General features: G+C 30.1%; 1 non-coding gene and 1 pseudogene across 1 annotated transcript; one reads left to right on the forward strand and one right to left on the reverse strand.

The window, feature by feature from the left end:
* Positions 1-16,507: 16,507 nt before the first annotated feature.
* On the forward strand, positions 16,508-16,684 carry LOC113555332. The gene has a single exon (XR_003405356.1). It is a non-coding gene; the product is annotated as a small nucleolar RNA U3 (small nucleolar RNA).
* A 3,958-nt stretch (positions 16,685-20,642) lies between these two features.
* On the reverse strand, positions 20,643-26,672 carry LOC113552543 (annotated as a pseudogene).
* Positions 26,673-72,089: the final 45,417 nt, after the last annotated feature.

Consider the following 72,089-nt stretch of genomic DNA (forward strand, 5'->3'; position numbering starts at 1 on the left):
AACATATTTTACGTAATATGTGAATACTTTTCAAAAGTCAAACAATTTGATTTTTTTTGGGGTGCTACAAAAGTTATAAGTTTATAACTAATTATGCAATGTATAAGGATATAATATTACTTGTGAACTTAATTAACCCTTGATAGTTTGTGCAGGGTATAATTAAATAACTAAATTGCAATAAAATCAGATCCCTATGAAATTTAAAGTTCTTAAAATCCATTTTTCATAGTTGTAACCGCGTAATCATCTAATACACGTATATTATTATATTTAAAAAAAAAACCCAATTAAAATTGTTTGTCTAATAATGGGTTTTAAAAATGGTTTATAAAATTAAATATTGGCATAATATATACCAAAAGCTATACTGCCCTCCTAGTGGAACAAGCAGTAAGTGCCAAATTTCAAAATTTGAAGTTATTTCATATTCGGCATAGTTGAATAATTACGGATTTTTGTTTCCTTATGAAAAACACCGTAACTCCACTAGAAATGCCTTTAAAATGCATTATAAAATGTCGTATCAACCAAAATATTGTCAAATATTAGGGAAAAACGCAATATGTACATGCATGTAGCATATCCTAGAGAATAAAGCAGTATATCCAACGGAGATACTGCTTTTTTTACTAGTAAAATAATTTCTCAATGTAAATACTGCATATTTGCCTAGTAATCTTATCTAAAACGGATTTGCAGTATGTACACTTTATTTTTTTATTAGTAAATGGTCGTAACTTACTAGAATGTCACACACGTTATGTACCAAACCTTTTGGTCAAAAACATTTATATTACATATATATTTAAATTTTAATTCATATAAATGTGTACTTTTTATAATAAAAAGTTTCTCTGTGGAGATACTGCATTAATTAAAGTGTATTTTTCTTTTCAATAATACTAGATACAAAGTGCAGTATCTCCTTAAATATGAAAAAAAAAAAACCAAAATAATGATCTAAGTACAAAAAAAGATATTTCAAAAAATTAAGAATGTCTATAACTAATAATTAATAAAAAAAAGTGGGTAAAAATAATGATTTTAAGGTGAAAAACAAAGAAATTGAAAAAATCATTTTCCAACAATTCAATTATTGGAGATACTGCTTGTTTCACTAAGAGAGCAGTATACGCCACCACGCGCGACCGTATTAAGTGATTAAGAAAGTGTGAACAAATATACGGATTATTATTGTATATAATAGGTAAATTATTCAATATACATATTAAATTATCATATAAATTATAATATAATTATGATAGTATAAATGTATAATAATTCCTACATTTTTTGAAATTATGTACCCGAGCATAGATTTCTAATTATTTTAGTCGAGAAAAATGTACAATGGTAAAATAAAATTGTTACTTTGATGGTAAAGAATGTTTAAATTATAGCAAGGGAACAAATAATACGGAAACGCGTTTGTCGACCAGCAGACACGAACCCTCCGAAAATACAAAAAAAAAACCTGTTGTCATATAATGTTACGGATCATAGCTGCAATCGTTATAATGTTAAACGCGATGTATTATAATAATATATGCCGAGTTCGATTTCCCACAATATCTCCTCGTTCGGCCGTATCCGCGACGTCGTCGAACGTATCGGAATCGCTCCGATCAGGTTTTGCGCGCCCCTTGTACCGGCGTCCCGATAATAACAATATTACTATTTTGTATTCTTTTTTATTATTCGATTCAAATTCCGCTGACCGATCAAACCCGTTCGACCGGCGAAGGCAGGCAGCGTTAGTCTTACGTTCGGTATTCGAATTTTCTCACGGTCCGAGCCGGTACAGCTAATGTACATACTATAGGGGATGACGGATACAGGTTTTTATTAGATATACCGATTTATGTCGTACGATTGCCACAGTGAGTACTTCTTCTCATCCGAACGTCAACCACTAAATACTAGTTGCAATAGGTAGGTAGGTAGGTAGGTAGGTAGTATTTAGCTATTTATTTTTAACATAGTTACCCTCCCCCCATATACAGGTCATAGGGTCGCATTGGAGGGGATCATTTTTATTTTTTAATTCTGGACATATATATTTTTTTTATGTAAATCCAAAAAAACCGAAGACAAGTTCGAGTACCTACTTAAAAGCCATCGTAAATTCAATATATTATATTACATTATTATTGTATTCATATTAATATGTTTACGAGTACATCAAAAATATTTTGAAAATTAATAAAAACAAATTATAAGTAATTACTGTTGATAATAATTATTTAATGGTAATTTTTTTTTTAAATTAATATGTTTATAATCATGCATATATGTTGTATACTATATTTATACTAATTATAATAGATATTTAATGTGTAATCAATGGTATAATCATTTATATAAATAAAAAAATACTCAATATTTATGAGACAAAACTAAATTTATATTTGAGCCACCGTATAGGTGACTTACTATCTACAGGGGCTAAATTAATAATATATAAACAGTTTCTGAGCCTGAAGTAATCTATTGATAAAACTTTTATTGCAACATTTTCGGGAAACGGATGACGCGAATTGGAATTCTGAGTAATTGTTTCCCTATAATTTCGTGGTACTGCACGACCATTTTATGTAACCGCAAAGTAGTGCAATATAAAAATGGTTTAATCAAAAATCGCACGATGGCGGACATGGACAAAAAGTACGGCGACCATTCTATTTTCATCAGAACTATTAATCGATGACGCGCAAATCACTATATAGTAAGTTGTTCACTAGTTAAACCGTATACGATATTATATTTTGTATCGGTTGGCCTTAAACGAGTCAATGATGACTACAGTTAAGAATCGGACGATGGCCAGTGCTTAGAAGTTATAAGTAAACGTCATGAACAGTGGTCGCCTTAACCGGAGTATAAATGGGTAAGTACCTTATATCGACGAACAGAATAAATTGTGCAAATTTCAAGGTAAACGTACGAATCGTACGATTTTTATCCAAGATTTTAGTCCGATATTGTATTGATATTTCTATGAGGTTATGTATTCTACTTAGTTATAGCGATTTACGTTGTATACATTATAATTAAATAGCGTTAAGTTAACAAAACTTATTTACGTTGTTTTGCTTAAACATATTGCGGTTATGTCAAAAATATTAAATTGTATTGAAGTTTGTTTTCAGTGTACTTTATACTGTACATTTTATATGCATTAGATCTGGCACACATAATCTTAGTATATTCCGTATCTACTATTACTATAATAATTTATATTTTATAACAACATTTAAGGCGTACAACGGCGATAGAATCGTCATGTTATGTGGGATAAGTTAATTAATGAATTAATACGGGTTAGTTTTAAATTCTAAAAGGAGATTGCTCCTTTTAGAATTAAAATAAAACTAATAAGACATTCATTGGAATGTCTTATTAGTTTTATAATGGAGTGTTTTTTATTTATTTATATTTTATGTGCGTGCGCATATAAACGGTTTCTAGTGGAAAAAATGCATTGACCTCCAACTCTGAGGGTGGTTTATAATAGAAAATTGAATATCTTTAATAATTTTGTTTTCCTTTTATTCCACTATTTTTCAAAATAATCGAGAAAATAAGTAAAAAATTAAGGGAGAAATGAAATTTTTAAGCAAAATCAATTTTGTTTTTAAGTTAAATTTAAAAACGAATAACAATAGATATTTTTTATCAAATTTTTATACTAGAACTTTTTATGTATGATACAATTTTAAAAATTTAGCGATTGCGGTCCACATAATTATGTGTACAATAGGTATATATAGTAGGCTTGCGTGTTGTGTAACCAATTTCCGTCAGTCGGTTAGGAATACATGACTCGTCACTTGTGAAGGTGTCTATTACGTCATTAGAGATAGAGATTTGGCTCACGGACATTATAGGTATATACACGAAACATAATACATAATAATAATTATGATACAAGAGTTGTAGTATTGATGATTCCGAACGATGTGTCGATGTTGTCGTCGTTTGTTAGTTCAATAGTAAACAACAAAAACACGTGCACGATTAAATCATTTAAAATCAGCCTGATTACAAATGATATTGTATAACCTCGCCTAGTCCATTTTGACACTAACATCCGTTACTATTTAAAAAACAGCGATCCAAAAACTATATTATATTGAACAAATTATTTAATGGATTAAGTAGGGAGTGTGATTATGATATTTTTGAATATAGTTTTCGGACCACTATTTATTTTTGAATGATAACGGTTTCCGTGCGTGTCAAGATAAACTGCATGTGTTGTACAGTCTATTGGCCAAAAATTTGTTATTGTTTATTCGTACACTCTTGGTAAGGGTGTCCATGTTTCGCTGTGCCATGACATGCCTACATAATATTATTATATATTTTGGTATTAAATTTTGTTCTGTCGCTGATTAAGTAACTGCTCATAGTGTAAAATTATTAATCATTACTTTAGGATGTACGGACTTTTAATAATATAATCTCAAAGTTAAAAACAAATAATAAAACTCATTGTTCACGACATTTTTATGGCATAAATAAAATATTATGAATTGGAAATAAAACTGTTGTTGAATAATATTTAAAGATAATTTTTAATAAGTATAGTCTAGGCCACATTTGAATATAATTTTGGGTCTCTAAAATGTTCTGCACCAAAGTTGTCATTGTGACACTGTACCTCTTGTTTATTTTTTAAATTTGACAAGATTTGGCACTTGACCCCAATAAGGTTCACCACCACTGGCCTATACTACATAACAATTCTGTCCTACTTTATAGTTTATAATAATACATTATTATTGAGTTTAATAAATTTATATAAGATTCACATAAAAATGTTTGAGCTGTTGTAGGAAAAAATTAACACGATAAAGGCGTGTACCAGAAAATCGGATAAAAAAACTGCATAGTCGAGGATGTAATTCTACTGGTCATAAATGCCGAGAATAAAAAAATATATAATTATAAAAAGAACGGTCATATTTCCGACTTTCGATACTCGATACATATGCGCTCGCACTATACACACCTGTATACCAAGTATGGGCACCTAAATAGACATATTTTATAAGATCTCAGTGATGGTAGCCGATATTCTCAAAGTTTATAACTTACGCGTAGCTACAGTCGTATAGGTATACAAATATTGTGGTAGCGGTAGGTGGACGAGACTTATAGCTGACAGAGTTTATGATAATATATAAATCACCGCTTCAGCAGCCTCCACCCGGCAATAATAACAATATAGTTATTATTATTCATCGGCTGACGTGACAGAGATTTATTGTCGACGCCGTGTCGCCGTGCCACGATTACGCATCGAACCCTCTATATCGCCCCGTGTACAAATCCGTTTGCTATTTCACCTTTTCTGTTTCGTCATTACTGCCTTGATAAAGTCTTAAATAAAACCCGTCGTCTGTTATCGGCCAAGAAACACAAAATTCCAACGCACTTTTCCAGAATGGTTCACCGACAAGTGAATTGGAGGGTGTACTGCAGACGATGTATACATACACACATAATGCAAAAAATGTACAACAATATTTATAATAATGCTTATATACTCGTAAAAATCAAACATTTTAAAAGCATTACAGTGATATTTGCATAAGAATTGTTCAATAAGTGTTTGTCTTTGTCTAACATAAGTTGTGAGCAATTATAATTCATTGAGAACCGCAATAATTACTTCAAAATTACATACATTTTATTGTTTTACGACCAGACAATAGATTCACGCGTATGATTCGAATTAATAATTCAAGATATACATTTTTAAACTTTTAAAGTAACTACTGTATATGTGTAGGAGTTTTTCGCAGTTTTTATCAATATTTGAATTGAATGCGAAACGAGAAAAATATTAATATTTTACTAACTTATTATTAGAAAAAAAAATGGCTTTTTAAATAGACATTTAATATTATCGAAACAGTCGAAACACCTTTAACAATCCCATACTATTATATTCGTATAAGTAGCACCGAAAAGAAATTACGGCTTATACTTTATGTATAACCGCTCATCCCCATAATATTATAGTATAATACAGCACGCGCATTAACGCAATTAACCTTTTAACGCGTATTCGAATCCCAACCGGCCGTATCATATTCGTGTATCCTTACTCCGCAGTTTGTACCTATACAGCTGTACAGTGTACACGATGAGAGTATAATGTTACCTACGTAAGAATATTATTGATTATATTTGTTATTCACATCTACAATATTATGTTCCGAGTACATACCTTTGCGTGTATTATTATATTTACGTAGGTATTATAGTACACGCACGCGACGTCTTATGATTATTAAAATATTATATTAATAGGGTCGTATAAAATATCAATAGAATCGACGAATTTACTATCATAATTACACAGAGTTACACGGCGAACAATAATTAAAAAAAAAAAATAAAATAATATTGGACGAAACACGTAATGGAGCAAGTGTCCAACACAAAAAATAGAAAAGTATTAATAATAATAATAAAATTAAAAATGTCTAAAAGACAGTGTTTAATATTTATGATATGGATCGCGAAGAAAATTTCCTGAGGCAGCTACACATTTTAAATCGTATTTAATGCATTTTTAATGATAATATACATTATAAAATAACTGTAGCCCTAGAGTTGTATAGTATAGATGTCCCGAGAATAGTACTTACAGTATTATAATAATATATATTAATATGTCGGTTTGGGAAAGTAGTTTTTAACTGTTTTAATTTTGATATGTTTATTCCTTTTATTTTCGTTATACTGTCTGTTTTACCGCGATGATATTATTCTATTGCATTGCCGATATTATTCTAATCTGAAAACGATTAATTTATGGTCGTCAAGGATTTCGAATATAACAGTGAGATAATTCTACCTGTGTTTGATAACCAAACAGAAGCCGGCTGATTTGTAATCTTCTAGTTTCTGAAATAGAGTAATAGAGGTAGCAGTATAAAGCCGAAAAGTGCATATTATAATATAAATAAAATATTTTTTCGAATACATTTACCAATTTTTCATTTTTTTTTTATATTTCTACAGTAAAATTTACAATCTGTTAAAAAATAGAATAGTTAATAAAACAAAGTGGGTATCACTCTGCTGTATAGTAGAGATGGAGAGTAGGTCACTTTAATGGATGTGTTAAATTTGAATGCAATGACGGGTATCATTGTATACGAAAAACGATTCTGAACGGAAATGATTTGTCAGTAAATGATAATTAGTTGGATTATTATATTATTATCTATATTTAAATTCTAATATATCGTTATTTTACGCGATTTCGTAAAAAATTAAATTTCATACGCTCATTAAATGATTTCTAAATAGACGCTTGAATTTTTTTTTACAGTTACTTGAAGGAAAACTTATGGATAAGCTTGTAATAGATTTTTGAACCTTAAGTATAAATCACAAAAATTTTATGAATTTTCCACTTCAACATTTCTTGCAAATTTTCGCGGTTTTAATATATTTTGTAAACATTTGAACTTTAAACGCTTATAAACAAAAATTGTGACTAAGGATTTTTGATTTTTTTTTTTACTACGATAAGTGAAATTTATAATAAACTTGTATTAAATTTTAAAGATTATTTGGATAGCCAAATTTTTTTATCGGCAATTTATGAAAAAAAACTTTGAAAAGTCGAAAATTTCAATTGTCTATAAGTAGCATAAAAAGGTTAAAATATTCGAAAATTTAATCGTAAATAGATAACCATAATATAAACATTTTGTAAAAATTTCAAGTATTTACAATTATTCGTTTTTGAGTTACAGCAAAATCAAAAAATCGATGTTGTCAAAAAGTGGTTTAAAAGTACCAACTAGATGAATTTTCCTATTCAAAGAGGGGCTGAAGTCAAAAATCGAAGAATTATTACTACTCCAAAACGTGATGACAGACACAAAAATAAAAAATAAAAACACACATCATTGTAAAATCAATACATTCGTCACTCCGTTCAGAATCTATAACGAATGAATTTATGGTATGAAAAAAGACGAATTAAAGAAGCCTTTCAATAAAGGCACTTTGTCAATCACTCATATACATATTATATATCTATAAATATATAGGTATGCGTTTATAATAATGTTATAAAGAAGACTTTACATTTTCAATTAACTTGGATTTTGGAGCACTAAAATACGACACAGAATTCCGTTCAATTTCTTCTCACACACACACACAATACTCTTAGTAAAATGTCTTCGAAAATAACTATTTTCTCTATTAGTTCTCTCACGGAGATTTTCCATCCACCTCTTCAACGTGTGCTGCAAAGACGATGAAATACAACCACCACACACACCCGGTACACGAGCTATATATATATGTGTGTATATAATATGATACAGAATGGGACACACACACACACACACACCCATACAGAGTTAGTGAAGGGAACGACGACGACGACGACGATGATAATGCGCTCACGGGGTTTCTACGGGAATAATAAAACCCCGCCGCCACTGCCGAGTGTTTCCTCTCGGGCGAACAAACACATATTCATCGGAGCATAAATGGAGAAAACGGCCGCCCTCGCGACGGTCTCGTCGTCGTCGTCGTCGTCTGTACAAGGGCGGAAAGTAGAACGAGCGCTTTCATTCTACGCGTATACATAATTTGTACTTTCCTTTCACCCGTTTTCCGTTCTTAGTAGGCGCGCACGCTTACGCACACATCGCTGTCGTTTGCCCGGGCCAAGAATGCCCGCGCAATTAAATGCGTTTCGTCGTTGTCGACACACGGTTTTATGTATATAATAATTTACCGAAAAGGTTTTCGGCGCGATTTGTGCGCGCGGAATTTTACCGCGTTGGTATATTTATACACAAAAACAGGGTGTCTCGCTGTGTTTGCGCTCGAACATACTGTTTGCTCGGATACGTATTGCTATTATACCTACCCTTATTCGATATTTGGATGCAATCTAACCATTGGAATGGCCGGTGTGAATTATCTATTAAACTTTTTTGATTACATGAATTGAATATTTATAGATGACCATCTTAGAGTCGTAATAAACCCAAAAATAAATACATGATTACATGTTAAAATTTTATCGATTTCGGGAAGAGCTATTGAAAAGGACAAACATTATGTCATAACTGTCAATTAGTAGTGCATTAAAAAAAAAAAAAATCACCATTTAAGCAAAAATAATACAATAATATCTATGTATACAATAATCTTGTAAAATAATATAATATATTATGACATAGAAATATTCAAATATGCCAATACACATTCATAAAAGAGCTTTCGAATTGACCTGTATGATATGAATAAGAGTACTTCTAAATGTATTCTTTTAAAATATAAAATCTTTAGATTCGAACAAGCTTAATTTGAAATAACATATTTTATGTAACGATAAATACACAATTAAAATTAACGACTTCAGTGTATTCAACATTTCGAAATTATATTCTAGGTATTAAATTCACCGGATTTGATACTTTTCGTTATTTGAATATTACTGATTACGAATTTTTTTCATTTAAGATAAACCATTAATCCATCCCAAAGTTGTAAAATATTAATGCATCGTATTCATCATCAAAAGTCAAACTTTGGATAAAATAGAACAATATAAATAAGCTATCTAATACCTAATAATATTATAAAAATAAAATTTCTGTACAATCTTTTTTAAAAATTAGTATTTAGTATACGTATACTATATTATTATTCAAGTATTTTAGTCTTAAATATATTGTTCATTTATTCACAAATTCTTATAAGTTTAATAAAATAATATTTCATATAAAAAAATTCTTAATGTTTAGCTAATCAATCATATTTTAACTTTTGAGTTTATTTTAATAATCTAAGCGAATTAAAAATAAAAAACACTAAAATTACAGTTTTAAAGAGTAAAGACTAAAGGGTACATTATATCCTAACTCCTTTCTTGTACGTTACCTGAAAATCCCCTTCCCGTTATCTCAAACGAAATGGCCACTTGATCTATTATTAATTAATAACAACTTACTCCCCCTACGTTCATAAATTAGAAGTAGAGTCAATGAATAATTCCTTCCTCATGTTTTTGAGTCTATTACAAATTATTAACTTATTTACTTATTGTATTAATTTTTATATACAAATTGTAAATGTCTTTTATAAAATACGGTGAGTATAAATGGGTACCGTTTTACTGTACATTAGGTGTCGAGTGCCTATAGGTGTATTAAAATTTGAATTCAATGATATATGATTGTATTCGAAAACGATTATGAGCAGAAGCGGTATATTATCTATATCACCAACTACCAAGTGATATGTTTATTTGATATAGCTATTTAAGTAATTGATTTTACATTTAGTATATTATAGTAAGATGATATAATTGTTTCCGAAAATATGACATTCATTATATTATTAGTATTTAAATATTATAATAATTTATACGTATACCTATTATATTAACTTATATAACACACATTTTATTTTTTTATTTTTCACAAATAAACACACAATATATAAAAATTAATGCACAATAAGCATTTAAGTTAAAAGGCTATACATAACATGAATTACTCGAATGACAAACCACCCATTAGTGACACTTAGCTCGGAAAATAATTATATTATTGAGAGATATTTTTTATTTAAATGGTCACTACACCATTTCCTTTTGAGTCTGCGTTGTGGATTTTCTGAAAGTGTGAAGATATGTAACTCTTTTATTAGTGGGTTGGGATGATTTTCTAATTTAGAAAAAAACCGTTTGTAGAATAATTCCGCTTCGGTTATAATAGGTTGGACACCTAAATCTTGGTGGAGGGATAAATTAGAGACATAGAAAGGAGCGTTAGTGATATTTCTTAAAGTAATATTCTGGAAGACTTGAATTTTGTTTAAGTTTGATTTTTTTTCCGATCCCCAGAGTTGTAACCCAAACGTCCAAATAGGTTTTAAGAGAGTTTAATAGTAATTTTACCTTAAAATGATAATAAAAAATAATTACCTTTGTATATTTGTAAGGATTTATGGTTTAAGTAAATACTACTCACGGGGAATCCTTTATCAAATTTCCCAAACTTAAATATACTAATAAAAGTATTTATGAGTTTAAAACTACAGAATAGTTTTCAATATTTAGCGACTTTGATGAATTTCATCAACAATCATCTTAATTGAAATACATATAAAAACAATTGTACCTTATGTATTTTTAATATTTTTATACAGATATAAAAACAACTTATGTGAGATGTTGTTTTGAATTTTCAAAAATTTGATTAATCAAATATTGATTTATTGGCATTTATAAAAAAATATAAAATAATTCAAAATTTCTTACGTCTATAAATAACTCAAAGTGTTTTGAAAATTTTTTTGTATAATAAAAATGATAATATAAACATAAGTCTATTGCTATTATTATTATTTTAAATGCAATATCTATCAAATATTTTTTTTGGAGAAATAATCATTTTACGGGTGAATATCAAATGTTGTTAATTGGATCTAATTGGTAATCAGAATTTCTTTAGTAAAAAAGTACTTTTACAAAGTAATCAAGAAAAAACGAAAATATGTTGCCATCAAAATCATTATTTTTTTCTACTCAATTTAAAGGTAAAATGCAGTAGATAATTTAAATATTTTCCAAAGGTTTATAAAATAATTGTCTAGATTACAAATGTAATACCATAATAATATACATTTTTCTTGAGCTATTGAAAATTTAAATTTTGACTACTATGAACGATGACGATAATACATAATAATAATTTATCTTCAAATGATTTTTATTATTATATTATTATTATTTAACAAATTTAATTATAGAAACTTGAATTATTTCACTATGGAATTTTAAGTTATCATTTTCCATATTTGATGGCATTTTAAATATTTAGACTAATTTTACACAATTTATAAATATTTAAAATTATTTTTTTTTTTTAATTTATGTTGTCAACATTTTTTATGCTCTATTAAAAAGCTTGAATGTTGAATAAAAAACACCTAATAATTATATTTGTTTCAATTCATAAATATAAAAACACATAATACGTACAATTATTTTTTTAATTATAAAATATGATTTTATTTTATAGATTATAAAGGCTCATTTAATAGTCCTAAACCACTGTTCTCGCATAAATATTTTTGTCGTTATTGTTTATTCGTCCAATAAACTATTATAAGTTATAATTTATAACTAAATAATATTTAAACCATTCTGACATATGACATATATATATAATATACTGTGATAATATATTAAAAAAAATGGTTTGAAAGATTTCATAAAGTTCTACAAACATATTTTCGTTAACTCGTACTGTTCACTGTGCTACGCATCATCACCCAATTCCCGGTATTTACAGCATTGGGCGCTGTCCTTTTTTAATGATGAGAAAAAAAAAGTGACTAAACAAATATTAACAGACTAATATTAAGTGTACATTAAAATCAGTTTTTTGATTTTAAATTTAGATTATTAGTAGGTACCACATATATATCTGGTAGATTATAATTTTTACCTATTGCGATAAGTTTTATGTTAAGCTAATTATTGTACAAAATAATTATTTGTTTAAAATATAATCGCTCCTCACTATTTTTAGTATTTAGCTTCGCACATCAATTCAAAACGTCTAATAACCATTAGTTCGAGAACTTAAGTATTTATCTTGGTTAAAACTTAAGGAGTTCTTCTATAAACACGAACATTACCCATCACTTTAATAGGAAAGTTTTCTCATGCGATAACTTCTCTCATCAGCCGAGCTCCTGCCGCTGGAATGCATTCGATTGAAAACCCTGGAAAATTTCAACGGGGGTGGCAAGGTTGATAAAGGAAAGAGGATATATATATATATATATATATTAACGTATGTGCGGAAGAGTAGTAAAGAGGTATATAGAAAGAGAGAAAACGATACTGAGACTTATAAGTAGAAGAAAGATGGGACGGACGAGGGAGTGAGAGAGAACTGTGGGAGAAAGAGACTTTGACGGAAATGTCGTCAGAACTTTGTATAGAAAATTAAATCGCACGGTGTCTGTGGCGGTGGGCGGAAAGCGGGTCGGTAGCAGTGGAGCAGTGGATGGCATTTTCCATGATGGCTTCTTCTTAAAACCTACCCCACCAGTAGTCCGGGGGGTTGGTACGGTAAGGTGTTTGTCAAGGAAAGGGTGGAGCTCCCAAAGTATCTCCGGCATTCTTATTGGCCCAAAGAATTTCCACACGCACGCACACACACACGCGCGCGCGCATACATACAAGCACACACGCACACATTTACGCACTCGCACACGCACACACACACACAGATCATATACGCAAGCGAGCTCAATTCTATATAAGTATATACAATATACGTAAGCGAAGCACAAAACACACAGAGGGATGAGTTCTGCCGCTACACCCTCTCCCCGCCCGTACTAGTGGACGACGTGTTCCGGGCGTTTCGTGTTAAATTAGAATTTCCCGGAGCCACTGTCTTTTAGCTCTCTTGACGCGGCATACAATTTAATAATGCACGCTAAGACGGCTCGAAAGTAGACCCGCAGGGACCCTTTGTTCCTTCCGAATAATCTCGTATACCTTAATACAAAACCCGAAGACATACACCCTGCTCGCACTACCCCGCCAGCCGTCTGCTGAGCGGTGCGGACCCGGCACGTCAAAGTCCCACCACCCGGTCGGCACCACCACCACCGCCACTGTCGACGACGGTGTGCCCGGGAAGAAATTCGAATCGTATTCCTCCTCCGCCGACGCCCAAGGCTCCTTCGTACGAAGTCGCAGTCGTAGTATCTCGCGCCCGCTTCTAATTAATATTTTGCTCAGCGTGTTTTATCAAACGAGTCACTATCCCCCGTCCTCTCCCGTTGCAGTACTTTATGGTAATACGAGATAATATACGCGCGCACCACAGCGAGTGATTACCAACTTGCTGAATTATTAATAAAACGAAAAACGTATGATGCATTATAATATTATTTTAACGTTAAGGTAATATCTGTATTACGATATATATATATATATTAATAGAAAAACAGCCGAGAAGAATAATTAAATATTAAATACATCCAAAACAGTATCAAAATAGTAATATTCAATTTGACTTTTTTTATCATATACTTTGATTAATTATATTAACAAGATAGTTTGCGATTATTCATATAGGCATACAGTGTTAGTGATTGAGACAGATTTGTCTAGTAGTTTAAAAATCATTAGTAAGTACCTACATGAAACACTACGGAAACCCATTTTAAATATGTAATATTTTAGAAAACTACGAGTATATTATTTTGTCCAACCTAGTTATGTTTATTCATATTTTTGCTTATTGTCGGCGATGTAATTTATCATTACTATTAAATGGATGTATTAGTTATTATATAAGAATCATAATTTAATTTATATTACCTAGCTAAATTGTAATATCTATAGTGGGTAATAAACTAATAACAATTATCTGTATGGTGTAAGTTTATTTTCGTGTGTACATTTTATTATTAGATTTAAATTTAGAATTTGAAATCCAACTGCAATAAAATTTTGTAACTTTAATGATGTATTGTAGACTTTTAGTGTATTTTGTCATTAAGTAAGTGGAAACTATGAGTTAGTCTCTATTTTTAAGAATATTATATAATTTATAATGTTATTCGTAAATCGTAAATCGTCATATTAATTTTCTATTAATACTATGTAATCATGTAGTATATTATTTTGAACCAATTTTTATATTTTTAACAATATATTTTATTATTAATCAATATAATATTATATTATGTATTATTTTTATTACTTAAAATTCAATACATTATATCATAGAATGGTACCATTAAGTTGTTGGTATAATGGTATAAATGGTTTGAAGTAACTATAGTTCAATAATAATAATAATAATTATAATTATAAAAATTATAATTTAAATTCCTCTGCTAATCTCCTCACGGTAGCCGGTAACACCTACCACTTTGATTTTACATAACTTGTCTATTATCTTTATTTTATACCTTTACATATTTTATAATTTTCTTATTATATTCATTTAAATACTATTAGTTTAATGTATAATTTTTGTTATATTGTTTTTTTCTTGTTTACTAATTTGTTAATACCTTATGTACATATGTTTGAAATTGTAATAGGACTTACGTCCGTATATTTGAATAAATAATAATGATTTTACGTATAAATATTTCAATTTTTTTTTTATTTAAATAAAATATGAAATTATGCTCAAACGTTATAAACAATGAGATCATTTTTATTTGGCCATCCAGTGATATATTATACGTATTTTTTTATAATTTTATGTGTATATATACTTTATAGGTTTATTTGATAAGATTTATAACACTAATCGATTTATTAAACGTACATATTATTATATATTTGTAACTTTGAGTAGATTAATTAATAATTTATTATGTTTCGAGGTGAATTTATAAAATGATTCAATTTAAAATATGTGTGCAGAAGTTAACATACATGGATGGTTTTGCTCAGTCCTAAATTTTGACTTCAAATATTCAAATAAGCCATAATATAAGACATTTATATGTAATAAGTTTAGTCTGGGTTAGTTGCTTAGATATTATAGCTGGATGTAATAAATGCAATCTGCTATTCTTAATTCAGACTTATACCAAGTGTAATGCCTAACCGCCTAGGTATTAAAAAACGAGAAAAAGTTGGAATTGGAGTTCCTAAGAATTCGAAGAGATAGAGGGTTGAATTTATTTAAAAAATAAATTAATTGACATATTCTGTTATAGATATTAATATATTATACACAATAGTATAATGTATTCTTGTACTGATTTAACAGAAGTGTGTATTGAAACACCAATCAACAAAACTCTAAATATTTATTAATGTATTTTGTTCAATATACTAGTTGTATAAAAATGGACATTTTAAAAAATATATTGTATTCTCCTTAAGACTATGTATTCAAAAATAAAGGGGCCATTTAAAAACGACAATTTTGTAGTGGTCAACAAAAATAATGGTGAATAAATAAAGACGAAAATGTGTATAATTTTAATGTTAATCAAAGTCTCTTAACAGAAATAATGAGTGTTCGCTCATCAAAAACATGTTTTACTTAATGTCTGGCAGTGGATTGTTTTGCAGTATATATTATTAGATAATAATATAATATTAGATTTTCATAAGCATTATCTGATCGAGATATGTAACCCCGACAGCCCGTATATTGTTAAAAAAAAAAAATATGTTTTGCAGACGAACAATATTAATTTAACTAAGGTAGACCGAACACAACAAATTTTTTTTCAAATTTCGAATTCAAATTGTGATCGATTAAAACATTTATAACTTATACAGTTACGTTATTTGCATCTTGTATGTGCATATCGTAATTATAGAACATCATTACCGTGGCAGTCGAATAAAATTCAGTGTCACTGTCATTTATAAAGTGGAAAGAAGAAAAAAATAATTTTTTTTTCGATAAAAGTGTTAATTAAAGAAAATATGCGTATCAAAATCATACTTTACACAATCATTTCTGTAGTATGCGTCCTCCCTTTTATGTGCAAAGTTGGAGCTATCATTGGCCCCTACGATGAGACTTAGTTCATGTATCTGAGCATGCTACGCAGTTGGACTATTCAGCGGTGTTGCGCAAGATATATAAAGTATGTAGACGGTCTAAGTGGTTCAAAATATTTTATAACTAAGTGCGAGTTATGGGATTAATTGTTTATTGAATTTATTTTCCATAAGAAAGTCGAATCAATAGTTATAAATTTAAATTATAAGAATTTTTATTATTATTACATTTATTTGATTTTTTAATACGTTTTTGAAAATGTAATCTTATTAATAAGTAGAACACTATTATAGTTTGGGTTATGGCATAATGTCAACGTAACAAGTTAGTAGGGGTCTAACTTTCAGGTAAAAATTACTTTACGGAGTCATGAGATGATTTGAAAATATTTAATATAAACTTGAAAATGTAGTGTAATTTAGTAAATATATATAATAGATAATTTGATACTGGTTATGGCCATTGGAACAAAAATTTGTAAGGATTTCGTAAAGTTATCCTTTCCTTACAAGTTTTAAGTATTAAAAGTTTAGATAAATGGAGTGTAGTATTATAATAGGGATACTTCGCTAAATGTTGGTTCACTACTTCCCTTGTCTAAACTTTAAATACTTTTCACTAATAAAGTACATATTCAAAATTTGATTTTAATAAATTGAAATCCTTCGAATAACATTTTGTTTTGAAATATAAAATATAACAGTAAAAATAGTAAAAATACATTTTTTCTTACAGTGCTACACGTGCTTATACACATTCGTTGAAGTTTCGCGTTACGATTTTTAACGTTGAAAAATTAATAAACATACAAATGGATGAATATTTTGATAAATCAATAACTTATAATTTTAATTAGTCTGAAAAATAAAAAAATATTTTAAACATTGAATGTAAAAAAAAAAAAAAAAATATTGTGATTTAGTTTTTTGCTTGTTTTTAAATAACGAACTTTAAGATACATCATTAACTAATGGATGGTATAAGTTAGCTTACGTTTTTACTCAAATTTAAATGTTTTTTTATCATATATTATTTAGTTTAATATTTAAGTTTATTGAATGTAAATTAAAATAAATATATTACTAGGTACTAAAAAAAAGTGATTAATAATAAAAAAAGTATTTTTTTTACGTTTTACATGCATTTAAAGATAATCATTTCATTAGTATTTAAAAATATATACTTTTAAATGTGCGTTATACTTAAATATAGTAACTTGTAAGAAATTTTTCCTTATATATTAAAAAAAAAAAAATGTATATTATTGTATACCAGCTTAACTTTGACCAGAATATAAAATAATGAATGTAGTTTATACTTGTTCATTCAATATTTCGAATAGTCTGTGTTAATCTTTATTTTCAATAAAGTTGTTCATATAATCATATGGCATATGTTTTTACCATTCATATTTTGAATTGTATCCATAACGTACAACTTATTATATTTTTAATTATAATATAAGATGTGTAGTTTTTGATATTAATTTACATTTGGAATTAAAAACTATGAATATAAGGTTTTAAATATGTAATTTTTAAATATTTTTTCAACTCAACCAATTATTTTTTAAACTTTACGAGTTATTTTTCAAAGTAAAAATGCCATTAAAGAGTATTAATCGCTGTAGTATATATTTAAATATTTTTATTTTTAATGTAATTTATTCAAAAGTATTTACGTAATTTTATTAATATTTAATTAAATATAAACGTTTTGTTTTGTAGTTTTGATTAGAATTTGTCAATACGATAAAAAATATAAATGATTAGGTGACACAATTATTTAATAACAACACTTGTAAACATAATATTAGGTACCTTTAAACAAATTTGACACCTTTATACAATTTAGGTATTTATTATAGTACCTATATTTTTTTTTCACTAATATAAATAAAAATAAAAAATATTTAACGTTTCAATTATAATAAATTACAATTTGTTTTTAATTAAATTAATTTAAATCAATTAAAAAAATTAACTTTATAATATCATCACTACTTGAATATTTTTCTATTTTCTTTGACTGTTAATTTGCTTATCTACTGCATTATTTAAATAGGTAATAAAGCAAATAACTATCTATTTAATAAATAGTTAATGAGCACTAGATTTTGCTAATAATAGTCAATATTAATATTCCAATCAAACTATATTACATAGTTAATAAAATATGATGTATAGTTTGTGAACATTTAAGTAATCTAAGTTTGAATACATTTTTTGTGATAGGTGAATTTAAATAAAAATGAAATAATTAAAAGTATCTAGTATAGATTAATTAAAAGTAATATTTGAATTGAATATACTATAAGTGTAAATTTCCGCAATTGTTTTTTTAAATTGTGTGATAGTTATAAATACAACCAACTAAATACACAATTTTTTTAAATTGAATTAAAATATATTTTTAAAGTATATTATTTGTAGTTTGAATAATGTGTATAAGGTATTATATTGCAGATTGAATTCATTAGATTTTTCAAATATAAAATATCCAGTTAAAATATGAGGTGTAATAAAAACTCTCTAAATATATATCATATTATATATATCAACTAGTTTTTTCATTATAATAATATACAAGTAAGTACAATAAAGTAATTTAAATAAATACAAAATTAATATTGTTTTAATTTTGATTACGATTTTTCAAACTATAGGTGCATAAATATAAGATTTTATTAAAATAGTTATTGTATTATTTAATAAAATTTTAAAGTATTTAAATTAAAATATTTTTATTATTATATAACTTTGACAATTTTTTTTAAACATTTTTATCGTACTTAGAAATAGATTAGGAGAGGTCTTACTTTACAATATAGTTAAATAATTTTTTTATGAATATTTTTACATTTTTTGAAAAAATGTGATTTTTTGTGATAAACAACTACACGTGTTTTATTGTAATGAGATGCCATTATTCAGTTTTATTTGCAATTTAAATATATATTAATGTGTCAATAATAACAAAAGCTATGTCTCTGTGAATATTTTCTTTTAAACTTTTAAAATATATTCTTTTTTTTTTAAATATTTTGTAAGTCTCTAGTTCTTATAAATTGTCTTCTTTTTTATAAAATCTATATTAAAACAGAGATTTTAAAAACCTACTTATTACACACAAATATCAATTAAAAGTAATCCAATTATCAGGAATAATTTACAAAAAACGATTAAAAAAAGTCAATATTCTCAATATTATTGGTTTGTGTTGTATACTGTATAGGCATTGCAATTTTTATTTTAATGAATTATAATAGTTTTATTTAAATATTATATTACACTCCATACTTTACATTAAAGGTAACAAAATAGAGATATTACTGTATTACATTGTTTTAAAACAGGACATTATATCAATGTTCAGTGTCAGTTATTACTGTTATTAGTTCTATTTGCATTATTCAGATAACCATACCAAAAATACAATTTTATACATAGAAAATAATACAGAGTATTAATGATGTAAATTTTGTTATTAAGCCCAATATAATCTAACGGATTTTTGTGACAGTTGATGATTGAATTTCAAGTTTAAATCTTTTACATGGTATAAGAGTTTTAATTATTATCTATTTATTTTGTTTGATTATTTTGCTATTGGTGCATACACGTACATGGTTCATTATTCCATTTCAATATATATTTAGTGTTAAATACAATAAACATAATATATAGGCTAAATGAGTTGTTGCTTGAAATTTAAATTATTTAAAAAAACATTATGATAATTGATAGTTAGCTATCTATTTATTATTACAACTAATATATTTTGTTAAAAGCACGTTATTTGATATGTGTTGTATTCGTCTTACAACGATCAACACACTGAATTTGTGTTCATAAAAAACAATTTTGTGTTGTTATTTATTTTATTAGCTTGAAAGATGATTAATTGTGCGAGTTGAGCTATAATTTTAATGTGAACTGTGAGCATTTTAAAATTGTAATATATTATATTATTAATAATATACTAATAAAAACTTAAAATATGGCCTAGATAATTATATTTTTAACCTTAAGTTTAATAATAGAGTGATTGTTTAAAATACTAAAATCATCAATATAGAATTTGTTATATTTAATTTTTATAGTACGGATACAACAAATGCGGGGTTGTGGTGTTTTCTTGTTATGGCATATGGTAACAAAATAATATTTTCAATTTATCGATTTATAAATTAATATCCTACACAACTCGAGTATAATACGTATGGATCCGTTTTAATTAAGCACAATAAATAATTAGTAATATTATCAAATTCACTTGCTTACTAAATAAGCTGTCAAATATGCTTTAGGTGGTCATTCATTTTTATACAATACGATGTTTTGTCACAGTAAATAATATAATAATAACTGTAACGAATAATTTAAAGTTCTACGTTTATTATCAGCATCAGCTTTTAACAAGTGTTCTGATTTCGGGAGATGGCGATGTCCTCCATCGTTCTGCTCGCGACGTATCACGCAGATGGCAGCACACAATGATATTACCGGTATACTGATTCCTGAAAATAAAATAAATTCATATAATTTTGTTGTCTGTTTTTCGACCATTTAAAGTCCTTAAGTCAAAAGATTAAAATCGTATTAAAAAAAATAATGATAGTATGGGTAATATTATACTATGTATTATAACTAAAGTATATGCACTCGGCGGCGCCCATCGAGACATACCGGACATATTCGAACTCGCATATTACCAATTTATCGTAATTGTTTCATGACAATTAAGGTATGGAATGTTTAAGGCTGACGTGTACAAATATTAAATAATATTACGTTTTATACATAAGTAATACTATACTGTTAAACCATAATATGGTAATATTATAACATAAATATGCGAATATTATACAGAGAATTGCCAGCGTGATATAAAGCAGCAAGTTTATAAAAGTTCGGATAATTCACCGGTCACGCCGTTAAGGTTGCCCCGATCGAATTCGTTTCGTTTTTAGGAGACACATTGCGATTAGACGATCCGTAGTTTGCCGCGGTCCGCATACTTCACTATAATATAAGTGTATGTGACACTAGGCAATAATTATTGAACCATTCTATATTATAGTCACTTGTGTATTACTCAATAACGGCCAGACTTCCGACGGGGCGAGTAGACTGATGTTACGACTTATTACGATGCACAATAATAAAATTATCACAGACGAGCTACGTTTACGATCTTCAAGCGTAATTTTTTTTGATTAATAGCCCACGTAATTATTTACGTCGACGACGAGACTCGTCTCCTAAAAAGGTTTTATATACGTATAATACATGCAATATACGATTTAGGTACATACAAATAGATTTTTTTTAAATCGCTAATCTTACATAATTTTACATACTTTTACCTGAAATTATATTTATAGCTAGTATATTAATATCTTCTAAAAACGTTTCAACGGTTCTATTAGTTTAGGTACAAGGACAATACAGGTAATATTTACATATTCAAAAGTAATTTTATCGGCACCTAAAACAATGATTACTATTATATATTTTTGAAAATAATATTTTATTTACATATTGTTAAGTCATTCTGCTTCGAGATTTGAAACTAAGAATATATATATTATTTTTTTGTTTAAAAAAGTACAAAACTTCGAAAATAGAAATAAATTTGATTTGTTTCTTAAAAATCTTATGTTGTAAATAGTAACGAATACAGTGGATTGGACGTGTAAAAATATTAAAAAACAATTTACATTTGCCGAGTAAATTATTGTCTAGTTATCTTGTGTTTATGAATCATTGATACATACATATCAAATATCATTAAATATTATTTTTGATATGCATCATATTTAAAATTGTTTGTCATTTATAGAAGTATATCAAGTTCACTTGATTTTTAAGACGTACTTTTAAAATGACTTCTTCGAAATCAATAACCTGTAAACACTTATTCATATATGGCAAGCAATTTTAACTCCTTGAGACGATTCTAATAAATTACATTAAATTATGATGCAATTAATAATAAGTTAAGTAATACATTTATTCATTACTTAAGTCATCGTGTTTTTATTTCATAGGTTTTCAGTATATCGAATATTAATACATGAAAGTTAATTTTTTAATTTGAAGTTTTGACTGTCATATTTTTAGTTCAACAATAATACTTAAATTATCAAAGTTAAGGTAAAATGTTGCAAAACAATTTTTTAAAATGGTCAGTACTCGACGAAAAAAATATAGAAAAATATAGCAAATAAAAAAAATATTTAACAATTATTACAAAATACATATTATTTGCCACTTACTATGAGCATGAAAAACACTAGTCTTGTTAAAATAACTAGTTAATTATGATTGTAAAAAAAGTGACGATAGAAGGAGATTCATCCCTAGCACCTCTACTCCCCCCATTACGAGAATACTCAATATGCTCCAATCAATCGTGTTTTAACGTAGTAGTATAGATACATGTTTATGAATATATCCTCTGACATACGTAGGCTCCTATTTAATTTTATAAACATATTTTAATGTCATAGAAGAATCCATGGGTGAAGAATTTTTGTAAATTATAAACATTAATGAAAAATGTATCTAGGAATAGTTGTAGAATTGTTAATGACACGTGTACAAAAATGTTGTTAAGATAAATTAATTTTATACAATCAACGAATATAACATATAAATATCTAAGTGCTGTAGTAGTCAAGTTTTCCATTTCAATAATTATAGGAACTCTCTTAGTCTTTTCTATACTATAAGACAACTACGTTTAATGTGCGGCGGAAACTTCTGTGCGTTTCTTCAATGCGGTTGTACGGCAGTATTGTGAGCTCTAAATATTAGGGCGAGAAAACGTTTTAATTAAACTCGGACAATAATTTTAAGGTTTTTGCAGTTGTGAAATACGATCGATTTCATACAACTTTGTTAATAATGTACAAAATATCAGTTGTTTCTAAAAAAATAAAGTTGTACTCTATGATTGAAAATTAATGTGTTTTAAGAAATTATGATAACAGTTATTGAAATTTAATACTAAACTAAAATACTATGTAGAATAACATACTGTATAATACTCGTAATAGTAATACAGATCACCTAAACAAAATATTATAATTATGCATTTAAGATTACCAGTAAAGTGTTCTTTCTTAATTTTTATGATTAATTTCTATAAATACTTTACCGGATAGATTGTTTAAAATCGAGTCTAAATGATATAATTTTCCGATTTTATTAGTAGTATTTGCATGACTGAAAATATAACCGACAACTGTTGATTCGTTTTTACAGAATGTCACGAGGAGTGGTAATAAATAACCGGACTCTGCTCTAAATCATTATTCGATAAAAAGATTTATCATTTTCTTAAAATGTAATAACACTGCGTAACCCGCGTCTTCGAGGTGAACGACGCGAGGTAAATCTAGTGACCAACGCTTATTAATAATTTCAAGACAGTTTTCTGTTCAGAATTGTTTCCCTCTTACCATCACGGATTAAAATTATATAGGTGTAAATATGTTTTTTTTTTAAAGTCAAGTCTATTATATTCACAGAAAATCGATGGCAATATCTCCAATGTCCCGTTAGGATCATACAAAGAGCACAACAGATGTACCATTTACATAAGCATTAACGATTTTAATTATGGCAACGGTCGCGAATCAACGATCTACTTGTTTCGTTGTGGCAATCAGCAGATGTTGCGAGGGTGTAAATATCTTTACCCCGCATTTGGTCAGCCGACCTGTTTAGCGGTAAGTGCGTAAAATGTTGTAATAAAAACACCAACGACGACGGAAATTGGTAGTTAGTAACGTAAAATACGATAAACGAAAAATTGTTTCGACTCAGTTTCGAGGCGTAAAATAAACGGTATGACGTATAAACGTGTAAAGTACGTAGTGTTGACGTGGAAAAACAATATTAAGAAAAAGGAGCAGCTTATCAAAATTTGCAAGATACGCAATTAAATTAAAACCGATTATAAAAGGTGTTGTTGAACACTTTTGGCACTGAGAAAAACCTACTATTAAAATGTCTTATAAAAATAGTCGATATTTCTTATTATTGTGTTATAATCAAATGTTGAAATGTGTCATACTTATGTATAGTTTCTTTATCCATTCGCAACATTATTTAATCATATATATATATCTTTAAATTTTTAAATCGATTTTTCGGTTGAACGAACAGGTCGCGAGTGTTGACAAACGTATAGGCCCAAGTGGTCCAACGACTAAGTCCAATCGTTATTTTCGTATGTTTTCTTCAGATTTTAAGTTTGTCTCGCAACATTTATTTGGCTCACTTTTTCAAAATGTGAAATCCATACGTCCATGATAATGCTTTAGATCGATTCATTAAGAGGATACTAAAAAAAAAACACAATTTCAATTAAGATTTGTATATTATAATAAGTCATTTTTTTATTGTATATTATATTTATTTATTTATAAAAAACATTCTTTATCTATAGTCGTGTAAATCGCTATGAATTTTTAATTAGTGCATCAGTGCGGCTATCGGACAATAATATGTTTGAATTTATTTGCGATTTCATAATGTTCCTAATAGATTTTTACAATACCCGATCAATATCGAATTGTCCGATTGACGTCAATTTTTTGTTTTTGTATGACATACACATACAACATTAAACAGAGTCGCGCTTTGGAATTTGGTCGTAAATCATTTGGACACAGTCGATCGGACTCAACGAGGTCCGCGAACGAACCGCTTTTGCGTTTATTGGTCCGTATATATATAGTGTGCAGTGGGTTCTGTACTGCGTCTCTGCATTTCGTCTCGGTCGACGTTCATTTGTTATATCCGTCGTCGTCCGCGATGCCGGCACACGGTGTACGCGATCGAAACGGATTTTTGATCGCATTCCCGTGCTGCGGGCGATTGCTTCGCCGCCACCGTAACAAAATAATATACTGCCGACCGTTATCGCGTCGGCGAGTCCGCGACGATGTAAACCATTATCGTTTTAACGTCATATAATGTGCACGGGCGACCGTCCCTGCCGTCTCCGCCGCACCACGGCCGCCGACGTCGTGGCGATTATATTATTTTCACACGATGATCCGCGTCGCCACCGGTCTCGCGTTAATTCGTTAATTTTCCGACTCATCGCCACCCGCTTCCCGAGTAGGTATCCTCCACACGTATATTTGCACATATATTATATATATACGTATTATAGTCGCGCGCAGATTCGGTCCTTAATCGCCGTTCGCGGTGTCGGACGATTGAGTTCAGCAAACGACCACGTCGTCGGGATACGGTTTAAAATATATTATTATAATACATTACGATGACGTTTTAGGTCTTTCTGTGTGTGTGTATGTGTGTGTGTGTGTGTGTACGAGCGAACCACTGACGACGCATTTAAACGACCATTATATTGTTATTATCTACTGCATTATACTCTATACGTGTACACTGTATATACATACCGGACCGATGCAGTGAACCGCGCGCGGCTATAATTGTCGGAGAAATAATATTGTCATTTGTTATTATATAGTCGCAGAGGATTCTGTCGACGACCTGTGCAAGTCGCTATATTATAATATATATAATATTATTATTATTATTGTACTGCAATCCAAACGCCGCCACCGCCGCGAGATTCTCGTCTCGTCATCATCTCCGTGCTTCGGGCGCGGTTCCTATATATACATTATTACGATATCATACAAAAATTATTTGCGTCGTTGTCGTTAATATTCTATACTAGGTTGTACATACTACTATTAAAATGTGCGATGTTTTAAAGCCACGGATTATGTTTCTTCTCGTTTGGATATGAATGAAATCATTACGGATGCAAAAGATTTTTCTTTTCGTTGACAAATTGACACTATTCATGTTCTAAAAAAAAAAACAATAAGATAACTAAATCAAAAAATTAATTTATCAACTGCGCATAATTATCATTTTTCCTATTAACAATTAATTAAATGCAATTTCAACTTTTGGAAGTGTAAGCTGTAAGCGTACTTAAAGAATTTGTTTTAAATATTAATTATTTTACACCATATGACTTATTGAGGAATATCATGTTGCAACACAAAACAATTTTTTTTCACTTGAGACCAACCATTTTTTACTGTAAATTATAAAGCAGATTTTTTTTATGGCAATATATTATATCTAAATCAAAATGAACACGAAGTTTTTGAGTTATTAAAACATTTTACATACTCACTCGAAAAAACCATAAAATAAAATATGATATATTAAATGTAGTACCTACCTATAACCATTATACTAGGAAAATGTTTACAATATAGTATATACGGTATGTTAACGTTATGACTCCAACTCAGAAATAGTTAATCATACAGCAAAATATTCACTTTTAGTAGTTTCAATTTTGTATTTTAGATTTAAAAATAAGATGGAATTGTTCTATAATATCAACATTATCTTGGATCTCTCGATTGCTTTTCACAGTATTTTAACTTTTAAACTAGTTATGAACACAAGTACTTCACATACATACTTAATATTTACATTATAACTCGTTTAAATATTAAAATATTGTAGAAAATCAATGGTAAAACCCAAATAATATCCTCGCCTAATATTGATATTTTGTCAATTTACTTTAATATTTAAGCTAACAATAAATTAAATTAGTATTTATAAACGTAAATATAGGTATATTTTAAGGCTTAAGCATTATTAAGATAGAATCTCAATAAATCCAGGTATCGTACAATGTTTTACAATTAAGAATATTTAGTCATAAAAAAAAAAAATATGCAGCATATACAGTTATTTTTTTTATTAAACAATACTCTTCATCTCAAAATCGATTAACGTTTTTGAAATTATTGTTTTTATACAATTTCTAGTTGAAATAAAAAAAAATATTTTTTATAGTTATAATTGTTGTTTTTAAATACTTAAAACTTAAAAATTGCTCGTCTGGATTTCGATTTTATGTATAAAAATAAAAATACTCCGAAAAATATTTCGCTCCAAAATATGAAATTAAAAATGTATATTGTTATTCAAAAAAATAAAACTTAAAAAAATGATCACAATAAAAAATCATAAAAAATATGTTTTTTTATTTCGATTAGATATTATGTATAAACCAAGATGTTAAAAAGCGTAATAAGTAATGTTTTTAATCGGTTAAAGATAATTTGATAACTATATTTTTGAGAAATATGTATGAATAGCTATATGAAAATCTATTGTTAACTATAGCTTTAAGCTTAGCGGGATGTTATAGTAAACTATTTCCATAATATTCAAAATAAAATTTCCTATTGGAATTGTTTGTATACTAACTTAAGTTTTCTGCGACTTTATTATATTCATCTATGTTTCACTATTTAAGTCCAATACGGTTGTGCAATTGCTTGAAGTGTCGAACCCTGAATTTATAATGGACGATTGAAAATGAGTTCATAAGTAAGTATAGAGTATGCAGATCTACTCTCAATAGTATTATATTATTGTAGAATATTCGATATAGCGTATGATATATAATATGAGAGCGCGTGTTATAGAACACGGGGGCGTTCGAAGAAATTTCTAAAGTATTCCTCTAAAATAATAATTGAAAATCCCTCTAGCGTTTCGTAAAGTTTTCACAATATAAAGGGTATTCCACTGTGTATGGTAACTGTTATACACAACTTCTCGTCCGACAGTTCAAAAGTTTTGTAATATTTTCGATATTCGAATTACTCTCGGAGAATGCCTATGCAATATAGTATGTATCGTAATAATAATTCGCAAGTACACGTTACAATATAATAGCATAAATACAATATACCTTTAATGTAGCCGTATGAAATAATTTACAAGAAATAGCATTAAGATGTATAATAAAATAAATACTGCTGGAAGGTAATCGATATTATTGATAGATTATTATGTGAGATGCGTAGGCATGTAATATATAATTTCACTTTGTCGACGTAATTTCGAACATACAATGATTATTAATATATATATATATATGTGTGTGTGTGTGTGTGTGACTCAATTGAATAGACATAACTATAAATGCTATTAATTTAGTTTATATCAAAAAGCCTTAGTTTGTTCATGATAATATTGCATTGAATTTAATTTAAGTTTATGCAGTTTAGACATTATTGTTATAAGATAGATACGTACCTATATTAACTACTAATATATCAAAGAGGCTAGTCTCTATTACTTACATTTAAACAAAGCATTTTGTATATTATACAAATTATATTTTCTTCGATAAGTACTCTATATATAAACCTGCAAATATGATGTATTGCGGTATACTCGTAATGCTCGTATTTATCGTAAAGGTTGTTTGTGCACCAACACCAGTTAAAAAAATATAAACAAATCTAGTTAAAAAAAATATCGAGAAACCACACAATGCAAAGCGAAGAAGGGCTATACATTGTTCGACAATAAAATCTGTTTGGAACAAAAAAAAAAAAAACACAGGAAAGGGGAGAGGAATGGAGTACTAATTTACGACCACCGGCCGTTTGGGTATCACCTGTTGTTGTTATTGTTGTTTTTACCAATCTGTTGTCTACGGTATAGTTTGAAAAGTATGGTAAAGGTTTATATGGACTTTGGAGAAATTTACCCCGGTTTACTGCAATTATAGTTTTAATCTAAAATTAAGTTTCAACCGTATTTTATTTGATATAATTTGCATAAATATAGTTTTTATAAAATACATTTTTAATAGTTATTTATTTTTTAATTTTGATCTGAAATACGTGAATCGAATAATTAATTAATTTGTGTTAGTAATATTATATTTATTTATTTATTTTTTAAATATAATATACAGGTAAAATATTCCAACGAAATAAGATTATTAATTATGTACATGGAACATTTGAAATATAGAAACAATTTACATTAAGTACCTATAAACAACTATAAACAATAATGAATAAAAATAAAAATAAATCATGTATGAACAGTTTAAAAAATGTCCATAATATAAATATTGAGAGATTTAATGGTACTAAATTTAAGACTAAAAAAATTAATTTGTACATAATTCTAATTATTTATTAGTTTGTAGGAGCAGATAATGCATAATAATTAGATTTAGGTTATATATGTTGATATAGAATGTCTTTGGCTATTGCAGTATAATGCCTTTAACGCAATACCTAATGTTATTGTATAAAGTTTATCTTTATCTAACTTAAAGTAGAATCTATCACGAGTTATTCTGATTAAATGAATGCATCAAATATAAAGTATGATCGAAATGATTTTCTATAGCACAAAGACAATTATAAATATCTATAATTATCGGGGACTCAATTTTGTTTATAATTTAATAAATCTAAATGTATCTGTTATTAATTTTTTAATAGGTGTTCAATTTTTAAGTTTAAATTTGTATTAATATAATAATAAAATAAGATTAATTAAATTCAGCGTTCCTTTGTTTGCATAATAATATTTACCTACTGTATGTATGAAGGAACTACAAAGCCAAAAGCTGATAAAGTTATAATTTTTGTTTATACAAATTATATTCTATGTGCTATGACTTACAAGTAGACCCACGTCAAAATTAACTGTAAATGATTATGCCAATTTGAAAATAATAGTATATAAAATATGTGTTATTGACAAAATTATTTTAGTCATTATATAAGACCGTTATTTTTAAAACTACTGAAATATATGATTAAGTATTTTATTTGAATTTTTATAAGCAATGTATACGAATAAAATAAAATATATTTGAATATATAATATGTTCAATAAATTTACATTCTTTACTTGGGATATTTGTTATCTATACATAGGTATTAAATCAAATACACTGATATTTCCGATGGGTTTATTTTGCACTACAATAAATCAAGGCATCCAATGATTTCGTTTTTCTAAATGTTTTACAAAAAATGAAAAATAAATTTAATGTTTTAAACTATAAGTGTTTAAAGTTGAATTAATTATATTATAATTGTTATTAATGATCCAAAGAGACAGCGACATGATTAACTGGCATACCACTAATATAACTACCACAATGATTTTTACAAATCGGCGGTAACCAGCTAATATACACAAATGGATTTTAAACGTTGGACCTAACATACGAATTATTAAAATATGTCAATTGTTATTTTATAAATGTTTGGTTAATTTTAATTCGTGTTACAGAGATTAACAAAAGTTTGCCGCAACATGAATTTCCGGCATGATATTATATTCTGAGCTAAACCTTTTAAGGTATAGTAAATTAATTTCAAGTGGTTTTATTTGTCTATGCTAAAGATAAACAAAAATAGAAGAACATATATTGAAATTATCGAAAATTACGTGGTAAAGTGTGTATCTACTCTTGAGGTGGTCATAGGTCTTGATTATTTCGGAGAAGTTTAGCCTCGTGAAAGATCCAATATAATATGTCTAGCCAGAAAATCAAGAAGAGTGTTATGATGTTTAATCAAAATAATGGCACAACACTAAAATATGCATATTTTAAGTAAAATTTTATATTCCGAAAAAAATCTCTGCTTTCCTATTTTAAGCTGTAATAGGTATAGAATTAATTGAAATCTAGATATACTTGGAAGTACAAAATGATTATAATTGTTATACATATCTCGTGCATTTACGAATGAAGTGCATTCTGTACTTTAGCAAACCACACTTTAAATGCAATACCCAATTGAGTGCATTATATTTTATATTATATTAGGTAATAATAATACCATAAGGCGATGCAGCCGAGGTTGTATTAAATACGAACAATAACGATATGAGTGGCGTCTGTCGAGGTGGTGTAATACGAGTAATACTATCGCAAAAACTAGGAACTGAGAAGAAAGGTCGCCCAAACGTTTCTGTATAATATGCGTGTCGTAAGAACGGAAAGTTGGAAATAGTGGCGTGTGATATTATATTCGTCATTTAAGAACTGCAAGTTAGTTTTGTTGGACTTTAATTATACGCCATCGTCGTCGTCGGCGAGTCGTTTTGTCATTTCCTCTGGTAGTGACTGGTGCAGGTGGCGGTACACCAAATTTGAGTGTGGAGTTCGGAGTGTTCGGGTGTGGCTAAATAGACCACGCACAGTGACGAGGCTGTGGTGGTGGTAGAAGAATGGTGAGGGGGTAGCGATACAGCGGTTGATTAATCCCCGGGTCGAGCCGGAGACAAAAGTCTCTGGTGCTCGTCAATAATTATTTCGACAACAAACATCTCCTCAACGACGACGACGTTAAAACTCACGTATGTGTGTGTGTGTTGTCGTCGAGTACGTGCAGTGTGAGTCCAAGTGTGTGTGTGTGTGTGTGTGTGTGTGCGTATACGAAGAAAGTTGCATACAAAACGCGCGCGCTACCGAGTCATAAATTACAAGTTGGAAGTTTCTCGCATCCCCCGTCGTCGTCGCGACCCGAGAATGGCATTACTCAAAAGAGTGCGCTTGAAGGCAACGAAATTACACTATCCCCCGACCTCATCCACCTAGCCTGTTTACAAAACACGGGCATCCGCACGAGAGTATATGCGGTGGTAGGTACCAACCATTCGTATTCGTGATAAATCGACCTAAGGAGGTGGGACGGCAAGTCAATTACCAGTGAGCGTTCCACCTTGGAATTTCTCCGTAGAACTTTCACCACTGCCGCACACGACTGTATTGTGTACATGTGCATGTGTACACCACCAACACCACCACCACCAACACCATTACCGTTGCCGGGCAGTACACGCACACACAAACAAATATTTATGTATATATACATATATATATATATAATATGTACCTAGTTTCAAAGAGTAGACGTATATAACTAAATAAGTAACGCGTAGAAGAAAGGTCGGCATATAGGTCGTAAAATGGCAAGGAGGAAAAGGCGTGATTGAGATAGAAAGGGTGTGTGTGTGTGTGTGAGAAGGAGAGTAGGTGAAAGAGAGATAGAGAGATATAGAGAGAGAGAGAGAGAGGTCGTTGCGCGCAAAATTGTTTTCTTTGAATGTGCACACCTATACATGATACAGGTACACTAGCTATACAGAATATATACCGACACAAAAACGGCGCGACAACGGTCTTTTACAGCTGACATGTACAGAGCGATTAGAGTATATTATTATATAAGTATAGTACTAGTTGTGTGCCGATTCGGTGGAGGAGGTGGAAACCAGGAGCACTTGTACTGTAACAATCATTCACGCGACATTTTAATGGATATAATATAATATAATACACGCGTGTATGTGTACACATTCAGTGTGCGTATCCAGTGTATTTGAGCGCGAAGTTCGAAGCATAAAAGCAACGGCCGCAGCAGTCGTTTCGATCTGCTGTAGGTAGGTAACCGACAAAATTGAATTTTCGCACATCCAGTACCTACACGATAACTGATAACGATATTATTATCCGATAACGCGCCTTCAGTACGCTACTTACGATGTAGCCCGGTTGAGTGATATACGTACGTTAAATTACAGATAGGTGAACAAGTGTAACTTATATATATATATATGTATGTATAACTAATGAAATCCGTACACATATAGGCCTAATAATATATTAATTTCTTTAAAAGTAATCATTGATATTATTAATTCTGATTCATACACATTGTTTTTATTTAATTTCGCAAGTTGGTCGACTTCATGTGATTGATTATAATATTATTATTAGGAAGATAATAATATCATTCATAGGTTATAAAATAATTTAGGTTTCCTGAAAAGTATATTAAATTAATGAATGACCCATGTTCGTGCGTAAATCGAACAGCTCATTAAAAATGCAGCGAAGTGCTAAAGTTTTTATAATACTTGTAGTTTAAAAAATGTCGAAAAATTATTTTAAACTACTTCTATTGTAGCTTTTAACACGACGTACACATATTAAAGTCATGTTAGACCATTTAGTATTCGAGACTGAAATTGTAATATTATTTTTCCACACAGCTGAGCTTTTAGTGAAAATGTCAAATTGATTTGATTGTAACCATCACAATTTCTTATATGTTAATCATTATACATTTATTGTACGAAATATGAATGGAGTAGCACTGGATTAAAAGTATTTATACTAGAATGCGTGTAAATTGCAGCTAAGTGAGTTACCCTTATAAGTGTTTATATGCTTTTAAAATGTCCACTCGTGGCAATGGCGCCATCATATTCTTGTGACCGACTGAATATTAAATGTTAATTAAAAATATTGAAAATTTTCCGGGCCAGTTTGAATACGGTGGCTGTTAGCTGCATACCCGCATGTACGACCACTGCTATTTTGCTGCGATGAAAATACCATTGCACAATTATATAGTATACTTCCAAGAAATTACTACTCTCTGTGTTTAAGAAAAACACAATTTTATATTAAAGAAATTGTTTTTTAATGGACGGTTGACACCAAAAACCTCCCTCGGTTACATGTTTGGTCTCAGTAATGAAAATAGTTAACAATGTAAGTTACTGAATGATATTACCGATAATATTTTAATTGAACCAAAAAGGTTCGCACATAAAGGTGTCATAATGAACCTCAAAGAAATGAAATCGTCATTATGAGCAGTTGCGATAAACGTAGGTTCGACATTATATTTTATCGAAAATATGATTATAATTGATAGTCGTGACAGACAATATATTAAGGTTATACGTAAACAAGCTATTGTAAAACGAAACCTAAAATAACGGTGGGATGAACGCCGTACATCCACTACAGCCGTATCTCTACTCCCGTACACGGGCCCGACACGATCCAAGTTTCTGTTATTAGAACAGTATTTCGTTTCGAGTATGTTTTTTGATCGGCGACTAAACGAATAATATAATATTATTTATTACTGTTGATATTTTACTCGATGTCGATGTCGGTACCTATTCGATTCAATAATGTTTTGGTGTTTTTTTTTTTTCCCCGTCAATTATCAGCCGAATAACGTTTTAATTGCGTATACCTGTATCATAATATATAATAAAGTCTATCGGCAACAATTGCACCGTCGAAACGTGTGTCTAACTATCGTCTGCGTAATAATATATTGCAGCGCAACGTTAGAAATGTAAATCGAACTCCTTTTGTTTGCGGGTAATCGGACAGCGCAAATGTGTCTCGGATACGAGTAAACCGAGAAAATGTACGTATTTCACGAGTCCGTTGAAAACGGGCGATACTGCTGTCGGCTAGATTTATTGATGACGTTCATTAAATATGTCACATTGCTTTTTTTTATCGTACCTAATGATTGTCCTCGTTTCAAACCGTCAATGCGTAATAGCGCGGTAACAAGACAAGTAATGTACTTACAATAGAAACATTGTATGGGAACTACGACTGCATATTAATATTAATAACGATGACGATATTTATTTAACAATTTATATTTATTACGGATCAAATTCATTTCTTATTATCGTACTATAATCAATCTGAAGTAATTGTTCTATCATTGGTCGAGAATCTCACTCCTGCGGCCATCGGATTTTTAAAGAGTTTCGTCGTTTGTAATTATTGATAGATATTGTTTATTTTGTAATGTTTATTTGTTTAATTGAACACTAATTGTTATTATTATTATTGCATATTATTATTTATTAGCTAGTAAACCTATCTATTATACATTCTGCTGATTATCACGACGATTTTTTTCTATTTAAGGAAATGTAGTTTTTGTATTGTTTTTCTTCCACATTTAATAAAATAATACCTATGATTTTGAAATTAGAAGCGAATTTATAAAATGTAACTATATAAAATAATAGTAAATAGGTACATACCTTCATAATACATTTTATAATGCACTTATTATTGATTGATGCTGTGTTTTCAAGCACGCTGAACATTGTTGCCATTTTTTTGAACTGATTTGATTTTTTTTTCGGTTGAGTTGGAAAATAAATATGTTTCCTATAAAAAAAAATATTTATTTTAACAATCAATGGGTGAGTTATTATTGTATTCTAAATTATACAATAATATCATAATTTGACATATTATTAAGTATTTATATTTTATTGTAACACGCGTCGTATATATTACAAAATATTATTCTCAATTCAACAAAAAAAAAAAAAAAAAATAAAAATATGGAAGAATTTTAAAAATCTAAAAATACGTTAAATATATTATAGCAAATATAATTTGAATAATATTATTAATAATGGTCACCTTTTTACAAGTTTCTATTATTGTTTATTCAAAATTTCTCGTATGTATTACTCGCTTTAACCACAAACGTTATTTAACCCCTTTATAGTTTTCGGCTTTAAAGGAAAACCGCATGACAGATAAATCGGATATCCACCACATTTTCGGCGCTTATATCGTTCATAAGCTATATAAATTAATTTTATAGGTAGGTACAGTTCTCTGTTCGAATATGTGCAAGTAATAGCCAATTATTGAGTAAAAGATAATATAATATTTTATCCTGATTTAGGTAAACACTAAACAGTATCATATATTTGTACAAGGTGTATAATATGATATTTCATTTTCTCGAAAGTATAATGAAAAAAAAAATGAATCTCAAAATTTCATTCTGTTTAACATTAAAATACAACATACGATTAAACTTCGATTTCTTATAAAGAGCAAACCTTCAGAACTTTTTGATTTCCTAACTTTTATTTTAAAATATAATTTGACCTTTAGTAGATGGGTAATGCATCTACTGTAACGCATTTAATGTAAATCAAATGTAAACTACAAGCCTTTGTAAATATTTATAAGTTTTAAACCAATAATGTATATTTAAAGTCTTAAAAACGAACGATGTAAATAATACTAGTGTTTAATTTAATTATTTCGCGTGAATTTTCGCACCATATATTTATATATACATAGCGTCATTCTAAATAGATTTAAGTGTTTGCTTCCACCGGAATCATTACTTAATGGCGTGATGTTGTGGCAGGAAGAGGTAGATGCGGTGCTAACTGTGACAGGGTAACTGGTTGGGAAACGTATAATAGGGATTTACCTGCTGGTAAACTTAAGGGGGTTCGCTGGCCTAATTTCCAGCGTAATTTATTCATTTTGGCGATAAGAAATAAAAATTAAATTCCCGCCAATGAACCTGATAATTCAATCTCGAGATATGAACATTGTTACATATTGCTGAATAATTACGTAACGTCGTCGTAATCGTGTCGACGAGCGACGCCTCCGGCTCCACTACAACACAACGAGACCAGTGGCGGCAAGGAGATGGGTTGTATGACGACAGCGGCGGCGGCGGAATCCTTAATAATTATTATTTATCCGGTTTTCTCGGGCGCAAAGTTTTCCTCGCAAACTTTCCACCCTTTCTATTCCCTTAACCATCGTCGGCGTCGTCGTCGTCGTCGTTGCCGTCGTCACCGTCGCTGTTGTATTCTTTACCCGCGCCGTTGTCGTCTTTCTCTCTCTTTCTCTCGCACACGTATTAGGGTGTATAATATATATGTATATACATACAGTGTACACGTAGTTCCATTCTAAAATATAATATATTCCGCGAATAATAACTTAGGAATTTTGTGTGCCAGAGTACCCTCAACCAACCTCGGACGACTTTAAGTGTTCGCCATGGCCCACACACTACGCGTAGACAACATATATATACATATATATATATATTTCTCTCGTTCTCGCTCGTTCTCTTATTCTCTCTCTTTCAGTCTATCTAGTTGGAAACCCGACGAGTTCGCGGTAAAATTAATTAGTTTTAAACTCGGGGGCCCGTGCCCAGAAAGTCTTAAATTATGGATCCCCTCACCGCTAGTCCTACCGCCGCCCACAGCATTTTCCCTCGTCGCCGACAACACTGCAGTTGGTTCCCTCTCCACACTGCCGACTCGTCTTAATTTTCGCCAACATCGGGCGCTAAATTTGATTTATTACGTAATAATGTATCAAAAGGCGCTCTCTCGGATGGAGTCCCGTAAATCAACGGTATAATACAATTTTATAGAGGATGGGAGAGGTAGATGTGAAATGGAAAGAGGATCTCCGCACCCTAAAGGATACCGGAAGAAAACCGAAAAGGACAAAACATTTTTCAAATGTCCAGAGATTTGTTTTGAATTTCCCACAAAATCGCTCTAAAAAATAATTAACAGACATACTAACTTTAATGGTATAGACGCATATAGTTTTGTATTGGATTGATTTATGTTATAAATATTTGTATAATATGAAAACTTTGTTATTCGTTATAACATTGTGTTAATTTATTGAAGTTTAGCAAGTTAAAAAATAATAAATAATTTATTATTTTAACCAAATTTAAACTACTTAAAATTTTTACCATTAATGATTAATTTAGAACTTTAAAAAATATCACTTTCATTTATTTATTTAACCAGTTCAAACGACAGACAATAGTTATATTGGTTTTTAAGTAACGATAATAATTATAATATTTAAGAACTCAAATTATTATATTATTTTACTTCAACCGTTTGACTATTATTGTTTTTGGTAAAGCGATGTTTATAATAATATATAAAAGCCGTTAAACTTATTAGAATACAGATTTATCGAATGCCGTTTATAAAGTCACTCAAATGTGTTGACTTTTCCTCAGGTGTTATGCTTTCATTATGGGATAAGGTCATAATTATATCTGTAAAAACATTTAATACGTGAACAAACTGTTTATATAAAATATTTTTAATTTTTATTTAATAATCAGCTTTTAATATTATTTAAGAAAAAAACTTTGATAAAAAAAAATACGAATGAAATAAAAATTTGTGTAAGTAAAATATTATTTTATTAAAATAGTATATGAATAAATATTAATTTTACTAACGAATCATATTTTCTATGTAGATTAATTTTAATATTACTTTTGATTTTATTCTTTTTTTCTAATATTGTATTATACTTTGTTATTATTAAAATTATTTTTAAAATGTTTGTAGTTATATTCTTATCTACATAATATATAATCTTTATGTAATAATATGTTATGTAATTTCAATAGTATTTTAAGAGTTATTAATATAAAACAAAATTTTTATAACTATTTTTATATTTATTAAATACTTAAGTAAAAGCAATAGCTATTAATCATATGATAATGATAAATAGTTACCTATGCCTTAAGTCAATTGAAATTTTATTTCGCGGTATTTCGTACAATAAAAATGTAAATCATACGTTTGAACAAGACAAAATATTTCAATAAATATTTAGGTATACTTATGCAAGTGTTGTTGGTTAGTGTCGAACTAATGCTGTGTGTCATTTTAATATATTAAGTAATAAATTGGACGTGTAAAAAGTGTTAAATGTGTATAATTTGTATTAGTTAATACAGTGTGTTTATTGTATTATAAGTATTAATATAGTGGGTAACGAAGGTTACACAGTTAATGGTCAATAGATGCGAATATTATGTAGTTAATACGTATAGTGACATATTAACAGTAACAACTGTGAATTAAAATACAATGTTATTCGGTTTGTTAAATCCAATGCTTAACATGTAGCTTCCTAGGTTACTGGATTTTATGTCATTTTATTTGTATTTTTGAAGATTTTTTAACATATACATACCATAATATTACCGTCAACCGTAGACGAGCTTAAAAACCTATATGTTGCATATAGTGCTGTTATTAGCAGTTGTCTCGTAAATAAGGAAAGTCTCATAACAATTTAAGAACATCAAAAATTCAATTTTTAATAATATAACTTTATAATATACCAATTATATTATAAAACTTATATCACTATTTGAAATGTTATAAATAATTTTGAATATGCTGATGTATTTTGTGTTTGATTTAGCAAATAACTAAATGCCATAACATAATAATTTGGTCTACACGTTTATTCGGGTGGTCATTTAAAAAAAAAACTTATTTTTTAAGCGAGATTTAAGGTGAGTAAAAAAAAAAAAAATCCAAGAATCTGATATACCAATCATTCTTAGATCCATGGTTCCATGTAATAGTTATTTAAAATTATTTCTTTTTCGTTATGAAACGGTTAGGTTAGGTTAGGTTAAAAAAAAACAAAATATGTAAACGGTGATGTCGAAATCTGCTTTTCGTCGGTTTGAACTTTGAAATAAATCCAAATAAATTATTGATAATACTAAATGGCTTTATTTCATAATTAAATCGGAAAAAAATGTGATATTTCATTTTGATATTCAAACCAAGGACTGGAACCTTAATGATTTTTACGGTTCCAGTTTCGGTTAGGTTCCTAAAAAAACTAGTATTTCGGTTCCGGTTCCTTTTCGGTTTTTAAATTTGGGTTTAGGTTTATTTTCGATTCCTAAAAAATGAAAAATACGTTTCCTATTTTGGTTTTATACTTCTGTCAATAAAAATTTGTTTGTTTCGATTTTTTAAAAAATATTTTAAAATATTAGTAGTGTCAAATGGCATAAATTATGACAGGTCAATACCAATTTTCAACCAGATATCCTACTGAATGTTTAGGTCAAAGAAAAAGACTAAATAAGTAAAGCAATTACTAAACACTATTAATGTTATGTACATTAAACATAACCCTGTTTTAAATAACCCTTTTTGTTTTTTTTTTAATTTTTATACCTAATTTATACATTAATTATTATGTAATATATGTATTATTTACTAATTACCACTTATTGTATCAATATTCGGTATTTCAAATTTTAAAATATCACCAACTTTTTATTTATTATTACCACATACTATACCTATCTATAGTATAATATTTACTCCATTAAAAGCCGAAATTAATCGTAAAAAACCTTTATAAAAAATGTAACGGTTCCGGTAAGGTTCTGGTTTTTTAAATTAATTTAAATTAGTGTTTCGCTGAGGTTCCGGTTCCCAAAATTCAAAGGGTTCCGGTCGGTTCCAAAACCGGTTCTTTTCTGTACGGTTACAGTCCCTGATTCGAACATTGATGATAAATATGACTAACTATCGTTGTATGCGTATGGGATGATGATATATAATTAGATCTTTGTTTATTGTATACGGTATTTGTTGCTGAACGGTAACGTGCAAATAATACCAAATCGCAATACAACTACTAACGACTACTTATATTATTATAATAACATAGAGGTACCTCGGCGCATACTGGATTCGCTCGCATAAAACGCTACAGATAAGATTATTAATACATTTTAAATAAGACACACCAAGATTCAATTAAAAGTTTTGTTGTTCTTATAATTTAACATTTCCGAGTTGCACATATCCACACACACACACACACACACACACACACACACACATACACGCGCGCGCACACACAGTATATCCGTGCCATAAGAAGCAGCCATTTTGTTTGTTGTTAGGCTTTGCATAAATTTTATCGTGCAAGACTCGAGAAAGAGCTCTTCCTCCCACCGGTGCCCGCAGTGTACGGTGCACGCACCCGGGTCGGTGTATAGAACGTATTCAGGACGCGGCATCATACTTTATACATATTCGTATAATGCGAAATATACCGCCACGCCTTGAATTTCAATCTGACGACGGCGACGTTCGTGTTATACGCGAAAGGCACACGGATGGAATTTTAATATCAACAACAGACATCGAGACAGTGTAAAACGGGAGAAAGAAACTTTGTAGTATAGAGACCCGTCGAGTGCTCGCCGCCTTTGTGACCCCACCACCACCCGCAACACAACACGACGCCGCCCGCCGCCGTACTTGTCCACAGTTGCAGTCGTACGAACCGCGTACGGGCGAAGAGGGTCGTGATGTAGCTCGGAAAACTCGGATGTATATAATAATATAATATAATATATTGTACACGTGTGGTGCACTGCGTATATTATGTATTATTTGCACAGACACACACACACACACTCAGAGGTGTGTATTGCACAATGCGGATTTTATTAATTTAAAACGTGTATTATTTGTTTGTACTTATTCGTATATTTGCGATAAACTTTTTTATCAACAACTTTTTATTTTTTTAGCTTTTATCTTGTGGTGCTTCTGAACAAACCCTTTCAACGATTTCTATTGTCTGCTTCTTCCAGTTCCTTGCTGCGTCATTTTACAATCTACCTGATTTTAAATCTTTCTCTACAATGAATTTAGCCAACGTTATCGAATTCTCCTTCTGTTACTTATTTGGTCTACTAACTTAAGGCTGTAGTTATATCACCCAACTTTTCGAAGCTCATCATATGCTGTCCACCCATTATAGTCTTTTCGTGGAAAATATTTTTGGATATTTGGTTCATAGAAGATTCTCTTGATATATGTACCCGGCATTCATACTATTTTCGTACTATCCTGTTTCCGTTCTACGTATAATATATGCGTGGATCCATGAACTTCTTTCCAAAAACATTCCTTTCAAAGGTTGGTTACTTTATTTTTTTTTAAATATATATATATATATATATATAATATAAATAAACAGATTTAGTTATAGTCGTAAAACAGATTGTTAACAAATTAATATATTAAGTAACCATGTAGAATCTATGCCCATTTAACTAATTCACTGTAAAAGTAGAAAATTCTGTAATTTATTTTAAACTGTAGAACAATTAAGCAATTTATATTTATACTATGCATGGATTAAATTGCAATGTTTAATTAAGAGTCTTATATCATTTTATAAATTTAATAAAAAACTTCACATGGTAAAACTTCCGTAAATCATTAGATTTTAAATGATCTTTAAATAATGTCATGTGCGTAGAAAAAATATATTTACAGAAACTGACTTTAATATTATATCTGTGTTAAATATACATCACTATATCAGTGTCAAACATGAATTATGTCAAACAGTTTAATTCAGATACAAAGTGTCCCTCGGTGGTTAACTAATTTAAACCTAGGGTAATACTAACTCCGTTATCCTTTCACTTTGAATAAGTTGTTCATTGTCTATTGAATAATAGTGATCAGATCATCAAGACAAAAATAAACCGTAAAGTTATAATATTTACTAGGTATGATCGGTTATGGTTAACCTAACCTAACCTGGCTATGATCAGGTATTCGATAATAGCCCTTTTTCAGCTAGCTTCTATAAATGGCAATAGAATAGAAACATATTATAATACAGGTAAGTTCGAAGATAGTCTTCGGAGCCGAGTCAACCGCTATAGAACCTACGTGGTCAAGCATTATACATAAACAATACGTAGGTATTAAAATTATACATTTACGAATGTAATAATGTAGCCAATTATTTTAGTAAACGTCTTTGTTTAACAGAAATATTTTTCATTCTCATAAATCATATTAAAATATCGTATAAATCCAACGTAATAACATAAATAATGTGTTCTTACACTCGACATTTATAATAGATGAATTATATATTAAAGTTGAGAACTCAAAATACGTTCGTAAGACTGATATAACACATATGTAAACGCGGCTATCCTCCTCACGAGGAAAAACGTTTTCTCGACGAGTATGAGATTCTATGAGATTATATGATATAACCTAACCTAACCTAACCGATGCTAAGGGGTGTGGGTCAATATAATGACATTTTATCGTGTACCATGTACCGATTTCAAATAACTGCATTTCTCATATTATATCCTTTTCTGCACTTATGTTTATACAATGATATATATATATATATATATATATATGTTTTTATGTGTGTGTGTGTGTTTATGTGTGTGCGCGCGCATATTTATATAAACCGTGTACGGCGAGTAGTTTTAGTGGTTTTCTCTCCAAATCTCTACTTCTCTCTTTCCACCGCCGAAGTATTCTTAATGCCCGGTAAACGCGATAAAGTTTTAACGGCCCTTTTGGTTTTACGATACACGTCGAGCTCAGTGGCAACGCAGGAGCAGATAATGAGGTGTGCGGTGTGGGGTGGATGCCTTCTTGCCGCCGTCGGAAGATTTTGTTATTGCCACCGCTTGTACCGGCCGTCCGTGTGTCTCGGTGTGCGGTGGTGGTGCGTGTTTAAATACCATTAAAATCCGCCACTGGGCCCGCCTTATCTCGACGCCTTAACAGCAAACAAAGTTTTGCAAAACGAGAGACGAGACCGTTCGTCGTCGTCGTCGTCGTCGTTCCGCGAATGTGGATTGGACGTGTGTATGGAGGTGGCGGCTGGTAGCAAATGCCGGCGGATCGTCGTCCGTAGTGTAGGGTGGGGAGAAACGGGACGGGGTGAGCGCAAGTAGGTACTCGGAAAGAGGAAAAGCCCTACGAAAAAGTAGCTAAACCCTTGCCCGCCGCACCGTCATTACGTTGCTTTTATATATATATATACGTCCGGACTCTTCGACCCGTTCGCCAATTCCATCTCCGACTGTGTTCATATTAAAATATACGCACGGCTCGCTTATAATATATAATTATGTATTTATATACATATACACACACACACACACACACACACACACACATAATTATAATACTTCAAGGCGAGATGAGACGACCTAAGTGCTATGTGCACGCTCATCGCCCCTTATTGTGATACGTGACGTATTGTATATAATACACCCAGTTGCGTTTACTTGTTTCTGTCAGAGACTGTAGTACCAGGAATCTTATTCGAATAATATATATATGTATGAACATTAAATATGCATGTACCATATTATGAAGATCAGTTGACAAAATGGAACGAGAAACATCACGCTCGTATTATTATATCACCATTCGATTGAATTATTTAAATGATTAGGGAGAAAGGACTGCGATGGAAAATAGTGGGTTATCAATTATTATTTCATATTTCATTATGAAAAGAGAAAGTTTTTTATTCGCGCCGAAAAAAATCTGAACCACCTTGACGAATATATATGAAAAAAAAAACTGGAAAAACTATATTTTACACTCTGCACGTGTGTTTTCATCATTCGATTCGAACTGCGACACAACTATAATATGCAATAAATCCACACGTTAACCAGATGTCTGGATAATACAATATATCAATATCTGTGCCTATTTAGGTACGTCATAAACTAAATATACATAACCTAACCTACCTATATTCAATATAAAATTACAAGATAATATTGTAAAAATCCTTGAATAATATAACAGTTATGACCAGAACAAATAATATTTGTAATAAATTGGTATATTATACCAATTTCGTAAAACTAAAGAAAATAAATACATTTCATTTTAGTGATACCCGCCCAATTTAAGTATAAAAAAGCAAAGTACTATAATTTGTACGTGGTAAATTTGATTTGAATGAAAAAAATAACGACGATTCTGAACGAATACGTTTAAAATTGCAAGTATTCATAAATTATTTATTTAAATTACAAAAAATATAACTAAAATCATTATTTTTTATTTAAATATCGTACAAATTTGAAGTTCAAATGCTTATAAAAATAATCGTGACTATGTATTTTTTATTTTTTTAAATGTTATTTAAATTAAAACTTAAAAAGAACCTTTTATTAAATTATCAAACTATTTTACCAAATTTATATTGATAATAATATTTTTAGAAAAAAACATCAAAAACAAAAAAATCTAACTTTTCAAATGTCTAAAAATAACTTAAAAAATGTCAAAATATTATTATAGAATTATACCAATAACCGTTGTCAAAAACTGATTGAAATGTAATTATAAAGCAAAGCACAGATCATTATAGTAAAATGTTTCCATTCATCTGTCCATCACTTTAACCAGAATTTAAACAAATAATCATTAAAGTTATTAAATAATAAACTTTAAGATAGAATCTTAGAACCTTAAAATATTTTAATTGTACCTATAGATTATAATAAATTAAATTAATATAAATTATTACCTCGTAGGTACTGAAAATATTTGTGTCCATCTAGGCGTTTCATATTCTACTGATTGATTAATCATTATGCCTTTGCATTTTTTGTAGGTATGTGAGTTTCCATCGAGTTGGTTATCATTTTAAATGCGTTCTCAAATCTGAATAAAATTAGAATTGTTTATATTGTCAAGTTTTAAATGTTTTTTTTAATGTATATTAAGTGTTTATTTTAATTTGCTGGGTCCCCATATATTATAGTTGGTCAGTTTGTGCATTTAGAATTATACGTAGGTACTAGGTACATATAATACAAATAATTATAATATTATGATGAATTATTATGTTATCAGTGAAATTCTACGTTTTTAGTAGTTAGACCTTGGAAACGTGTTTAGTGATTACATGTATACTATGAGTTGAGTAGCAAAAATAGCATAATTAACGACTTACACAATATATAATTTAATGATACATTCATACAACCAACATTTTTCAATTATTTAATCACGATTAACATCAAAAGACTTTAAAACCTTTTTCCATTAATGTATAAATTCGTACACATATTATTCGCTTGAAATCGTTATTGTTTGTTAATACGTAAAATAAAAATAAAAGCATTTACACAGAAAAAAAAGTATAAAACAAGAAAAATTTGGTTATTTCAATGGCAACTTGAATTATGCACGACAATATTGAATGCTTTTAACAAGTGGCATTTATAAAGTTGTTGGAGCGTATGCAGCTGCGGTGATTCTACTATAAGTCAAGAGAATGAAAGAGGATTTGAATGATGTAGCTAAGTATTTGGTATTTTCCGTTATTGTTCTAGAACGATGTTCTGTAAGAATGATTGCACTTACAGCTATCATCGTTTCTGCAATGCGTAAATACATTTTAAGATTTATCAACTATATTCCGGATTAATTCAGAATGTTCTAATCTTTGGAGGTACAGTAACATAAGGTTCTCGCTAAATAACACCGACTAATAAGTGATTATACCCGACATATTCTATAAACACAATAGTTATTTATTGTATATTTTCAAATGGTATTTTTTCTTATATGATAAAATACATTATAAGTAATCAATAAGTATTTTAAAATGAGCTTTTATTTATTTATTTATTTATTTTAAAATTTGTTCTCTTTAATTATTCAACTTGTCTGCTATTAAAATAAAAAAAATAAGTTACATGATATTTACTTAAAAAATGTTCTAATATTAAACGAGAAAAGAAAAATGTTAAGCTAATACCTATTAGTTAGTTATACTATATTTAAGTAAAAAAAAAAATAACAATAGAGTTATTATACATTTATTTTCAGTTGACGTATGAAAACGACATAAAACTAAAAATAAAAAAGTCAACATTATAGAGTAATTTATTTTGTATATGTTTGGTTATCTAAAAAACTATTTGTCAATATTTGTTCAATTCAAAAATGTACTCGATTTGTGTAATGTATAAAATGTTTTTCAGGATTATGAATAAAAATTAATTATTTTATTACGATAGATTTTATTCAGAGATATTATAAATCTTATTTTACACATAAATATAAATTAAAAATGTCAGGTTACAAGACATTTTGAAATACAAATTAAGTACAATACTTAATTAAGCTATTTTTAATGTAACTATACAATTAATTCAAGTTTAAATTATGCCCAAAAATAGCTTAATATTATATTATTGATTATGCTGTAATTTATTATACATAGTATGTATAATATGATAAGGCATATTTTTAAATAGAAATACGATTTTTTTTTTAACTAAGTTAATTTTGATTCTTCAATGGTATGCATTGATAGTTAATAAAGTATTCGCAATTTTATCGATATCAAATAAATTGAAAACTTATTTATTTATTTATATTTTTTTCATATTTATCTTGGTATCTAAAAACAAGTTTTCACTTAAATTTTGAAAATGAATAATAATAAAATATAGTTTTTAGTTTTGTAAATATAAAAATATACGTACTGTTAAAAAAATTAAATAGTTGAAATAGACATGGGTAGGTAATCAAACTTTTTTGAAGACATTTTTTAATTCAGTATTAAAATTAAGTCATATGGCTTGGTATAGATTAGAGATTATAATAATTATATAATATTTGTATTGAAAATTAAATTTTTGTTTTTATGATAATTAGACGACTAAGCTTTTTAGCTTTTTAGATAATTTAGGACAATTTTTAATTAAAATCTTAAAAATCTTTATTTCTTAAAGATACACAAATGAATCGTCAAAAAATATTTATTAGAAATAAATATTAATATGTACATAAATAATATTAAAAATAAACCACATGTTCCAAAAGCATTATAAATACCATTAAATTATTGTTTCAGCATTTAATTATCTTGAAATAACTTAAATAATTAAAAAAAAAAAATTATTATTTATTATTAATTATGTTTAATTTTTTAGTTATATACGCTCATATTACTTGAAGATGATGTAAAATTTTTAGTTGGATTTAATTTACAATACATTAAGTAGATATTTTGTTAATTTTTATTCAAATTATTTATACATAATATATTATCTTCTAATATGCAATAAGATATTTCTTATTTTTGAAAACATATGTGGACTTTGGGTTGTAGTATTTAAATTTTGAATCGGCTTTGATTTAAAAAAATCATATTAACAAAAAGGTGGAATAAAAAAAATTAATCACTTTTAATATTTTTTTTCTTATTCTAACTTAAATACATTTTTATTTTACACAATTTTAGCATTTACAAAATGTTATAAATAAGTAATAAGTAACTACTTATCAAACTGAAATCATAAAACGGAATTGATTAACTCGATACATTAATTGCTTGTTCGGTTTTATTGAATTGACAATTTTTAGGTAGCTTAAAAAATATGGATTTTTTCCCAATATAAGCATTGGAAGCAAAATTTTCTTAACCAATTTGTTAGCTTGATGGTCTATGACAGTTAATATATCGTCAACTCGTGGCTATCCGTTTATGCGTAGTGTTAAGTGTGTAGTGTATATACGTTTGCATGTGTTACTCATGTATAAAACGTATTAGTTGCGGAAATAGTCGCAAAAAGGATCTATTACAGAAGTTCTTATCATAATGTATATTATATTATTTAAAAGCGACACAAACGCGATACACGTATAACGTGTTTGTGTGTTTGTGTGTATATATATATACACACATTATACATACATATATATATTATATATAGCTGTTACTTCCAACTGGCAAGAATTATACGAAATGACGATATTATAATATAATAATATTATTGTATAAGAAAGTGCGCTTTCTACAGCGGCCGTCATAAATATACGTACGCGTAGCATTATTATGATTATTGTTCGCCGTATAATAATATATTTCACTCAAACAGTGCTCCACTCCCCGACAACACCCTAAAAGTCAGAGCAGCACCCCCTCCCGACAATCCGTCCGTCAGTCCGATTACTGACTCTGCCGCCTTCGACCGTTGAGAAATGCGAGTGGCGTGCGCGCAAATAGATCACGACCTACGTCGTACCGCGACACGTCCGAGGGCGGTTTGACGAAGGTGCGGCCGCCGAAACGAAAGGGTTCATTCGTTATTTCATCCCCACAATGAAATATACATATGCTGTGATTCTTCTAGTAGATTCCTCAAAAGTTGTTCTTATACCAAGTTACAGTTACCAAAAATACATAAGCATATCATTCAATTTCAAGAGCTTTGAATCAATTTAAATACCTCAGAGTTGAAAATTTAAAATTTTTATTATTATTAGAATAAAAAAAAAAACAAAACGAAATTAGATATATATACGAAATCGGAAATAGCTAATAATTTTTGTTTTTTTTAACGTTAACTCAAATCTTTTTGAAATGACGCGAATAAACGGATGATTTAACACAGTTTATAACCAAAATTAAATTTAAAAATGTCGTATATCCCTGATTCAGTAACTCGTTTACTTAGTGTTTACCTACGTCCTCGATTTTTTCTTCTTCGACCGATGGTAAAGGTAGCTCTATTATATTATTACTACTCCGAGATGCTCACACCATCCCACCTACACTATACAGTATTATAATAAATTATAATAATATACCAAAACGTGGATGCGAGTTGTATGTGGCCGCAGGGTCAAAGGAACCGAATATAATATATTATTATAATATCGCGAGTGTATGTGTGTAGGTATACCATCATATACAGACGACGGTGGTCGGTGCCGCAAAAGGGTTAAGACAGTGATGTGAGTGACTATCTGGGCGGGAGAGGAGTAGACGAAAGGGACGATGCATATTCATGACGACGACGACGACGACGACTACTACTACTACTACGACTACAACGAAGTGCGTGCGTGCGTGTGTTGTGTGAGAATTCTGTCGACAAGCGCTGACGGATATAATATAACAGCCATGTATAGCTATTCTTCTTCTATATTTCTCAGACGCTCCGTTCGCGTACCGTCGCCATCCCACCACACTTTGCTGCTTCCACCGCACTATATCTATATACACCGTGTCCACCAACACGGCTGTTATTTACTTTGCCCTGTATAAACGTGATGCGCTACGCTTGACATCTCGTCATTCATTAAAAATATCGGTATTTAAACAGAGATATGGATTGCTGCTGTACGCGTTATACATTTCAATAATTTCTCGGCAACCAAAACCGAAACCAGTTGTGGTTGGTGGGCTGCATGGCGTGGTATAGATTCTCTAAAACATCGTGTATTATTTTATAATTATTTTTTTTTATTACGATACGCATAGTTTTTCGAAAAAAAATGTACAATAATGTAATAAATATTGTATTATTTAAGTAGTTCGTTTTGTTATTTCACATTTAAAAACCAAAAAAAAAAAAAGTTGGCAAGAGGATACTGTTTTATTGTACATTAGACGTCGAGTGGTTCGCCTTTAGTGGCGATGGCGTTTTAAATTTGAATTTAATAATATACACATGATTTTTATACAAATAAGGCGATTTTGAGCTGAGACGTAATAATTAGGTCTGCCAACCTATATATCACCAAGTATATTTCATGATAAGACTTTTTTATAAACTCCTTAAAGACATTTTACTTCTAATATTACATTGGGACTTATATAATTTTTTCTGAAAATATTGCATTTATTATATTATTAGTATTTAGTTATTGTAATAATATGTATTTATATAGATTTAAATCATATTGTATAAACGTATATAATTCAAAATTAAATAATATTTTTTGAAATATAGTATTTAAATATAGATTGATAATATAATTTATACACAGAAAATATCTTAAAATAATTCAAAAATATCATCGCGTATAATAAAATATATAGTAATATTACCATGAATAATTTTTTTAAATTATTAAAAGTAATTAACATAGTTATTTTTTATTTAAATTATTAGTTTCGACGAATTTTAACTTAGAATGTCTATAAAAAATTATTGCCATTATATTATATTTTTTAGATTTTATGATTTCAGTATGAACTATTTATGAGGAATCTTGTATTCAGTTTTTAAAACTTGAAATAAAAATAAAAATATATATGAATCTATAATATGAATAGTTCTTAAATTTTTGCGATTTAGTCGAATTTTATCAAAAGTTTTAATTTAAATACATAATTAAAAAAAAAAAAAAAACAGTAAAAACTAACTACATCTTTGCTACTATAAATTTCCTCTATTTTGAAATATCAAATCATTTTTACGATCCCAAAAGATGATGACTGACAAAAAAAAGACATTGCTATAAAATCAATAAAAAATATTAATATTAATATCCATTGCTCTACTTAGAAATTTAAAATATAATCATTATATTCAATATCAATATTTATATTTAATTATATTATAATGTATGTAATAACACACTGATATAATTATATTTTTTTTTATTTTTTTTAAATTAACCTTGGTACTGTGTAAAAATAATATTTTTTTCAAATATTATAAATAAGTATACACAAAAATAAAATCTACACTTATCCCGATCATTTGATGAATTTAAAATATTGTATTCGTATAGAATGAATCTAATGTGTATACTAACAAATTCGTATAATTATGTATGTATATGATATATACGATTTTATATGGTTATTTCTATTTATTTTAAATAAATATTAATTGTATGTATAGAATTTTAAAATTTGTATTATTGAGAATTATTGTAAAAAAATTATACGCCAGTAACGTGTCTACGTAAGAATTATTTATTATTATTTTTATTGGCCTAAGGCTTTATATAAATTTAATATATTATAAACTCGGTTTAATATTCTCCATCGTTTTGTTAATGCATATCCGGTGCTTACGTTTTATTTAATATGTATGTATAATAAGTAGCCTAATTGAAATTGAGACAAAAATGATTTGATACGTCGTACATATACAGCGCCTGGTAGACATTTATCCGGCACGACATATATACGACGCGTGAATACTCGTTCACTCTGTTGCCTTAGACAGGCAGAGCCGCAAAGGATGTTGATTAAATTATTCAACTAGACGGTATCATGGAAAGGTTTTTGGGTGCAAAATGTTGATGTCTTCCAGAAATTTAGTCTGCCCGACACCGTAAATCCCAGACGAGTGCTGCAAGCACACGTTTCTTCTCGCTCTTGTCAGGTTAAATTTGACGTGCCATGACGGGCGAGCACGCATGACGATAAGTTTTACAATAAACAACGATGGAAAGACATGAATGCACTAGGATTAGGTTGATATTTTTGATGCGTGGCGAATTCGTGATGAGCTTGGCACAGAGGTTAATAGAAAAATATGATTTTTAATAACGTAAATGTAAAATCATAATAGAAATTATAATATATATTCAATATTCCACCGAAACGTTTATACACAATAATATTGTGATAGTATAGCAGAATATCTGATAGCGTATTTGTATGATTTGATGGAATGAGACTTACAATATATAAATTATAAATAAAATATTTTTAAAATTTAGAACAGTTATTGGTTAAATTAAAAAATAGTATATTAAAGACACATAATAAGTACAGCATTTATCGACCTAAATCATAATATCATATTGTGTTTTTTATATTTTTCTCAAAATAGTTTATATATTTAAAATAACGATCATGCAATTAATTTCAAAAACATTTAAGGAATTTACAAATTACGATGTCAATAAACTAATTTCTGTAATATCTCTTGAAGCTTTATGTGAAATTTCTGAAGTAGACAATCTGCATACAAATCGCATTATAGGCAGATTATTTATCTTTGTATATGGTTAAGGAGTAATTCTAGTTGTTTTCAATGTCTGTATTAAAATACTTTGTGGTCTCTTGTTTAGTAGGAATATTAGAAATAATACGTAATAGGTATATCCAACTATTAAATTATTAAATTATACATTATACAATTTTTCATGATTATTTTAAAGGATTTAATGTATTATTAATTATTATTCATGAGCATTTATTTATTATTTCTATAATTATATTGTATTTTTTTAATAATTTAATAGTAGTTTATTTTCTGTTGGAAAATGTCTAAGAGTAAAATATATCAATTTTAAGGTAATATCAAGACATACAATGTTCCATTTTTTAATAATTAATTTAATTATTTTTTTTTTCTCGATATTATCATTTTATTAGTGACAAATACTATTAATTTTACACTAAACACAAATTATGATAAAATTGTATACGTATTTAAGAAATAAATAATGACTTTAGGTTAAACAATTTCTTATTTTATATAATTAATATCACAATTGACTTAGACCTTGCAATGATTTATTCAATGACGAGGTGTACTTGACACCTTCTATACAGCAGAGGGTTTTCCTACTTGACGAATTTTTTTTTGATTTTTTGGTAGAAATAAAAATATTGCACGTCATAAAAACGGCTGATGGTACACTATTGAAACGATTTTGGCTTTTTCCCTTTTCAAAGTAAGCATTATCATTCGTGTAGGTACTATTTTTTTTCTAATAATATACTTAATACAATATTATTCAATAGTTAAATTAAAATCACGCGGCGTCTTAAATAGGCAATTTAGCTACACCATTGCACAGGTAAATTATTTTCCGGTGACAAATTCATAAATATTCATTTCATTTTTTTTTTTTTATTCAAATGAACTGTTTACTCCGGCTTAAATGTAATTATATCTCTTCGAGTATACAAATCGGCTACGTAGGTCTTGTAAATTACACATGTACTAAAAATATACACACAGGATATCACACAAATATTGTTATATTACTTTTACAAAATATAATTTGTATTATACATATGTGTATTTTTTAATTGCAAATTTACTATTTTAAATTTAAACTTCTAAAAATAGATTTGTATAATATAATAAATAATTATATTATTATCGCATAATATTTCTATCTGAACTATTCAAATGTAGAGTTTGTCATAAAAAAAACAAATTAACTATTTTTCCAGGCTAATACATACAATTTCAAAGCATTAATAAATTATTGAAATTGTCTGTATTCATATAAAAAATACGAATGACACCATTTTTTAAAACATTGTTGAAAACTTTAAAATATAATTAAAATTGTATTTTTTGAGACCCATATATTGAACTCTGAGTTCAAGTTTCCCTTGTACCCCCTTAACTAAAACAAAAACGTTGACACAGTTTATCGTATTGTGGTTAAAATGATTAAAGCCACAATAGTTTTATTCTATAAGAATACAATACCTTATTTATAATGCAATTAAAAATCTTGTTTTCCACATAAAACTTTATTTTATAAAACGCATGCGCATTATAATGATTATATAATTGAAAAAAGAGCATAATATTATTATAACTGTTGGTTGAATCTAGATATTATATATGGTACATTAAAAAATACATATATTTATTTTAATAACTAGTGCTTGCTAATTTTTAAGAACTAATAAATGTATTTTCATATATTTTGTGAGTGTATAACAGTAGGTTTTCAATTATAGGATAACAAAAAGTAATATTTAAGCTGCACTTGTCTTATTCATAGCACCTAAACGGCTTTATTATTACTTTTGTCATGCATTTGGCTTAATTGAGTAAAATTAAATTAATGTATAACAAAATAATATAATTTGATGTAAATTATATTTATATAAATAACTATAACAACTAAATTCAAAATATCATATTCAGATAAACAAAATTAATGAGAAAATATGACGTAATTTCAATTTTGGTTTCAATTTAAAATTAAAATAAAAAAGGAAAGAAAACCGTTTTGTGTTACAATACATTTTACGACGAATAACACGAAATCGGGTACAATGGTGTTTCCTAGTAATTATAACGTTATGAAAATATTAATACATAATTTGTGACTATAAAACACTATTGTTTTAGTCATTCATGGTTATAAAGAACAATATTGGTGAATGTAATGTTGATATTTTTGAATGAAAATCTTAAAAACATTTTAGGTTAAACATTAAAGATTAAACGATCAACACTCATAAAAATAATAATTAACTATGTGATTATACGGCATTTTTATTCAACACGCATGCATTTTATAAAATAAAAATAAATCGTGATGTAACTGAGCTACATAATTTATTATTATAATACGATTTTATTTGTATAAGTATTAAAGATAAATGGACTGTACTTAAATACGTGTTGATGTTTCTTATAAAATCAAATAATAATTTGTTTTTCGAAATATTTCTATTAGAAAATATAATACTGTGAACTTAAATATCGTCATAATGAACATGATTATTGTATTCAAATATTGAAAATAAACTTTTTAGCATTACATTATTATCTATGTTTTTTATTTGATTATATATAGCTGAATACTACTAAAATCTTTGATTCAAAACATTGCAATAAGATTTTCTGAAACGAATAAGCGTTAATAACATTTACACCGAATACATTTCTTCCTTTTATTTAAACTTTAAGTGCTTATAAAGGAAATAGCTGTTCATTTAATATTCAACATTTATTAGATTATTCTAATTCAGATAATAAAGTTAAGAATTGAAGTAAGAATTACTGTTCTGATCGAGAAATGATGGTAATTTCGCATAATACAGCCAATAAAGGTTTTCTAATTTAATATAGGTGTCGTCAATAAAATCCAAGTCTAAAATATACATAAAATATGTATTTATCAGTGAACAGTAGCGGGTAAATTACATAGACTATTTTAATAAATTTAAACTTATTTTCTAATATTAAAATTATATTTTTAAATTAACAAGGATTCAAGAAATTAGCTAATAATTATGCAGGCAAGTGCGTAATCGCAAGTGCTATTTATGATAAACTGTAATCGCAGAAAATAATTGTTGTATTTTAATTTTAAACAACTGATAACTCGTTAAATCTCTAGTAATAATTGTGTAAACACTTACACTTGCGATAATTATTGTTTCTATGATCAATATAATAATATTATAGTGTACAGTTTAAATGCATAATCAAGCGGTCAGCAGAATTCTGGCATGGCCTACTACGAGTTATCAGTTATCGCCAATCGAACCGCGTCACTTTTTCCCGTGGCAATAGTCGAATGAAGAGCTTAAAGATAAAAATTCATGTCCATACTCTGCACTTGGAACCAACTGCAATAGCGGACCCTCGGCGGTCTCTGTTATTTTCAGATGTTAGGACGTAACGTATCGATTTGTATAAAAAACTTAATTGTTTTCGTAAACGATAATTACACCAACTACACGTAGATACGATTCGGGTAAAACGTGTAGAAAGAAGACGGGTGTATCATAATAATATTTACGTCGACGAGCACGATATCAACGTATGTACATATAGGTACGCGTTTTCCCTCGGATTATAGCGAAAGAGCGCGGAATATTTACAATATTTACAATATACAAATATATATATATACGTATAATATGTGCGTATAATAGGTATATAATATAAACAATCGTCCTGTAACCAGCCGTTGCTTGCAGCAGCCGGTACGAGCAATACAATATATATATATATATATTTAAACATATGTGTGCGTGCGTTCAGATGTATATATATATATACATACGTATTAGAGGAAAAAATCGATAAGTCGACACACACGTACGCACAGAGAGACAGGCACGCCGAAGAGCAAAGACTGGGCAAATGGAAATATTCGAAGAAAATCCCGTAGCGAAGAGAATTATTCGCGCAGTAGCCGCGCGCGGAGGGGGAGGGAGCAGAGACGTAGAAAATATATTACGCATATATGTGCGAGTGTGTAATCGCAAACGCACACACGCGCGTTTGTACACACAATAAAAGCGAACCCCACGTACTCTCACAGGCGAATTATAGTATATATGTATATACACGTGTGTGCGTGTGTACACGGCGGGATGGCAGTAAAAGAAAGGGGTAGGCGGTGGCGACGTAAGGGATTTTAAGCCTGGGGGTTATTACAAATGGCGGCGGCGGCGGCGCGCGGGCGCGGCAGAAAGAAAACGGAAAACGCTGAGAAAATATAGATCCGCGCGGCGCGAGCGGAGTGGGGTCGCCGACTGCGTGCGTAGTGCGTGCGCGCTCGCAAACAGGAAACGGCGGAGCGGTACACTGTGTTTGAACTACTTTTCGTAGCGCGCGCGAGACTCCTCCGCTCCTGGCCGCCGCCCGCCGCCGCCGTCCCGGGAATAAGTAAAAGAGGAAAAAGCAATTAAAATCGGTCGCTCCCCATTGGTCGGAAATGTTTTCCACCGTGCGTTCCGCGTGTGTGCGTGTGCGCGCTCGCGAATGCCGTTTCGTTTGCCCGAGGAGGAATCAAGATTTTAAAACCGCCAAACACCTCACCACCACCCCCGCCCGATCGCCCGCCACGCACACACTCCTCTCTCGCGCGGTCGCTCGCCCCTCCGAGGATTTGTCTTCGGTCGGTATAAATATTTTAATAATGCACGCGCTGTCGTCCGTCCGTGTTTTTCAAATCCGTTCTACGCATTCACAAAATAATTCGTTTTACGCGGAACATTATAATTATAATATATATATATATATATACGGGTACGCCCAACCGCACGCACGTTCTACCCATACGATATTAATATTAATATAATAATAATAATATTATATTTTATAATATTTTAAACGGATACCGTTTGTCGAGGAAACGAATATTATAAGGTTATCGAAAAACGTCTATGACATCACAGCGGCAATACGCAATATAATATTATTATACGCGCGTGGTTACGCGGCACGACGTGCACGACTCGACTGTATTACCCTCGCGCGGTTCGACCGTCGTCTTCGCGCGCGCCACGACCACCCTAGTCCCGTCATCGCGCTTATTAATAATTATTATTAATATAAATGTTCACCTGCAGCAATCGTTCAACCAGTTACGAGGGGGGGGGGAAATCACGACCACCCCCGAAAACTCATCGATCACGACCGCAACGGCTTTATAATAATATTATTATACACGTATGCACGCAACTCGGCATAAATGATATTATTATATACGGTTACGGTTACGGAAGGGCGTGCGAATCACTATTAAAATAATATTTGAATCGAGCAAACGGACGACCTCTGATATTCGATAAACCGTTATTAAATTATTCAATTATTGGATATTGACGCTTACGAGTTACGAGTTATGACCATAATAATTTACTGGTCATATTGTATCATAAATAAATAAATTTAAAGATACAGTCCTTATTTTCAATCGTGAAATTCGATTTAAATAACGAATTTATTACATCGCGCACTGTTACAGTTGAGAAACAAATAAGCCGATAAATAATGGATTATTTTATCTGATTCGTCCGTATGTTCAGTGTGCTAATGTAAAAAATATCATATCTTCATTCTTCAGGGATGTATGATTTGAGATTGCCACTCAAAACATTTTTTTTTGTTGAGTGAATAATTCTACGTCTCGAAGAAATAAATCGATTGCTCTTGGTTCTTTATAGCAGTCTTTGTAAAATGTTAGTCACAACAATAAATCACTATACAATACAAAACAATATACGCGATTTGTTCAGTGTGGTTATGTAATATGTTATGAAAAACAATATTCATTATTCGGCTTTATCAGTAAAAAACGTATTGACCTAAGAAATGGAATAAATATTCGTATGTACATTATACATATTATTTCCTGAAGTATTCGAAATATTTCTTATAGAACAATTCACCGTTCAAGTGTATTAGACTAATCACCAACTCGAATAAATACTTTAAAATACATATCTTTTGTCTAAACAAAAATCAATGAATACAATTTACTTAAATAAGATTAAATTTATTTGTTAATTATTTTCGTACACAATTTTAACGAGAACCGTCAAAATTTTAAATTATTTATTTAACTTGTACCCACCTATTTCACCAATATCGCCTATTTATTAAACACATTCTGTTTTAAATCAAATATTGATACAAATTAATCATATGATTAGTACCCACCGTGTAAAAACCGTGTATTATAATACTGTTATATTTAAGTTTACTATACTAAACATAAATAGGCAACTAATATTATTTATATCAAACATCTCATATTTTGATCAATAGATAAAAACTAAATTATAATTCATATAGGAAACTATTTCCTTTATATTATTACGTATTGGCCATTAACTAATAATAGGAATGTGGTAAGAAATTCTGTTATCTAATTATACATAAAATTGACTTTAGATCACAACTTAGTTTTTAATCTATTATAAAACACTGATATTTTGTACAGTGTACCTTTTTAAACACGCACATTATTTTATACAAATGATTCTATGTATTAAAAATATTAACAAAACATTAGAAAATTTTTTTTCATTGCAACATCTAGCAAATTAATAATACAACAAAAATGTTTTCAAAACTCATAAAAAAATACTGATACGAAATTTGTAAATATTTAAAATTTGAATCTTTGTTTATTTTTTTCATATCATGACTATTGAATGAGTACTACAATTGCACATTTGACGCCACAGACGAGTAGATGATATGAAATATTGGATACAATTTAAAAAAAAAATATTTTTAAATAAAAAAAAAAATTAAACACAATTTATTTTATTATAATAACTATACATTAAAAAAAACGCATTTTTCTGTTTTATTTTCTGTGAAAATAATTGAATTAATTTTCTATGTTACGGGCTTTCGTCGACACCGATTAAAATAAAATACCTATACTGTGATATAATATATTATATTATGTATGATTACCAAAACATTATACCTTATAAAAACAGCTAGATATAATATAATAAATAGCCGATTAGTAAAGATTAACAATTACATTTTAGCACTGTTTTATTACACAATTTATTATAAAGAAATATTTTATATCGTATTAATCGTGTTCAACTTAGTTCATATTGAATTCTTAAAATATTTTAGATATTCTCATAAAAATTATAAGTATTATAAAAAGGAATTTTTCTAAACATATATACTGTATAGCTTATAATAAAACTAAATGTATTTAAATTTAAATTTTAGCTCTTACTACGTAGCTCTAAAAGTAATCGATCCAATAAAATAGTAAACAAATTGGATCTATTTTGTTAAATATTTAATACGACATATCGGGTTACACAATAACAGTGAGTTATTCACCACGACTCACGAGGCAAAGCTTGTTAGATGTAAACTAAGAAGTATTATATAGAATGAGATGAATGTCTTCTGGCTTGACACGGTTAATTATGGTAAGAAATGAGTTTTAGAGAGTGTGTAGGAATGGTCCCTATATTGGTGATTAAGCAGGAGAGATTATATTGAGATAGTTTAGACGTATTCAAAATAGTAAAGGAGCACAGGGGAGTTGAAAGGGTGTTTGGAATAGACATGAAAGGAAACCCGAGAAGAAATTAATAGGAATAATCAATATTATGATGTAGAGAAATGGGGAGTGGCAAGATGGAGTACAAGATTAATGGACAAGGAGTAAAAGAGGAATGGCAATCAAAAGTTCAGGGGAAAAAAAACAACCGCCATGCCACTGTCTTAGATGAAATCGTTATCGTAGATATATAATATATATATATATATATATGTATTTTAATGTATTTAAATTGAGATATTAACAAATATTAACATTAAACATGAATTGATTAAGTATTCAGAATATGTATTTACATTGACCATAATATTAAATGTATATTTAGTATACCTTAAAATATATTATACTGAAACATTATTAATAGCTAATACATTATAGGAATATTTTTATATTTAAAACAACTATAGACGTTATTGTTGACACAGGTATTCAGCAGTACATATAATATTGTCCTATATTTCTCTGAACACGTGTATTTTAAAAAAAACACGTTATAAATAATAAATGCATACATTGTATCAATGGGAAAGAGTAGTCTTTGTGGTGTACACATGGTAAACGATTGAAAAACTATAAACCTATTCAATAACATTGAATATTTTATAAGACTCACACCAGTGCGGTTCGGTGGCGCTCGTTTTCGGATGGGTAGTCGGTGGCAGGGTGGGTGGCGTACATAACGAAACTCGTGTAAGTGCGACATCGTTGTAACAATATAATAACAATCGGCGAATGAAAAGGAAATGGATGCGTAGGCTGGGGCGGTGTTGTGGGGCGGCGGCGTAAGAGCCAACGTAGCTGTAGGTATACAGGTGCTCGTAATTACTGTCGGCACCGTGCACGCGGCGCTTTAACGCATTGTCGGCGAAAGGGTTTTTCCGGGCGCACCGCGTAATTGCGCGCGACTGGCGCAAACGGAATAAGAAAATGTAATTTGGGCTTCGCACCCCCATACACCTCCTACCGCCTTCCCGTCGTCGCCACCCCGACACACGACCAAGACCTGCGTGCCAATACGTGTGAGACCTCCGAAAAAGACGCGGCGGGTGGACTGCGAGGTACGAGCAGCGGAAAACCAAGAGAGCGGCTCGTCAACTAATTAGCTAGTAGTTCTAAGTTTTAATAATAATTAAAAGCCACGCGGCAAACTTGGAGGAGAAACGAACGAGTGCTGGCAACGACGACGGAGTGCGCACGCTCGCTACCCCTTCCACCATTTAATTATAATGTACACGCGTATATATTATATATATATATATTTGTGTGTGTGTGTGTGTGTATACACATTTGCAAGACTTTGAAGCGAACAAACTTAATCGCCACGAGCGCATAAATATATAAATATACGGGTATTTGAAACAACACGGTTTTATCTTTTTTTTTTTTTTTGTGTGGCGGTGTACGGCTGCTCTCCTTATTAATGGAGGGAAAGAAACATTCTCACGATTTATGCTTTTTGTTTTCAATAGATAATATGTAGCACCATTTTAGCCATTCCAACCGGTCATCGCAAGAATCACAATACGCGTGTACTCGCAATAAGGTAGTTTCGACCGAAAAATACCTTACCGGTACACCATGCGGAACATTCGACTGTTACCCGAGCGAACTATCAACTCCGATAAACATAGGCGGCGTACAAACACTCCGGATGTGTAAAATGTATATAATTATTGACAAATAAGAAAATGTAATACGAATATTGTATATAGATAGGTATGGTATTATGTCGTGAATGTCTTGATGATTTCTACCATTGACGGAATTCGTTTTAATATCTGAATGTTGTTTAACAAAAACAAAAAAAAAAAAAAAAAATGTTGATTTTCGTTTTCCGTGAAAAATACGTCTGTACATTCCAAATATTTTAGACTTTAGTAGTGTAAAATTATAATATTATCGATACAATAAATTATACTGTATACAGAGTAGGAGCTTAAGACGTTTTACGCCGACGTTTTCTTCGATTATATTATTATATAAGTTTGCGCGTGAACGAGTCAGATTCGATAACGCGTCCTCGGAGGACCACGATGGCGCGAAAGGACTGTATAGCAACAACAACAACACGCGCCGTCTTCTTATCTACGGTACCGAGCTCGTTTAAATTATTGGCGGCCGTTAAATTCTTGGACCGCGATAAGAATATTCTCCGGGGTATAGTTACACGAATGAAACATTAACCGAACTATTCTATATTTTAAACCACTGCTCCCTTATTATATCATATACTTCTCCCGCGATTACAGTTCACCTGTGATTTCCATACTTACACGCCGATTTCCTTTCCTCGTCGAAAATACATAACCCTTTCCCCGAAAACGTTTGATAACCGGCTACTGTATTTCCAGCATCCCGTACCGTCACCGTCGGCGACCTAAACACGAGCGAATAACGAATTATAGAACAAAAAAAAAAAAAAAATGTCAAAAATATCCGGAACGACCGCCGTAACCCGACGAACGGGCGACGGAGTATCTCACGCGCTACGTGACCCCGCCTATAAATGTATACACGACGTGGGCGACGGTGACGTTATCCAAAACTTTTGGTCGGTTTAACGTAGTATTACGTGATGGAAATAAAAACGACTTTTTGATAACGCGATTACCGTGTTTTTCCTTTTCTCCAATCGTGTGCGGCAGTTAACGACTAGGCCGCACACTCCGCCAACAACTGTTACAAACAAAATGTTTTACAATAATCAAATAAATATAATGACATTTTCGACAGAATATTTAACCGCCGAACCCCGTTAATTTAGACCATTAGTACAGCAATTACGATACTTACGGGTCGTCGTCATTTTCGTTAGTGCGATATGTACATATCAATATAAAAATGGTGTTAATCATTCCACATTACGTATTTCACGAAATCAAATGCGCGCTCTATGACACTCGACGTTATGTTTTAAATACTCAGATCACAGTTATGAAGGGTGATGATATGGTGTTAAATCTCGAATCAACATAATTTAGCTTTCGTGGCATAAAACGTGACGACGTCGCGAAGATGCCAAATGATAAATACTTGAATATATATTACTTCGGCCGTTATTGTACTTATAAGCTACCACACCATTTTGAGTTTTAACATTTTATACTTAGTAAAATAATTCCATTATAGGGACAAAAAGGCACGGGCTGGTAGCACTGCTTAGCGGAGAGTGTGTTGCACCCACCCATTGGGAATAATATTGTCTCTAGGTAAAATACGAAGGTTGAGGATCCATGCACTTTTGGGTAACAGAGAAAACATATAACTTATATATATATATATATTATATATTTATGTATATTCATTGTGACCGAAAACCCCGTTGCTCGTTACTCGCCACTGTGGCTACTGCCGTTAAAAAGGGATTTTAAATCCCTTTTCCAAAAAAAACAATGGCCGGTGGAAAAATTAATATTTAATTTCCACCTCTTGTCCAACCGAGGCGGTGCTCTCGAGAAAAACCTACGCGTGTATAATATATAAAATAATATAACGCGTCCAATTACACAACTGCCGGTCGTGGGAATTCACTTTTTCATAACCTTCTCCATCATCCCGCGCCATGCGCCCCTCGGAACCAGTGGTTAGGGTTGACTTATACAAAAATATCATATATTCAACGCACACTTTAGAAAAACATTATGCCCGTGTTTTTGCAAAATGTATTCCGCCGCCCTTTTTTGGTGGGTATAAATATAGCCGGGACAAAAGTGCGCATTAATTTAAACGTACGTATATTGTATACGTATACTCGTTACAGCACGAACACGCACTTGCCGACCATACAGACCCCTCTTCTGAAAAATGTCCTCTACAATTATACCAAACACGGACAACAAGTCTAATGACAACCCCTTTTCGGCTATCGTAAGACGTTATCTTCGCAGCTTTGTAGCACGCGGTGCACTATAGTCATCCCACGGGACGTTGACTCAATTTTCTCTTTATACAGTATATGGTATGCGTATAAGTATAATACATGTATCTACATGTGCTCAAAAGAGAATTAAAAAAAAATAATAATAACAAACCCGTTACATTTTGTACAGGAAAATTAATTAAATGTGTTTGACGAATTTTAAGAAGACATTCAAAAATATATTTTTTTGTTTGTTAGACGAAAGTTTATTTGAACCACAGAATAAACGATTGCCAAAGTTCTAATATGCACATAATAATATCATTAGTAATGGCAATGCAAAAATTTGTTTACACGCCAACAACAACTACAAAACTAATCCTTTTTACTAGGTATTGAGGTACTGGCCCATCGTTTATAAGACAACCGTTAAGCTATCCTGACCAGAATAATATCATAACATCAGTACACCATGTTTAATATATAACATTTGAATGCATACACTATTTATACATTTATAATAGTTATTTTTATAGTTTCAAAATCTGGTACTTTAAATTATCATTGAATCATAATTTTATAGATAAAATAGATTAGTAAAACTCCAGATACCTGAACATTCGAATAATTAAATTATTTTTTTATATCGACATAAATAGTTTTTAAACATTTTAAAATATAAACTGCTTTACGTACTAAACATTTGCATTATGGATAATTATGATTGCGGATATGTAGATGGGTTAGTAAATATACGACCATTGTTTAAAAAATTATTTCACTGATGTTTATATCGAATATAACGTAATAATAAATTCGCAAATTGATAATTTCAGTTTTTTAATACGATACATAATGTAATATCCACATTAATACTTAAATAATACATAAATATATACATATATACGATAACTATAATGTATTATATTTAATTATTATCTATACAGTATTCAAGAATGTGAGTTTGACGTACAGAATGCAATTTAAAATGAATAAATAAATCTTAAGCTACTAAGATAATTCGGTATCCAAATATACTGACAACGATTCGATTTACATTCGACAGATACTTTTATAGCATTGAACAAAAATAAAATAATTATTCAATACAGCGTACTAGTACAAAATAGTGGGGCTGGGATCTCTCAGTCTTGAAAGCAAACGGAAATTAATTACGTTTTCCACGTATGCCTGCCAAAAAGGTTTCGTCAATATATTATGATAAACCTACCCGAAGACTGTAGCCGTGCAATATAATATATATATACATTATACATTATATACATATATAATAATAATAGCAATAGTAATATGTCGCAGGTACACGTCGTCTTTTACAACGTCGGACATAAGTGGGACGGCTTTTAAAGGACAACGTTAAATTCCCAGGCTGCACATGTACATATCATATACGTATGCTATACACGCACGCACGGGCCCTCATCTACCACAGTGAGTTTCTTTCGGTCGAGTGAAAAGAGAAGAGAGAGAGGGAGAGAGATATATATATAGAGAGAGAGAGAAACACACACACACACACATACATACACGCAAAGAGTGAGCAAGGGACGACGACGACGATACGTAGGGAGAAGAAGAGTTCAAACGTCGTCTCAGTCGCCGTCTACGCGCGTATATATTATAATAATAATGTGATAAAATTACCCGGGCCGAAAGAGAGCGGAATAAGAGTAGAAACGGGAGAGGAGAAAACGAGGGTGGTCCGTGCGTGTGTGCGTCTTGTTGTCGGGCACGATAAGGGACGCGAAACGGAGCTGCCGAGCGGCGGCGGCGGGAAGAGAACTCGCGCGCAGTATAATATATATGTATATGCACACTGAAACCCGGCAGCAGTTTTAAACTCGTATACCACTTCGCCGCACCCTAAGCCGAATGAATAATGGCGGCGGCGGCGGCGGCGGCGGCCCGGGGGTAAAGAATCCCCTATTTTCTTTGCGCCGCCCCCTCGCGCGCGCCACGGATTCTTTGGCGGCCGAAAAGGGTGGCGCGGGCGGTGGCGAACTATACATTCTTGGTGCGCGCAACCCCCCTGCCGCCGAACTTGTCCGCCACTATACATATATATATATATTATACTTCCACGCCGACACGCCGCTCTAACCCTTTTTGCGCGCGAGAAACATTTTAAAGGCATCTTTGCCGTTATCGGTGTGCAGTATCATCGTCGTGCACGCGACACGGCCCGACTACCATAGACACACACACACACACACACACACAAGATCATATTATATATGTGCACAGTACACGGTGGGCACGAAGGGAGGATGGCCTGGTCGAGGGGGACCCGTATGAATTACGGCCGTAAGGTTATAAACCGTGCCAAGAAATCCTATTAAGTATAATATGAAATACTTCGACCACGCCGCTGCCGTTTCCGAGCGTATATATATATATATATATACCGTGTGTCTATGTGTTTGTGTGTAGGAATTCGACGATAACAATATTCCCGAGCTCTTTGCTATGGGTATTATTACTATTATTATTACCGTCATGTCGTAAGCGCCACAATAAGAATCGCCGTACATATATCTATAAAGGTTTTACCTGTCAGAGGAATGCGCACCGCTTCTTCCTATCTGCCCACGAACCTGCGTATTCATTATTATTATCGTCGTACTAAACATTGTCATACCTACGGACTAGGTTAGGACAGGATAAGCTCGGGTAGGTACGTGCAACGACAGAGTTGGACATTTTTTTTCGAAAAACTTGTTAATATACGTAGGTATATCACATCATAATGTAATTTAAACATCGCCAAGAAGCCAAATGATATAACTAATATAATAAAATACATAAAAATCGTAGAAAGATTGAAACAAACATCTGTTATTGATATACAGTAAACAGCGGTAGTCATTTTTGATTTAATCTTAAAAAAATAATTTTCTTGATTAAAATTAAAATGTTTATTGTTGCTATCAACGCATGTCTGTGGGTATTAAATCAAGGGTATTTTTTTTTTAGATGTTATGATTGATATTATACCATAGATTTACGGAATAATATCAGCTAATAATACATAAAGACTATAAAGATAGAAATATTAAAGGGAAAAATGTCTACATTTATTCAATTTCATAAAAAAATACGAATAAAATGTAACTTCGATATAAGATTAGATTATATTGAGATGAATAAAAATAAATAAATATTTTAGTTAAAAAAACTTTTTAAATTTATTCATTTAAATAATCTATAATCTATAGATATATATATTTTATATATAATATTCGCTATGTATATAACTTTACTATTGTAAACTATTTTATGTTTAATAACGAAGTTAAACGTAGTAAAATAATAAAACCAGTTAAATTACAAAAAGTAAAAGAAGCGAATAAAGTTTATTTTAGTTTAAATCCCAAGGGTAATACAAAAACTACTCATACAAGTTTTATTTTATTATTCATTAGTACGAGTATGTGTTATTAGTTAGTTTTTAATTGTCAAGGATTGTGTAACTATACATTTCCGAGTAAACTTTTTATATTAATCAGTAAAAGATTTTATGTGTGAATACTTTTTTCTAGTAAGAACATTCATAAAGTTTAATTAAGCTCATCAAAAATATTGTAAATTTAAAAACTAGAATTCTATAGATTTTCAAGCGTAAGGAAAATCAATCGATTAGCGTAAAATGGTTTTGATCAAATGTCAGCAAGTCCATAGTTTTAACTTTTAACAAAAATATAATAAGAATCAATTTTAGAATATAATGATTATATTAATAATATTCCCTAGTAGTCTTTTTATAATTTTTATAGTTAATACACGAATGACTAATAAGTAAAAATATATCATTAACTTGCGATTCTAGATTTTTTTTTTTTTTGACAGATCTTTCAATATGTTTGATATTACATTATTATTTTATGAGAGCGGATATCGAAAATTTATTTAAACATAAACACTATTAGAACAGTATTTCTTTCAAATGTCTTGAATAACATTATTATAGTCATAATTTATTAATAAATTTGTTAAGCAAAATCTGTACCGGTGTAATATTATTCACAATATTTTTCTTTTATTTTGACTATAATCGTTTTTTTTCTAACCCCGAAAGTTCTCAGTTTCATATCAAAAGTGGTTTCACTTTAACCTTAAAATAGGATATTAGTTCATATTTGATCAGTTTTATCAGTTGATAGTTTTACAGAGCATAATATTATTATTTATTAAGCAAAAACTAGAAAAAAATCACGGAAACTCAATTTTAATAAAGTATTATTTGTTTGTAATTCAATACAACATAATTGTAACTTATACAAACTCGACACAAAGTATTATGTATTGATGTTTAATAATTTTCAAAAAAGGGACTATTTCCCATATAAATATAGAATTTTTAAAGAGTTATTACAACATTTGTAATTATATTATTTACAAATAAATTTGACTTCCGTTTATCATCATAATATATATAATAATAATATATTATTAATGTAGATGTTGAGTTATTGCCAATTATATCACATCGCGCGGACGCTACTAAGTTCTTCACGGGTCCTAACCAAATGTTAGAAATAGAGATTTGAGTTATACGAACTGTTGTGTTAATCGTATTGGAAAAAGTTACCAGTGTCGGGAAATCGTTTCCGTTATTTTTGTGCGACGATATGTTTAAATATTATTATTATCACGTATTTAATTGCTATTAGTAAAGTCAATTATCGCAATGGTAATATGAATTCATATATTATGCGCGTGCAGAAGGGACGACGTATTTTAACGAAACAAAAATAAATCGTTTCGCCGACATTGACACTCTACGGCACGATCTAACAATGCGAAAAATTTGACGTGTACCGGCAGTGTAGCAACTGTACGAAGGCATATAGAGTGGTAGAAACGTGTAACGGAATTCGGATGAGAGGTATGAGCGGGCGGATTCTCGTAAATGGACAAAGCGTGTAGTAGAAGTCTGTTTAAAGTCGAAGGGAAAAACTATATGTACATTTGAAACGACGTCGGTGGTATAGTGGTGGCAGTGGCGGCGGCTGTAGTAAGGAAAGGAAACGGAGGGATCTTGCCGGCGGGGAGGTGTGGCAGTGGTCTGGGTCGATAGATAATTTATGCGATGTCTGTAAGAGGGTACGGTTCGGGTGGGGAGAGGAGAGGGGGAGAGTCCGCTAGGAGACGAGACGAGACGAGACGTGGCGGCAGTGCGGCAGAGAACGTCCTCGGAGCCGGGGCAAAAGGAGGCAAAAATGGAACGTCGGGAGTGCGGCGGCGGCAGAGCAAAGGAAAATTTTGACGAGAAAACTTTTGTATGAATAATGAAGCCCCGCTTGCTGCAAGTCGAAGGGTTTTTCGGACAGGCGGCGGCGGAGGCGGTGGTGGACGACGACGACCGGGGGTTAGATAGCAGCGGCAGGCAGGCACAATGGCTGAACCCCGGGAAAAGAGGGCGAACTTTAGTTTTGACGTGCAATCCTCTCTCTCTCTCTCTCTCTCTCCTCCACGCACGCACATACACTATACACACATATTATACATTATACACTTGTGTGTGTGTGTGTGTGTGCGTGTACCATTACTCTCTGTTATATAATATGCGTAAGCGTGTGCGTATTTTTGCGCGCGTAGACGTATACACACGTTGAAAGGAAACATTATTCGCGCACAAGCACACACATACACACACGCGCGTTATATTTATATACATAACGTGTACGCCCGCGGGGCAAAAGACGAACGAGCGGGTGAAATAATTCTGCGAGTCGTTACGGCTCTGGTGGTGATAAAACGACGGCGGTGTCGACGAAGAAGGCGAAATATAAAGAGGACCCGTCGTAATAATAAAGTTTCCGAGCCGATTTATTATAATGTTGTACTGGAGCTCACGCGCTGCCGCCGGAAAGACGACGACGGCCGTGGCACAGGCGACGTCAACGGCGGCCATGGCGGCGACGAGATGTGTTTAATATTGTTATTATTATTATTATTCCGAGAAATTGTTTTTAACGTCATCGTCGTGCGCGCAGTGTGCGACGATAGTGTAGAGATTTATGGTATATTGTATTAAACATAACCTCGGGAGACGGTTGTCGTCACGCGTTTTTTCAGTGTTTTAATATTATTCACATCGATTAGATATAAACAAAAAAAAAAAAACGGGATTATTCGATACACGAAAACGCGCGTTGAGACATATTTTCAATACCGATACGATGGACGAAAAAACCGATATCCTACAAAAAAAAAAACATCGTCAGAAATCCGGAACCGATAAGCGTAATGATACGCGTAAAAACTCAAATAGTATAAATATCTGATACTTACGAATCGTTGTTTAACGCGCGTTCCCAGATCGTGACACGGCTAAGGCTGAATCGACGATCGCACTGCGGTGTTTGAAATCCGAGTGAACGGCGAGAACCGATATACGATAATAATATCATACATCCCAGAGAAAAAAAGGGGTTCGATCGGGTTTTGCCGAAGGGCCGATACCGGTCGTTCCTGTCAATCCAGTTTTATATTATTATTATTATTTTATTTTTTATGTTTTATGGCATGTCGTTCCCGGGACATCGAAAGGCTATCGAACTAGTTTTATCGATTGTAACACGTTTATATTGTATTGCACCCGTGGTTTCCACTGTGGGACCGGAATTACTCGTTCCGCGGCTGGACATCTGGTCCCCTATTTTTGACCGTCCGCGGTCTTCGAACCCCGAGGGAAGAACCTTTGTGGCCAAAATTTAGAGAAATACACGTATACGCACAAAGTAATAATACAAAAAACAATATACGCTTCGTCGTCGGATCGACGAAAGCCCAGCGGCGAATTCGCACAGGATACCCCACGGTCTTTGGATACGCCTATCTACTGTGTTCTTTCAGCTCATTATCGGCGATTGGCAATATAACAGTTAATATATAGGCACATATTTTTACATCGAAATAAAAATACCAATCTGTAATAATAATGATAATATAATATAATAAATACGCATACATTGTCGTATAATATACATAAATAAAATTAATGTAATTATCGTTGAAATTAAAATTATTTATACATTTTTAGTTTTACGAGATAAAAAATGTTACTTTTAATCTCAAAGATTAAAAAAACTAAACAAGAAAGATCATTTTAATATGTTAAAATAAACCAATAAACCATAATATATCAAGTTTATAATTATTATGACCTAATGTTTTACTATAAATACTAATTATTATGAAATAGTTACGCGTAGATACTTACAAAATAACATTACAAATGTGTAATGTTTAATGTTAAAATACTCTATAAATGTAAAATATTAAATTAAAATACATTGTATTTTTTTCTATTAAAACTATAATTTTTTAAATTTCGGAACATAATAATACTATTGATTATCCATTTAACTATTTAGATCATCGATAGTGTTAATTTATTTCGTAAGCTTATGTCCTTAAAAACAAAATCCTATTAGTATTTGTAGAACTATTTTAAAATAATAAGTATAAGCTGACATTGTACAATATTAAAATATTTTGCCTCTTAAAGTACGTAGATGATACCTAAAAAGGCTAAAAATACTATAAATAATTAATTATTTAAGTTAAAATCCAAAGAATTTAAAAACATAAGGGATTACTGACAATGTACACATTCTATCTATATTTATACATTTTTAAGTTAACCATTCTTAGCGAGTATAATAATATAAACTGTATTTTACAGTGCAATTTAAAGTAGCGAATAATAATTTTAAGTCAGTGATCAAATTAATTATTGTTCTAAATATTTTTAAATAATTCCTATTAGAATTATTTAGAAATAAAAGTATATATAAAAAAGGTAAGCAAGTGGGTACCGCTCTGTTGTATATTTAGTGTTTAGTAGGTTAGTATAATGGATGTGTTAAATTCGAATCCAATGATATTATTGTATACAAAAAACGAATCTGAGAAGAAACGGTTTGACAACCTATAATATCACTAAGTATATTTCCTGATATGCTTTTTTTTCGATATTACTATTAAAGCCATTTATTTTATATTAAGTATTACGATAGGTTGATATATTTTTATTTGTTAATGTAGTATTTAATAATTATTAACTATGATAATATAAATTTATACCGTATTATTGTGAACATTTATACAACTCGAAATGTAATTTTCTCTCTCCGTAAA

This window comes from Rhopalosiphum maidis, chromosome 2 (assembly GCF_003676215.2).
Source record: "Rhopalosiphum maidis isolate BTI-1 chromosome 2, ASM367621v3, whole genome shotgun sequence".
NCBI lineage: Eukaryota > Metazoa > Arthropoda > Insecta > Hemiptera > Aphididae > Rhopalosiphum > Rhopalosiphum maidis.